Source organism: Bidens hawaiensis, unplaced genomic scaffold, assembly GCF_021521415.1.
Source record: "Bidens hawaiensis isolate Kalapana, Puna unplaced genomic scaffold, B.hawaiensis_p1.1 tig00010164_1, whole genome shotgun sequence".
NCBI classification, from domain to species: Eukaryota; Viridiplantae; Streptophyta; class Magnoliopsida; order Asterales; family Asteraceae; genus Bidens; species Bidens hawaiensis.
The window spans coordinates 334,369-406,457 of record NW_027491770.1 but is presented as its reverse complement, the minus strand read 5'-3'; the positions used below and the strand labels follow the sequence as shown (position 1 = coordinate 406,457).

The following is a 72,089-nucleotide window of genomic DNA, read 5'->3' as shown; positions in this document are numbered from 1 at the left end:
AATCACCTTCTAGATAATGGTTTCTGTAGAGGGGAAATTGACAAGACTTTATTCTACAAGAGAATGAAAAGAGACCTATTGTTGGTTCAAGTGTATGTGGATGACATTATATGTGGATCCACAAATGAACAAATGTGTAAAGACTTTGAAAAAGTGATGAAATCAAAATATAAAATGAGCTCAATAGGAGAAATGAATTTCTTTCTTGGATTGAAAGTGCAACAGAAGAATGATGGATCATTCATAAATCAATCCAAGTTTGTGCAAGAAATTATAACCAAATTCAAGTGCCAAGACTACAAGGCAGTGCCCACTCCAATGGACACACATGAGAAAATGGTGGCTGATGAAAAGGGGGAGCCGGTTGATCAGCATGAATATAAGGCCAAGATAGGATCACTGATGTATCTGACAACTTCAAGGCCAGATATCATGTTTGCAGTGTGTGTATGTGCAAGATTCCAAGCAAACCCCAAGGTCTCCCACATGTTAGCAGTAAAGAGAATATTTAGATACCTAAAGAGCAAACCAGATTTAGGCATATGGTATCCAAATAACAACACCTTTGATTTGACAGCTTTCACTGACAGTGACTATGATGGTTGCAATATGAGTAGGAAGTCAACCTCAGGAGGATGCCAATTTCTAGGAAATAGTGTGGTGTAGGCAATGCAAGAAACTAACCAGAGTGTCAATCTCAACTGCTGAAGCTGGGTACATTGCTGCATCTGCTTGCTGTGCGCCTGTGCACAGGTTCTATGGATCCAAAATCAGTTGCTGGATTATGGTCTAAATTTCTTACTCACTCCTATTTACGTTGATAATACTGCTGCCATGTTTATTATAAAAAATCTTGTTTAACATTTAAAAACTAAGCACATGGAGATTAGGCATCATTCATTAGAGATTGCAATGAAAAAGGGCTGATAGAAATGAAAAGGGAAGACACTACTGACAATTTGGCTGATTTATTCACCAAATCATTAGACAAAACCAGATTTCATTTTCTATTAAAATGCCTAGGAATGATCAATGCTTATGAAATTTAATTGATGATGTGTGCTTAAGTGAGATGTTTATTGGGTATCTGTTTATAACTCACTGCTTTTGAATGCATGATTAAGTGATATATGCTTAAATGACTATCTTGTTGCTTGAATCCTGCTTGTTGAAATGAATATGTGGTATGTGCTTACTCATTATGTCTAGTTTGTCGACTAATTGTTTAAATGATTGCATGATTGATTTGCATGAACTGATTTGAAATTGAAATCTGATTGAATCAATTGCTTTGAAATGATGTATACCAATGTTGTTTGATTTAAAATTAATATGATTAATATGTGCTTGAATGAACAATCATTCATCTTGAATGAATATGTTTGATTGAATGAATCATGACTAGTGTTATGAAATGGTTTGTATGTTAAGTTTACTTGAAGGAAAATGTTGTTTTCAAAATCAAATGCTAAATGAATTTTCAAAGGGTGATTTTTGAAACAATAAATGATTTTTGACTAAGCAAACTATTTTTGGTGATCTCATAAGAGAAATGATAAGAATATTCAGTTACAAGCTTTATAGAAGCTTAAAAGTTTTTTTAATAGAAATTGTATCCAACCTTTTGGGAAATTATAGAAAACTGTTTGATCAAACTAACACATGGATTATAGACTTAAAAGACCAAATTCAGTCATGGACATTGTATGGTAGCTTTCCATGATGAGTAGTTGTATAAGTGATATAAACATATTGATTTTGCTAAAGACTGATGTGGTGAAACATTTGAAAACAAGGTATATTTCCTTACACATCTCTCCAAATAATAGGCTGAAATGTAATTATCCGGTCATACACAAGCTGTTGATGTTATGGTCACCCAAAAACTCTTTTATTTAATATTTGAGCAGCTATATAAATATATGTATTAGCCTAAGTAGCATAAAAAAAATGGGGTTACAAATGCTTATAATAAATATTATATTCTCTAAGAAAATAATCAGACTTAAAGGGGCATCAAGGGAACTACAGGGGTAGGGCATACAAGTAAGTCCTAAACACCCTGAATGTAAGGTATGTAAGTCCGGATGGCATGTAAGTACAACGTTCAACCTTAAAGTCTGCTTTTTATAAATTCTAGTCTTATAATCAAAAAAATTTTGACCATACATCATGGGGTTGAAGTCAAATTGGGGTGACTTGGAGAAAGCTGAATAAGCTTTGAGAAGAGATAAGGAACAACCAAAGTCCAAAGTGTTGACCATTCACACCTTATGCATTTAATTGAACCTTAATAATATCACTTAAAACAATGATAATCATGCTAAGTTCAAATACCTGCTGTCAACCTGTTTTGTGTCATAATAATGTCAACCATGAAATGTTGTGAAAGTGCTTAGACAGTATGATCCCATGTTGAGATATCTCTATAAACAGTTTTGAAGTGACCAATCAACTGAATTTTAATCTCTTATTCACCTTAAACTTATGCTTGAGTCAATGTATTGTCTGAAATGATAAATTTGATTATTTGAGTAAAGGTTTATGTGTGAGCATGTCTTAAGTGTTAAACAAATGTTTATTTGCTTCAAATGTGTAATCTGAAATATTACAAGTCTTTTCGAGCGTGTTCTAGTCTTAGAACTGTTCTCTAAGTGTTTCGAGCATAGATATCTTGTTTCTGCTCTTCGAGCACAAAGATATGTTTTGAAAAACTTTTCTAAGTCTTTCGAGCATAGATATCTTGTTTCTGCTCTTCGGGCAAAAAGATATGTTTTGAAAAACTTTTCTAAGTCTTTCGAGCATAGATTCTTACTTATTCATTATTTTGGCTGTTCGAGCACAAGTTTTGACATGATACATTTTTCTAAGTGTTTTCGAGCATGAGTACACTCTACGAACATAAGTACTTAAATGAAATTTTGCATAAGTATGTTCAAGTATAGTTGATCATTTGAACATGTTTTGAGTATGATTGATTGACTGAGTATTTTTCTAAGTACTTCGAGCACATAAGCTTTTAGGGTATGTTTGACAATGTGCCTAAGTGTTCTCAAGCATATTGCCTATATTACTTGAACTAATTGTGTTAAGTGTTTTCGAGTATGGCTTTGTGAACGAGCATGTGTAATTATTATTGTATGAATTAAAATTTGAAATTGTGCTTCAGTAACAGTATCGAGCACAGGTATATTCGAGCATAGTTTTGAAATATCTCAAAAGAACTTAAGAAAATCCTAAGTTCTCTCGAGTATACTTGGTTTCGAGCAAACCTCTAAATGAAAATTCTCAAATTACTTAACCATTTCACTTAAAAGCAAGTTGATCACGCTTTGAAAAGAGTATTTGAGTACAAACGGAAACAGCTGTTCTTTTGGCTGTATGCTCGAGCAGAGGAAGTACATTTCTTTCAAATTAAATGACAACTGGAGTGCACTAGACGACAAATCTAGGTTGTACTATCCAAGCGTTAGGTATTAAAGGGGGACTTAGAAAATTTTCCAAACATTTTTTTTCCTCTTTCAACCTAAAAACACAAAACTCTTTACTCGTGACTCCCCTACTTGTCCCAAATACTTGTTTGTGCTCAATACTTACTCGAATATTGCCATTAGCTATGTTTCGACCTTGGTAAGATATCGATTATCGTTTATCGTGTCTCCGACTTTCGAAATTAGGGTTTCTATTGAATCTTTTACTAACTGTTTACTTTATTTGTGCAGGTTCACAAACTGTTACGGAACTGGTTACTGAAGATGACTTTCTTCTCTAACTACTAGCTGCTATTATTCTGCTATTATGAGTACTGACTATTTACTTTATTTTGCAGAACTGATGGCAATGAAATTCGAAGCAAAGCACAATATATGCGCCTGCTTGGTGGTAGATGATGAGAATAGGGAGTTGGAGTTCGTAATCAACTTCCTTAATAACTCCAATATACGGGTGGCACTAACAAAGAACCCAATCATCTATAGAAATCATATCACAAATTTTCTGGGGTTCTGCTGAATATATGGATGATGTAAATGGAAGAAGAATCGAAGCTTCCGTCCTTGGACAAGATATTGAAATCACAGAGGTATCCATCAGAGAAGCACTACAGCTAAATGACAATCATGAAGTGCAACTTTTGTATTCAACCCATAGGTTTGTTGAGAATATTCGAAGAGATGCTAGGCTACCAGGGAGGTGTACATGAAGGTCAATTTCAAAAGGGGAGTTTTCCTTTGATGTATAGATTCTTGATCCACCATGTCATTCAATCTATATCGCCAAGAAGAGGCACATTGACTCTACTGAGTAGAGAGTTAGCCACAATGGCTGTTGCTATATTGTATAACCAACCATTCAACTTTTCAAGATTCATATTTAATGGTTTGGTTAGCAATGCTCAGAAGGAGGAACATCAGAGGTTCCTGATGTATCCAAGGTTTTATAATATTTTTCCCACCTTTAATCATGCCAAACGCGGTTACAATTATTATGCAAGTATATAACTTAGAATTTAGAGGAGATGAAAACATAATTTATGGGGTTAAATATGCCCTTTTCTTCTCTCCTTTTTTTTACAAAAAAACTACACCGTGCTAGTCAGGTAGGCTACTAAAACTATCTCGGTTTCATTGTTTTTCTTTTAAAGACCGAAAATTAGCTTCCAATAGCATTCATAGAAACAAAAAGTTTATACAAATTCACATGTTTCAAACTTCTAACTCATAAAATGTACAGAAATTTACAAAATTATATAAATTCTACATATATAGGAAATTGGATTACATATATAGAGTTGAAGAGACAACTTGACTTAGACTATCATATAAAATATAATACTGAGTCAAGGTGGGAAAAATATTATAATCGTTCAACCGTATAAGTTGTAATATAATTATTTTTTTTTAAACAACTTACATATTCTAATCAACAGATCTTTGCAAGGTTTAAACCTAGCTGGAGAACATCTGACCTTGCAAGATCCAAATATTTATAAAAGAACATCTGACCTTGCAAGATTCAAATATTTATAAAAGATATATTTGGATCTTGCAATGTCAGATTTTCTCCAGCTAGGAGCTTGTTTTTAACAAAAATATCATCGTAGATTACACTAAGGTGGAGTTCAATTCTATTTCTTATTTTAGAAGTAGTTACGTTCATTTAGTTTAATAAAAAAATAGTTTGGTCCGTTTATTGTTAAAAAGGTAGTTCGATTCGTTTATTTTTGTTAAATAGTAGTTCGATTCGTTTATTTTTGTTAAAAAATAATTTGGTTTGTATTTTTTTGTTAAAAATGTTTGGTTCATTTATTTATGTTAAAAAAAATTGTACGTTTTGTTTATTTCTATTAAAAAAAAGTTCGGATCTCTTATTTTTGTTAAAAGAATTCGGTTCATTTATTTTTGGTTGATTATGGTTTAGTTGGTTGACTTGATTGGTTATAGTTTGGTGGCTAATTCTTTAATTTGGAGGAAATTTTTATAGAGGGACTAAAACTGAACAATCACTTAACCACAAGGGCTCATACGGATCATAAATAAGGTAAACTAGTAATTCCACAGCGACAGGGACTCAAATTGTTCGTTTCTAAAACTACAGGGACTCAACCAGTTCAAATTTTTTTTGAGGACTCATTGTGCCTCCGCTAAAACCACAGAGACGCAAACAGTAATTTTCTCAAAAAAAATTATGTTACAACTTGTACGGTTGACGGTTTATAATATTTTTCCCACATTGACTCATGTCAAACGGGTTTACAATTATTATTCAGGTAAATAACTGATAACATAGTTTATGGGGCTAAATATGCCCATTTTTTCTTTCCTTTATTTCTTTTGAAAAACTACACCGAGCTGGTCAAGTAGACTTTGTTTATGGGACTGGCCAGGCGTTCTTGCTATTTTTCAGTCAGTCTTTTTTATTTTGCCACAGAGTTACTGTGTTAGATTATTAAAAGTTAAGTAAGACAGTACGTTTGATAAAGTGACAATATACTTTTGAATAAACTTTTAAGTAATAAGTTATCGACTAAACCATTGCCAAGCGAATCGGGCACTGGTAAATCAACTATGAGCAAATAATGAGAATAAGATCGTTTCCATGCGAATCGGGCGGTGATCAATGAGAACCCTCTCCAAGGGGATATGCCAAGCGATTGCATACAAAGACAAATAAGCACATAAGAAGTAGATTTGATTAATCACACACAACTGCAAGTTTCCTATTTTTTAATATATATGTATAGATATGTATATATATAGTATGATATACGCATATGTCCCCAAAACATTTTAGAAAACTGATTAAAATAGGGGAATAATAAAACTCACCTTAGATTAAAGGCAAGTGAATATAATTAAGAATAAACGAGTCAACGGATAAGCGAGTCGTCCAATACGTGTCAAACGAGATAACTAATCAGAACCTAAAACTTTGTGATATGAAACAATAATTAAAAACAAATTTAATATGCCTCTGAATCAATCCAAACGGATTAGTAGAACTCTAGTTATGTTGAATTAAACGTTTAAGCGAGCCAGTACTGACCAGAATCCGAACAGCGAGTCGGAAGTCGGGTTTTGGGCAGTAGCCTTAAAATTATGTTACTAGAATAAAAGTCTTCTGGACCGAACATTGAATCCGAACAGAAGTGTGAGAAAACGGATAGTCAAACTTGTTGACTGTTTTGCCCTTTAACGGGTTTTAAACGAATTGACCAGTCAAAACCCTTTAATCACCAAAATTGATTGAAGTTATTGACTAGGGAATATGTATGAACGATTTTACAGTTTACAACTTACCCAGAAAGTGAAAGGATTGATGAGAAACGGAAGTCAAAGGTCCTAAAGCAAGCAAATTCAACGATCAAGTCTTGTATCTTTAACGAATATGCAAAAACTGAAGGGTTTGAGGATGACCAGAGGTAGCTGACTGGTGGAGGAGGTGTATTAGGGTTAGATTAAAGTTTACAGCAGATATCTAAGTGTTGTTTATATAGAATAACATAAACCGAACTAATTATGGCCTTTTTGGCCCGTTTAAGCAAGTAAATATGAATTTAGTAGAAGAATCACTGAAATAATCGAAAAGATTCACTCTTGATCATTAAAACTAAAAAGATAGTCACTGAAAAAACATACTAACCAGTTTAAAAGACTGATTTTCAATCCCTAAATGATTATATTAGGGACTGAAAATAAATATTAATTTTCAGTCTCTAAAAGAAGCATATTAATGACTGACATCAAACTATATTGGGGACTGATTACCAGTGAATGCAGGATATTACTGGCCGGGTATGCACATGGATGCAGTAAACGAAATCCGGAAGTGCGATTAGGGTCAAAGACATGCACCACATATACTTCGACCCCAGAACAAGTTGGTCTTAATGACTTCTGCATGGCCTTTCCAAAAATGGGCCATGGACACAATGGGTCCATTCCCAGAAGCACATGGGCAGGTGTGCAATTGATTATATAACCAAGTGGGTAGAGGCCAAGCCGTTAGCACATATCACGGCAGCGAAAATAAAGAAATTCCTTTGGGAATTTATCATATGCTGTTTTGGCCTACCGCGAACATTGGTTAGTGACAACGGCACCTAGTTTGCCGACAAGGGACTTCAAGAATGGTTGTCAGAATTGCATATCTCGCAAGTCTTCACGTTGGTAGCTCACCTACTCAGTCGGAATTTTAAAAGGAAGAATTAAATCTTCTCAACCTCTTCAAGAAATGGCTAAGTATGGACTTTGAGCAAGCTTGGACGTTCGAGCACGGTTTTACTACCTCGAGCATGATGTCTTATGCTTATAAGACTATCTTCTGGAAGTTCTTGTAAGTGTAGAAGTGAAAGAGCTTGGGTAAGGATCTAGATCTTATGATTACAACGATACATGTTGAACAGTATACGATTAAGTTCATGTGATACGTTAGAATGTGAATGTATGAGTTGAGAGGATGATCGGACATAGTAACGAGAGAGAAATGGCAAAATATCAGAACTGTAACATTAATGATAAGTTACTGGGTATTTATAGGGGATGACCACATTCGTTAAGTTAACACTTAACAAATGTGTCATTCGTTACAGATACTTTAACGAATAAACATATTTATTCGTTATACTTTAAATGATAGCGAATGGCCCTCATTCGTTATCTCATTCGTTAAACTTAGTTAACGAATGAGCTTACAATTAGACGAATGTGTTACATTCGTTAGGGGGTAACGAATGTAACTTACATTAGAGCAAATGGCCCATTTAGCCATATTTACATTAAGACCCCAATACTTTAAACTTATTACATTAATGCCCTGATAAAGATCGAGACGTACAAAACATGTATCAACAAACTCCCCCTCGTCTCGAGCTCTTTATCTACTTTAACACTGGTACATCTTCGTCTTCCAGTCAACGAAGCTATGAATCTTGTATGCATAACAGACTCTAACAACCTTCTGAACTGCATAGCAAGTTCATAATCTCTTACATTAGCAAATCTGATCTGACTTGTAAATAACGCATCGTTGTCAGACTCAGATAGGTTGACTACCACATCGGATCAATAACACGTATTGTCTTCGTGTTAGAACCGTAACCATAAACAATCACCGCTTCACCTGTAATATTGTCATAGTACCAATAATTGAACGAGGAGAAAAGACTCTGAGGAAATATCTTCATGGGAACCCTCTTCATAGTCTTCGGCGGCTTGACTTGTAAAATTAACTTCCTCCAGCCAATGCGAGTATCAATCTCGTCAATGTACTTATGAGTTAGCACCTGAGGCTTGAAAAACTTGAAACCAAAACGGGTTTCATGTAATAACTGCTTACAGAACCAACTAGCCCACTTATCGTCCCCACGATTCACAAACGATCGATTGGCTAGGGTTCTCACATCCCATCTGCGCATAGATAAGATATCGTATGGGCGTTTGAAATAATAAATACCATGCTCCCACTTCACGATATATACCTTAAGCTCTGAATCATACTACCATGCTACCATGTCACCTCTCACATCTTTAGTTGGCTTGTACTTCTTCATTTGGTATGCCGATGCTCGATCACTTTCTAATTTGACTTCCTCTTGTTCATGATAACGAAAGGTCTAGATCATCTTGTTCATCTTCTTTACGTTATGCTCGAACATACCATCCAAAGCACGTTTGCGCTTTTTCTCTGTTGTCGATACGTGACTGGTCTTTGCAGCTTTATTCCACTTCTCTTTTTCTTCTTGTAACCGATGCTCTGCTGCATCAAAGTGCTCAGTAGTGAAAAACGGAATACCTGAATCAGTGTTGTTGTCGGTGTAAAACTTAGGATATTCTTCAGCAGTAACATCTTCCACTTCCACTTCTTCAAAATCAGGTACATTCCCGTGAGGAATACCTGTATCAATACTATCTTCCATCTCCACATCCACGTTCTTACCCAATTCCTCAATCTCATCATCATTTAGATCCAGAAGCAAGGCAATTTGTTCTTTCGTTAAATAATGATCAACAAATTCTCATTCTTCGATCTCATCAGCATTCACCATACTGTATACAATCCCATCCATTCCTACAAACAGAAGCATGTTAGCCGGAATAACATCTATTGGCTTGGCTCTCGTGTAATCTTTATATGGAACAATCTGTAGATTACTAGCTTCAGACCCACCACCAACACTCGCATCAGTCTTATTACCCGCCGACGGTGTGGAACTTCCGCCCGGTTGCTGATCTACCCCACCCCCTGCACCATCCTAATCGTCTTCATTATTCTTCAACTTCTTTAATTCATCTTATTTGCATGTCAGTTGAAGAATAATCTCATCCTGCTTATCTAATCTCTCCCCCTGAGCAGCAATCAGGGCTCGAAGTTCCCTATTATCACGTTGAGCCGAAAGAAGATGCCTCAGCAAATTCTGTTGCGCTAGCTCATTTGCAGCTCTATCTACTTGCATTTGAGTGTGCTGTAAATGCAATAGATTCATCATATGAAACCATTGAGCTTGAGGAGCCATGTGATAGAAATTAGGATGCACTGGTTGCATTGGACCCTGAGGACGATTGAATGTCATAAACGAATGCTCAGGCCTCGGCAACGATGTTGGAATAACAGGAGTAGTTGGCTGTGGTGTAGGCATCTGTGCCAATACAGTATGTAATATGTCTCCAAAATGAGGATCAGGCCTCATAGTAGTAGCCAAAGTCAAAGTTGGGGGCATTGGAGAAGTAGGCATCTGCACAGGTGTTGGAGAACGAGGAAAATCTGTCATTGTAGTATGAGTAGGAAATCGTGGAATCTGTGGAACTGGAACTGGAGAAGCAGTAGAAGAAATAATAGGAGTAGAAACAGCAGTAGAAGGCACAAACGGCTGACTAGGTATCTCAATACCCGAACCCCTTCTAACTCGTTTTTTCTTGGGTTTCTCCCTCTTTTCCATCATCGGTTCTTTACCTTTACCCTTACGCTTCTGTTCATAACTTAACTCGGCTTGTGGTCCTGGACCACCATCACCACCTTCACGTTTTGAATCGGAATCTTCATGAGCCCAACGATCATTAGGTGGCGCGACATAATCAATATTCGCTAGATGACCAATCAAACGTTTAAACTTTGGTCGATCTGCCAAACTCTGACCTCTGTATGATCTCAAACGTCGTTTCGTCTCTTCATTCATATGATCGAGCTTCATCACGTCTGCTTGATCTTTTTCCAAGTCAGGTGCCAGATCATTTATCATCATTTGTAAAAATCTGGGATACATCAAGAACTTATGTCTGCTGGTGACGTTTTCTTTCAAATGATAATAAACCAATTCTGAGAAATTGAATGGTTTATTAAGAACAAGGGCAACAAACGCAGATTGAAGCATCACTCGGCACTCGTCAAATCCACCCGTGCGTCCACCGAGACAATGAATCAATACATGAAGCAGATACTTGTATTGTTCACACAAGTTCGCTTTGTTGTACATAGATCTGCCCAAATCACCATTATACTTTACACGGCCAAATAATCCTCTGATCAATGCTCTATCGAACTCACATCTGTCATCAACTGTGTCATTAAATCCCAGTGAGTCTCTGATCACGCCAATATCAATCACCACCCGTTTTTCTTGAATAACCGCTTCTATCTGATTATCTTCTTCATTGAACTTAGCAGTATTCCAAAATTCTTGTATTATATTCTGATAAAAAACTGTACGGGTAGAAATAGCCTTGTAGATTCTCGAGCGAATTAGAAAACTAATCATTCCCCCGAATATCGGAGAATCTTCAAAGTTTGGCTCAAGATAGGCACAAATATTATGGCTCTTGTTCCATGACAGCATGACAGGAGCTTGAACAGGTTCAGCTTGAACTTCAGGCTGTGGCTCAGGATTATTTTCTGGTTGAACTGTATGTTGAAAGATCTCTTCTGCCATTTTCTGTTAAAAAAAATCAGCAAACTGTTTAAATACATCATACTGATTTAACGAATGAGCATCTCATTCGTTACTTTATACGAATGAGACATTCGTTATACAATTAATGTTTTACATTCGTTACAAATAACAAATTATATTTATACGTGAACTCATTCGTTATTGTAACGAATCAATGTGTATTACTTTAACGAATCAACTCTGACTCGTTACACTTATTCGTTATCAATTTCACTGTCTATTCGCTTCCTTAGCGAAACAGATAGTCTTTCGTTAACAATTTAACGAATCTGACCTGAGCATTCGTTACAAAGGTAACGAATGTAAATTAAATTTTTATTTGACTATCAGGAGTGAAAAATTAAATTAATTTTGACTATTCAAAGTCAAAGACGATGAATATCAACGACGTATCAGTTAGTTTCCTAACAATTTTCACATTTAAATCCAATGACATTTGTCGGAAATCGGTTTTATATCTTATTCAATGATCATCGGAACTAATTGACATCAATATATGAGTTTTAACAGTGTGCAACTGTTCGGTTCATAACCAGTTAGAACATCGATCAATTAACACATAAAAACCCGACGAAAATCCATAAGACTCATATCATTGAGATCGCCAATACCCGTATAACACGAATATGTTAATCAATTGCGATAATAAGCAGGTATGAAATCTTGGAAAAATTTTGCAATAGTTCGTCTAGGGTGATAGTGAAATAGGAAAATGGCTAATGAAACGGCATTCGTCAAACCATTGGGATTTTAACCCAATAATTTCACACAAATCGAGGTCATTCGTTCAAATTTTGAACTAACGAATGGCCGCATTCATTAACTTATTCGTCCTGATTCGTTTAACCTTTTAAACGAATAAGGATCTATTCGTTAAATTTTAACGAATATAAGTTATTCGTTAATGTTTCAAACGAAAGAGAATGTTATCCGTTAAAATTCTTAACAAATGATACATTAAACATTCCATTCGTTAAATGTTTAAACGAATGACCTCCATTTGTTATGCACAATGGAAGCGAATGTCTTAATAACGAATGAGAAAACTCATTCGTTATGTTTAAATAACGAATGGCTTTACATTCGTTAAACATTTTAATGAATCACCCAATTTTCCTTAGCAAATGAGATACAAATCTCTTTTAAGGATTTAAATAATATTAAAACCAATTAGGGTTTTAACACTGAATTAAATAATCAATTAAATCCAATTTTAGGGTTTAATCGCATACATTAAAATGCCCGATCAACCAAGGATCGGTAATGTTTAATTTAAACGGATTTTTACGTTAAAAACCACAACTGATACCAGTTGTAAATACATTAAGCACGATTAACTTAAAACTTTTTGGGGATCAATCTTTTTCTTTTTCCTTTGAATTTATTCGCTAGCTTGGTAAATCAAAACTAAAGCAGAATTGAAATAAAAGAAAAAAAATTTTTGGATTTTCAAAAATTTTCAAATAACAAATAACGAAAAAAATAAATAAATAAACGACTAAACTATTAAAGCAGTACATATTTTTATGAGTTGAGCAGGGAATCATATTGACGAAAATATCACTAAGTAACACTTCAATTTCGATGATTATTATACGCGTAACCCAACGATGATTGCAGATATAATTGTCCTTTTAAACTTTTCACAGACTTGTCGGACACTTTACGATATGCTTTAATTTGGTTCAATTAGGCACCAAAACCATATGTGGACCCCATCAATCAGATATAGCATTTCAATCTCTTATACAGTGAATATCACATGTACGTTTTTCTTTTGATTTTCCAAATTTTGATTAACTTTGACTCATGCAAAAATAGTAAAGGAAAAAATAAAAGCAAGTTAAAATTTTCCATTAAGTTCGGTATGACTACACGCAAATAAGGTTCCATTTCAACAAAATAAGAAGATAAAAATAAGCTGAAATTGCATAAAATCTTAACTCTCAATTCGGATAATACCGTATTATCGCGCGGAAAAAGTCCAAGATTTTATACGAAACACCAAGAAAAATAAAGCAGAATACCCAAATATTAACCCTCAGATCGGATAATCTTATTGCGCATGAGAGAATCCAATATTTGAATAAAAATAAAGAAAAAATAAAGTTGAATTTATTTGCAAAATAAAATAAAAACAAAGCAGAATTTTCTTTAAAAAAGAACGCATGCACACACAGTAATCGTTTTGACTTTTGACTTTTCTTTAAATCAGATATAGTATCAATCTTTCAAGATGTAATCCCACCAGGTTCGGCATTCATTATCTTTATATCTTATCAGTTCCTATATAGTCTGTCAAGCCTATCTTTACATATCATATTGCTGGCCTTACGGTAATTTTTAATCTAGTTTATTCATGTTCTAGTTCAATCCCGTCAATGTATTATCATTTTCTCTTTTTGCTTCAAAACTCAATTTTGAGGAGCAAATTTCATTGTTTTTGAAATTTTTTTCAATATTTGAATGTTTTTGGAGTTTTTAAATTTTCTCTGTACAAACAGAAACCACAATATTTTTGAATTTTTATATTTTTCTCCCTCTAAAAAAAACAAAAATCGAAAAGAAAACAAGAAATAAAATGATTTAACCAATCTTTTGAATATCCTTTAAAGATTTTAAACCATTTATACCTAGCAGATATTGAAAACGTGTTTTGTCAAATGCCTTAGTATAAAGGTCAGCCTTTTGAAAATCCGTATGAATTTTATCAATTGATATTAATTTCTTTTCAAAACAATCACGTATAAAGTGATAAGGAATTTCAATATGTTTGGTTTTCGAATGGTGAACCGGATTTTTGGTGATTGAAATTGCAGCAGAATTATCAATATAAATGGGAGTAGTAAGAAACTTCAAACCGTAATCCCGCAAGTGTTGCTGGATCCAGAGAACCTGTGAGCAGCAACTCGAGGCCACCACATACTCCGCTTCGGCTGTTGAAGTTGAGACCGTTGTCTGCTTCTTACACTGCCAGGAAACAAGCCGGTTTCCTAAGAATTGACATCCCACTGTTGTAGATTTAAAGTTGATCTTGCATCCTCCATAGTCCGAATCAGTAAAGGCGGTGAGATCGAACATATCGTCCTTGGGGTACCATAACCCGACGTCAGGATTTCCCCTCAGATAATGTAAGATGCGCTTTACTGCCGCCAGGTGAGTCACTCGGGGACTCGATTGGTACCTAGCACACAAACAACAGCAAACATAATATCAGGTCGAGATGTAGTCAAATACATAAGTGATCCGATCATAGCTCGATATAGGGTTGGATCTACGGTATCCTCCAATTCATCCGGTGATAAATTATGACCCACGGGAAGAGGTGTTGAGGGAATTTTGCCATCGGATATCTTGAATCGGCTCAAGACATCGTTCACATATTTCGTCTGATGGATAAAGATCCCGGTGTCAGACTGGTGAACTTGCAAACCCAAAAAAGAAACTTATCTCTCCCATCAAACTCATCTCAAATTTTTTCTGCATTGTCTTCTCAAAGTCTTTACATAAGCTGTCATTTGTCGAACCGAAAATAATATCGTCCATGTAGATTTGGATGAGGAGTAGATCATCACCCACGTTCTTATAAAATAATGTACAATCCACAGTTCCTCTCTTGAACCCACTCTCAATCAGATGGTCAGCCAACGTGCTGTACCAGGCTCTCGGGGCCTGATGTAAACCATAAAGAGCCTTGTTTAACCGATAAACACGCTCGGGAAAGTCTGGATCCTCGAAACCAGGAGGCTACTTCACGTACACTTCCTCATGAATAGCTCCATTCAAGAACGCCGATTTCACATCACCAATTATCTGATCCTGTGTGTTGGTGCATTTTGTGACCGTCGCTATGCAATTCTGTTCAGCGGAAACGAAGTACGAAGTTAGAACAACTTCGCCATAGGCGAAGTTGTAACAACTTCGCCTACAGGCCTAAGCCCGTGAAGTTGTTTATATATATATATATGTGTCTTGGTTAGGTTTGGGGGATCCAGAAAGTTAGAGAGTTTTGTGTCCAGTTCAAGTAGCTAGAGAGAAACCGAGAGAGAGAGCCGTGTGGGACGGCCCGAGGTAGAGCTCACCTCGGGTCGACCGTCTTTGTTTTCATGTTTTGGTATGTAACGAGTTATGGTTATTATTATAAAAGATCTGCAGATTTGTTTATCCCGTTAGTGTGTTTGTTCGTGTATGTGTATGTGTGTAATCGTGTTCTTCGTCTTGTACACCATTAACGAGTCTAGGAGGATTCCGCACTCCTAGACCTCGTGCGGATCTCGTATCGATCAGCGACGCCCCGCGCGGGGGGACTTACAAGTGGTATCAGAGCCTTAGGCTCTTATGCTATGGTTCGAGATCTGCGTTTTGGTGTTTCTGGCACGTTTCTGATGCGTTTCTGGCCGAACAACCGCCGCAAGCGAAGTTATGGGGTTCAGGCGAAGTTGTCGCTTAAATTTTAGGGTTTCGGCGAAGATATAAGGTTAAGCGAAGTTATTCACAACTTCGCCTACCTCACAAGTTCGCTTATCTCAGGCGAAGTTAGCATCCAGGCGAAGTTATGGCCAGGTGAAGTTATGGACAGGCGAAGTTATGAACAGGCGAAGTTAAGGAGGGGCGAAGTTGACTTTTAGGCGAAGTTGACTTTAGGCGAAGTTAAAAAAAAAAAAAAAAAAAGTGTTTGGAGTTTTCGTCTGTATGGCCAGGTGTACACGATTATTGTGAGACCGAAGACGCTGTTCCGTCAACGAGTGAATCTTGTTATCTCTTAGTCTTAGGTGTGAACAAATACGTGTCAACTCTGGATATGGAGTTGAGTTTGTGAATGGGATATTGATTGAAACTGGATATTGACACATATTTGGGTGTTTGTGGGCAATGAAATAGTTGTTGTTCGAGGTTGACCAACTGAAGAAAGTCAAATTGAACTGAAGGTTTTCGTCATTACTGGATTGCGGTCAGAGCATATTATTTATGTTATTTTCAAGGCGTTCGAGAATTGGATCCTGAAACGTGATGCTTATTTATTAAAGTGAAAATTCTGGAACAAGTTGGATTTAATCGGGAATTAAAGTGTTTATGCTCTTGATCGTTATCCCTGGTGATTGAAGATGCTTCGGATTAATTAATGGTCATGTGTGTTAGATTCTGTCAAGGTGGTTTTGTGATGAAATTGATCAGTTGATGTTGAGTAGTTGAAGATTAAACCTTATCGTATGCCGACGTGTTGGTGAAGTTGTGGAGGGAGCCCAACTTCACGTGTTGGTGACGTTAGAAGGACTCACGTGATTGGTTGAGATGATCAATTAGGCACGGGGATGCATGCATTTCAAAGACCTCAATCTATTTAGTCGGAGAAGCTTACAGTGAAGGGGAGATCTGATATGGAAGACGCTGGGTGATTGGTAGATTTGTGAAGCTACACGACAGTTTCAGACACGGCTGGTTGAAGAACAAACAGAAGATCATCAGTTAAGAGGGAGTCTGTTGGTGCATGTTTTGTAACAGATGATCTTTTGTGTTTGTTAGAATTGAGAGCAACGGTCAAAGGGGAGTCTGTTGGTGCATTTTGTGACCGTCGCTATGCAATTCTGTTCAGCGGAAACGGAGTACGAAGTTAGAACAACTTCGCCTAGAACAACTTCGCCATAGGCGAAGTTAGAACAACTTCGCCTTAGGCGAAGTTGTAACAACTTCGCCTACAGGCCCAAGCCCGTGAAGTTGTTTATATATATATATATATATATATATATATATATATATATGTGTGTGTGTGTGTGTGTGTGTGTGTGTCTTGGTTAGGTTTGGGGGATCCAGAAAGTTAGAGAGTTTTGTGTCCAGTTCAAGTAGCTAGAGAGAAACCGAGAGAGAGAGACGTGTGGGACGGCCCGAGGTAGAGCTCACCTCGGGTCGACCGTCTTTGTTTTCATGTTTTGGTATGTAACGAGTTATGGTTATTATTATAAAAGATCTGCAGATTTGTTTATCCTGTTCGTGTGTTTGTTCGTGTATGTGTATGTGTGTAATCGTGTTCTTCGTCTTGTACACCATTAACGAGTCTAGGAGGATTCCGCACTCCTAGACCTCGTGCGGATCTCGTATCGATCGGCGACGCCCCGCGCGGGGGGACTTACACTGTGGATGCTGTGAATGAATCCTTAAAGAAGGATTTTGTAGGAACAGATATATTATCACCGAAATTGGTGATATTCTCCTCCGCTGTGTCTAAAGAGACAGTTGTTGAATCATCACTTATTAGAATAGGCTCGGTAGTCTCAGGAGCTTCATCTATCATGACAGATGATGAATCCACAAAATCAGCATCATCGGAAGATTCAGAAACAACATTCAGCATTTCTGATACGTTAGGAGAGTCATTAACATCGACCGAAGAAAATCTTGGATTCGGAAGACATTGATCTTCCAAATAAGATCTAATGAGGTCGTCAGGTACTTCATCGACTGTTGATGTAAACGAATTAAATAAGCGATCGTAATCAAACATCCAATCGGGACCAGTACCAGTTGGTGGAGTCGTATAACTTTGACAATCAACGTGATACCATTCTTCCACACAATCCGAAGAAATATTGAAAATCCGCTTCTTCGGAGAGTTGTATCCCAAGAAATAACCCTCAAAAGCTTTCTCATCGAACTTTCCAAAATCTTTCTTCAAAACATTACATGGACACCCGAATGGTTCCAAATACTTTAAGTTCGGCTTACGATTATTCAGAAGCTCGTAACTTGTCTTCTTGAGCTTCTTTACCGTTAGTACGCGATTCAGTGTATAGCATGCCGTATTCACAGCTTCGTTCTAGAATTGAACAGGTAACTTTAAATCAGCAAGCATTGTACGTGCAGCTTCAATCAGCGTATGATTTTTTCTTTCAGACACACCGTTCTGTTGAGAAACATAAGGTGCACTGAATTCCCGATGAATTCCTTTCTGAATGCAGAAGAAATCCAATACATTATTCCTAAATTCAGTTCCATTATCACTACGAATTCGTCTCACTTTCAGTTTATAAAGTGATTCGATCTTCGTGATAAGATTCTGAATTAAGACAGGAATCTGATCCTTCGATCCCATAAATAACACCCATGAGTAGCGTGAGAAATCAGCCGTTACTACTAAACAGTAAAAATCTCCAGCAATGCTAGCACGATTCACCGGACCAAAGAGATCCATATGAAGTCGTTCCAAAGGAGTAACAATAGTGTTTAGTGACTTGCTTGGATGTGATTTCTTCTTTTGTTTCCCCTTCTTGCACGCGACGCGGTGATCATTGAACTTGAAATTCTTGAGTGACACACCATCCATTAATCATTTGACATTAGAAAGTTCATCTTTCGTAAGTGGATGTGTCCCATGCGTCTATGCCAAAGAATAGAATCTTCTCAGTCGCTTTGGATACAAAGCAAGTAACTGAGGGCGAAACTTGTACATCATAACTCATGTCAAGTACATAAATATCATTTGATCGAGGTGATCGCATGACAACCATGTCTTCAGGAATTGTGTATCCCGGTTGAAGAATAACACATTCTTTGTCGGTGAATATGGTGGTAAATTTCTTATCGCAAATCTGTGACACGCTTAACAGATTATGATCCACCTTTTCACAATAATTAACCTTTTCAAACGTTACTTTTTCGTTTGAAACTTCTCCCTCTTTCGTAATCATTCCTCCTTGGTTACCAGCAAACGCAACATAACCCCCTTGAATATCTTTGATGTTATTCAGAAGATCCAGGTTGCCGGTGATATGTCGAGAACATCCACTATCCAATATCCATTTGTGATTAGACACGGACCGAGATGTACCCTGCATAAACAAGTAAAATGATTAGTTCAAAAAGGCAGCCCAAGCCTCAGTCATGGGCACTCCCTTTGATACTTTAGGAGAATAATTTAAATTAACTCAAACATTCAAACTTGAGAATATGTGACGGTTTTCTTAGTTTTCTTCTTTAAGTATCCATCACGTATTCTTCCCGAATCAACATTTGAACAAATTGGTTGAACACGGTCAACACATTTGGTTGCTTCATTATCCGAATCAATCCGAATAACCTTCTTCGGATTAATATTCGAATACATTATAACACACTCATCAACTTGGTTTTCTTTTAAGTTTGATAATGAATGAATCTTTCGAGTTGATGAGTCTTTGATATTATCAATCTTTGCTTTGCACTTTTTGGAAACATGACCCGGTTCACCACATTTGAAACATAATCGAGAGTCCCAAGTGTTTCGTGGAAAAGTACATGTAGTCTTTGATAGCAAAGATTTATGAATATCATCTTTGGGTTTCTCAAATGTAATTTTCTTCGGTGTTTCGTGTTTTAAACCCTTTATTTTATTATAGAATTCAAGATTTGTTAAATTCGAAGAATTTTCCAAACCTGACGATTTTATGAATGTGATAGGTTTAAAAACATTAGTTTTTGGTTTTTCTTGAACATTAACAATTTTTGATTGATAAATTTTTTGTTCAAGTTCAGTCATTTGTGAAGTGTCATCCTGAAATATACTTTCAATCATTTCAGGTTTAAGAAGATTCAAAGGAACTTCTTTGTCAGAAAACACTTTTGACAAACCCTTTAATTTAAAAACTTTTCCATTTGATGATTTCAGTTGAGGATTAACAAATCGCATCAACTCCTCATCAGACACCGAAGTTTGTCTGATTGAGATACATTAGATTTTTCCTTAGGAATTACTTTAGGATTTACCTTAGGAACGTTTGATGTGTTTGAAGAAACACCCGAAGTCTTTGAACCATACACAGCTTTTTCAAAATCTTCGGGTTCACACAGAATATGATTGTCAATTGGAATATCTTTGTTTTTGATAATCACATCTGGTTCAGACAACTCCTCGATTGAACCATCCAATTCGTTTTTGGTGAAAATCTTTTTACTTTCGATATGAATTGGTTCACGAGCAGGACCAGTTGTATCAACACTTTCAGAGTTATCAGTAGACATATTTGAAAATTTTTCCACATCAGGAATGCTACTGTAGTCATGTTTAAAAGGAGGTGGAATTTCGACGTAACCCAAACCTGCTTTTCCATTTTTCTTATGTGAATGATTAACCTCAATTATTTCATTCAAAAGAAATGAAGAATCTCTAAATTTTCCAAGCTTATTATTCAATTCCATTATTTCTTTTTCAAGATTGGAAATACAGGTTCGGAGTCGAAGAATCTCCTTCAAATGTTGATCAACTTCAATAATTTTACAATGAACTTTAGTATTAAAATCATGATTGCTTTCAGACAGTTTTTGAATTTTCATAGTTGATTGCTCTAGCAATTTTGTCTTCTGTTTATAGCATTCATTGATCATAAAGTGATCTTTTGTGAGTGTATTGTTCTGAGTTAATGTTGTTTCAAGTTTGGCTTTTAATACAGCACATTCAGCACAATCATTCACTTTTGATGAAGGTTCAGATACATTAGATTGAGATTTGTGACATACCTCATCAATCTTGGCCATACAAGCATAAGATTCAGCTTTCATAGAGATTGATTCAGTTTGAGACGACAGACTTTGATCAGTGTCAGTCTCAGAGTCAGATGAATCACTTCCCTTCGATACATTATCACTGCTGGCATCTTCAAATTTCTCCACTGTTTCAACAATAGCAACGTTTGCTTGATTTCCCAACAAACGTTGAGACCAATAAACTACTTCATTGACCACTAAAGCTTGAGTAGCAGAAGATTTGTCTTGATCACCAGATACAGCAGATTTACTCTTATCCCCACCAGATGAATTCTTTCCTGAAAAACGTTCAGAATTGCGTGAGCCAGAATAGTCTTTCCTTGGCTTGTCACATTCTTTGGCAAAATGGCCAAATTCACCGCAATTATAACATTTTACCTTCAGCTTATCAAACCCGACCCTTTTGTTCAACGTAGGAAGATCTTTTCCTGTTCGTTGCATAAACCTTTTGACTTTACGAACGATCATAGCCATGTTCAATTCTAAATCCATTAGCTCAAGATCGTCCGGGTCGATTTGATCATAATCTTCATCTGTGAGATCGCTCGTAGCGATCTTGCTTCCAACCAGCTGTTCATAAGAAGTCATGAACGCACACACAAAAGCAAACTGTTGTTCAGCTTCTTGTAGATTTACCTTAGGCAAGCTTGATGCATGAGCATTTGAGTTTGTAGTTGCACCACTAGCCATAAAACATACATTAGGTGGACTGTTTACATTAGAATCCTCTTGGGATTGAGCAAAGAACGCATTGATTGGCACTGAACTTGAAGCATTATTTGCTGGCAATGCACCTCCATAAAGTAAAGGGTTTTGGGTTGAAGACTGATGGTTTTGATTCTCCTTCAACGTATTTTGACATTTGATATCAAATTCCCTTTCTTCAATCTTGTTTATAAATTGCACAGCTGTAAGTTCAGAGTTCTGAAAGAAACCGTTCTCTTTTAACATGAACAAGAAAGTCGAATAAGAAGAAGGTAGAGCATTTTTCAGTGTATCGATCTTATCTTGTTCTGTTGGCTCAAGATCGACACTAGACATCTCAACAATCAGATGACTAAACCGGTTAATCATCTCTTCCACCGTTTCATTTTTCATCAAAATAAAATTTCGAAATTGAAATTTTACAAGAGTCTTTTTGCTTTCAAGAGTGTTTCCCAAACTTCTTGTTTTCAACGTTGTGAACAACGAAGCGCAGACTTTGATAGTACTGTATTGATTAAAAAATGTGTTCTGGTAAAGCCATGGTAAGAGTTGAGTATGCTTTTGTTTCACTTTCAAAATCCTTAAGTTCTTGAGTCTCATATTCTTTAAATGGTTCCGGAGTCCATCCCGCATTGTTATTACCAATCAATGGTGCTTAATATACATCGTCAAGAAACCGGACACTACTAGGATGCACGGATCCCAAGTGAGCACGGAACCTCGGTTCCCAACGAGCAAAATCCGACAGTTTTAACAACTTGGGACATTTGTTATGACTTTCGATCTCATTATCCATGGTTAGCATTTGTTGCAGTAATACGTTCTGAGACGCTAACGCATAGTAAGACGCGTTCTGTGCAGCCATAATGAACCAACTGTTTAAACTTCAAGGATTAAAGTTGTCAAAGTTTCAAAGTTATTTGTTTACTGTTCACACGAATGGACACAGTAACGAATAAGAAAGAAGATTAACGAATTACTTTAACAAATGAGTTATTCGTTAAAGGTGAGTTACTTTAACGAATGAGGTATTCGTCAAAAGTGGATTACTTTAACGAATGAGATATGGGATATTCGTTAAAGATGGTTTACTTTAACGAATGAGTCCTACCGAGCAAGACTAGCGAGCAAGACTTAGATATTCGTTAAAGATGGTTTACTCCTAGTGAGCAAGACTAGAGAGCAAGACTTAGTTATTCGTTAAAGATGGTTTACTCTTAGCGAGCAAGACTTAACGAATGGATTTTAGCGAATATGACACGAATGTGGCTTGAAGGTTCCCTGGACGGATCACGCGAGATATCCCGATATACACAGGTGCGGAATCCCTGTGTAGATCGTTACGGACGTAGAATATTAGCTCACGAACACACGTACACACGATACGAACAACCACACGTTATATTGATAACTCGAACCGTGTTACTTACAGACTCACGTCAATAGACTTACTGAATTACAACCAACTCGATCAACCAAAAACTCTAACTACTGATTTACCTTAAACAGTAAGCCGTAAACTATTTAAATACACGACAACTTCGCCTCAGGCGAAGTTGTCTATAACTTCGCTCGTTCAACAAGTTCGCCTAGGCGAACTTGTCAACAACTTCGCTTGGTTAACAAGTTCGCCTAAGCGAACTTGTCAACAACTTCGCTTCTAAACAAACAATTACATAAACAATATTACAGACTCGATTACAGACATTAGACATATGAACTACTGACATCTATGTACCAACAGACTCCCCCTTGGCAGTAGCTTCATATCTTGATCTTTCAGCTCTTGTCTCGTAATCCTGTATCTTCACGCGTGCACTCCTTCTCTAACACATACCGTCACAACTCGTTGATACTTTCTTGCTTCATCCTTCCAAGCTGGAATATAAAAGATTTTTTTCTCGTTGAGCATCTTCAGATCAGCTTGCGATAAGTTTACAAGATGCATCGGATCGTAAACTCTAAGGATCTCTTGTTCATCCTCATCTTCCATCACAGCTTCAGCAGTCTGGCAATCAACGTACCACCATTTTAGATTCTTCAACACATCTTGAGGCATATTCTTCATCGGAACCTCCTTGATGCATCGGATCGGCTTGTACTTCATCACCATCCATGGCTTGCCATCTGCTCTCAATCCCCTCTCTGTATCCTCCACGAGCTTTCCCTTCTGCGGCTTTAATAGTTCAAACTTCTTTTCCTTTATGCCTTCTTTCCACACAATCTTCTCAATCATTCTTGCCATATTGTTGTCACTTCTATTTATCAGTCCCAACCTGGCCAAATCCTTCACCTCGCATTCCGGCAACGTATTGAGAGATCTCAACATTCTCTTGAAGTATTGAATACCATCATAACGCTTCACCACAAACAGCTTTATCTGTTCATCATAAATCCAACAGATAATTCCCTTCTTCGACTCAGCATAGCCTTTGATGTTATAACTCTTCTTGAACATGGCTGGAACAGCAGGCTTCTTGGTCTTGATAAACCAATGAGCACAGCCTTCCTTCCACCTAGGCTGCTCCTCCCACTCAGTCTCATCCATCTCAGCACCCATGTCGGCTTTCTCTACATCAGGGATCTCGTGTTCAACTCCTTCTTCTACTATCTCCCCCTCTTCTATTCCATCTTCAATCACAATCTGCTCACCGATCTTTTCAATCACATCACTCGGCAGCACATCTTCATCAAACAGCACATCGTCATTGAACATATCATCATCAAGCTCCTTCAGCGCATCAATCACATCATCCTCAACTAACACCACATCATCACCAGAACCACCAACCACGTCGGTAGACTCCCCCTCAGCTGTGGAAGTACCAAGAGCTTGAGAAGTTCTTGGCAGCTCACCACCTGCATCTTTCGATGCATTGGGATCATCGTCTCGGTCATTTCTCTTCTTCGTTCTGAGCTCGTCGCCCTTACAGCTCATCTCCCCCTGAGATGCCAAGAACTCCTTCAAGGCATCTATGATTTTCCCATGCTCAACCAGGAGGGATGCCTGTAGTTGATTTGCTTCCACTAGGCTTTGAATAGTCTTCGATTGTTCTGCCACGATCCGCTCTAGTGAAGCTATCCTCTCTGAGTCTGTCATAGGCGAAGGCGAGACTCCAGAAGCAGGCGTAACCGCAGGTGGTACCATACCTGATAACCCTGCAGTAGTAATGACCGTTGACTCCACAAAACGTGCAGCTACCACCGACTGAGTAAGCGTTGGAGGTGGTAGAGACACGATCTCCGGAATCGACGTCTGGATAGCAATGATGGATGGAGTGCCAGCCGATGATGTAGCCACCACGGGAACATCCGCAGCGCTTGTACTTGTCACCTGTACAGAAGAAGGAACAATGGACATACCAGACAGTGCGGCCGGAGCAAATCGTACAGTCCTTGAAGTCTCTCCAGCTCCCATGCCAGCACCTGTCCTCTCCCGTCTTGATCTTCTAATCAGCTTATGTATGTCTTCTTCTTCCTCCGACTCATCATCATCCTCCGTTCTCTTCCTCTTCCCAATCGCTCTCTCTCTAGACACCATCAACCGTCTCCCCTCATTCATAATCTCATCCAAATCGGAGTCAGCCATCGACGTAGCTGCTCTAGTCATACTCACACCCAAACTTTGTGCAGCCGAGACCTGCACCTCTTTCACATGATCCATATCAAAATAGCCTTGACCACCAAAAACAGCGTCAAGGTCTATATCCTCTGCAGTAGACACAACAGGCACAGCAGGAGCAGGAACAGCTTGAGTTGCTCTTGCCTGTCGCGGTTGAGGATCTCTGAACTCGTCCCCACCAGCAGGAACATACTCTGGGTTGATTAAAAACCCAAACAGTGGAGTATGCCTGGGACGACGTTCAGGGTTGCTCCTCGCACTCGACGTGCGGCATTGAGCAAAGATACGTTTGCTCACTGATTCGACGTATCTGATCGGGCGTCTCTGAGGTAGACTCGGAGCCACATGGTTCAATATCATTTGAATAAAACGTGGGTACATAATGAACCGCTCCTGAGACATCGCCCTTCTTTGCCTGTCAATCTCGTAGAAGACCATTTGACTGAAACTATAACGTTTGTTATAGGTCAGTGCAGTCATTGCAGACTGCATGGTCGCACCCATACCATCAGTGCCCGCCATCCTCCCAGACATGCAAACGATCATAACGTGCATGAGGAAGCGCCACTGATCTAGAAGGAAACCCTTCCTCCTCTGGGTATCTCCTAATGGACCAGAGTAGCCCATTCGGAGAAACGCTCCATCACGAAAAGGAGCGACAAACTCAGTTGGATCGTCTCGAGTCACCTCTCCAAACCGTAGCGCCACCCGGATCTGTTCAGAATTGAACTGAACTTCTTGATTGTTCACCGTGGCTCTCATGACCGGGGGCTCAACACGACAGTCGTATTCGACCGTCTGCCAGAAATCTTCGATATTCGGCAGAGATATCGGCAGAGTGTTGGTAATCGCGTGAAAGATCCTCTAGCGCAGGAGAAAGGTTATGATTTCGCGGTAATCTTCCACATCGCTTGCCTCCGGGTCAAGTGTAATGTACATATTGTGACCCGGGAAGAATTGACGTTGGTTATCACCATCGTCTCCTCCTGCACCTCCAGCACCAGCTAACGCAGCCATATCTGCAACAAACTAACCAAGTTAGAACGACATAAAGACATAGCACAAGTTCGCTTTGTTACCATTAGCGAAGTTGTGATAAACTCTGTATAGGCGAAGTTAAAGTTGAGGCGAAGTTGGGAACAACTTCGCTTCAGCTTTAAGTTCGTCTAATTAATATTAAGTAAAAATGATCTAGGCAAAGTTAAAGTTAACTTCGCCTCATCACAACATCGCCTCAGGCGAATTTAAGTTTCAGGCGAAGTTACGGATAACTTCGCCTCAGGCGAACTTAAGATTCGGGCGAAGTTACGGATAACTTCGTTTCAGGCGAACTTAAGCTCCAGGCGAAGTTACGGATAACTTCGCCTAAACCCTAACTTCGCCTGAATCTGAATCGGCGACAATGAGATTTATGGAACAACGTGCAGTTGATGATTCGGCTAGTTTAGACGATTAAGAACTCTTAAACACGAGTTTTAAGGACATGTTGACGATCAGTATAGTGTTTAACACGTAAAAACACCAGTTATGAAAATCGGTTTCAAAACCGATGGTTCGAGGTTAATAACCGGGTCGAAACGACCCTTGATTAGCATGAAAGAACTTGTAACAACATCTCGAACCTTTGATCGGTGGGAAAATCGGAATAAATAACACGTAATCGAGGTTAATAACAAGTTCGCCGGAAGAACAGTGTGAATGTGGATGTAAGTTCGCTGATATTAATGAACAGTTTGACTGTTGATAATCCTTATATATGGGCGGAGTTATACAGGCGAAGTTACTGATAACTTCGCCTACTGATAACTTCGCCTAGGCGAAGTTATCCACAACTTCGCCTGTTCAACAACATCGCCTAAAATTTCAAAAATTAACCCTTAAAATTTTAACAGTTGTCAATTAAGTTATAAAGTTTTCCTTTAAGAAATAAATAACATGATCAATTCTAAGTAACCAGTTAATAAATCATAAAACTATCTAAGTACAAAAACTTAAAAATTTAAAGTATAAGGGATCAAATTTCAGTCTCGATAGGGACTGCTACGTTTTAGAAAAGATCCGAACAGAAATCATACTAAGTATGTGACTGTCACATAGATCCGTGTTTAGCTGTATTATGACATATAGAGACAGGTTGTAAGCAGGTATAACTTAAAGTGGTTTTCATCGTTTCTGTGATACGAGTTATATTCAATTAAGCCTCAAAATTTAAGTGGGCAACAACTCAAAAATATTGATGCCTCCTATCTATCCTCAAAGCGTATTTGGCTTTCCCCAAGTCACCCCGAATTGACTTCGACCCATAGTGTCTGATTAAGTTGTAAATATTCTTTTTCTGGTTCCCGTTCTTCTTCTTACTCTAAGATTGAGAAGTCTTGATTTTATCATCACTAATATGTTTCAATAACTCCAAATATATATTATTATTATTTTTTTTTTTTTTTTGAAATAATTATAGACTTCAAAGTAGAAATTAACTGCAAGTCCCGAATCTGGATCACTGCAGTATCTTGAGACGCTATCTCCATGGGAATCAGAACACACATGGGCTCGTGTATGACTTGGTAATCGCTTTTCTGCCTATCATTCGGAAAGATATATATGAAGACACGCAAAACTCTTAAGGAGTTTCCACGTAAAATCAAGTAAAATTAGTTTGTATCACATCTACTTTTACGCACCATTAAAAGTTACCATGACATACAATGACTGTCCTAAAGCCTTTTAAGCCTAATAACTTCACTAGTTAAGCACACAGAGTTAGTATATCTATCATTTTCCAAGGTTGGATCAATTTTCCGTTTAACATAGCTAACGAACTTCTTACGAAGTAACAGACTTGAAAAATAATTTCATTTCCCAAAAAAAAAAATTTTAACATTTATCGCCCCAACCAAAACAAAGTCTTCAGGTAAACGGCTATCCCGAAGATCCAATGGATCAGCTGGACCGACCACATACTAGTATGTGTCCTTCTAACTAAGTATGATCGACTAATTTTAAGCGAAAGAATGAAAAACTCATCATAAACCGCCCCGGTCACTATCAGTAATCTGGTTAATGGCTATCCTCAAAATCTACAAGTAGAAAATGAGGACCAAAACATATCCGAAGACAAGTCCTTCAAACTAATGTAACCGACATAATTTTAAGCGATTAGTGACGTTTTTTTTTTTTTTTTTTTTTAATAATAACACAAGAAAAGCATGGTTACTCGGGATTGATCATCCCATTCAGTTCAATAAGGTTTTGAAATCTGGATTTGTCAAACGCTTTAGTGTATAAATCAGCGAAATTATCAAGCGTATCCACCTTTTCAAGAATAATCAGTTTCTTCTCAGCACAATCCCGTATGAAATGATGACGTATGTCAATGTGTTTAGTTTTACTATGTTTCACGGGATTGTTAGTTACTGAGATAGCAGCTGTGTTATCAATGCAAATAGGAGTAAGTAAGAAATTCAGACCATAGTCGCGCAGCTGTTGTTGTATCCAAAGAACCTGAGAGCAGCAGTTGGATGCAGCCATGTATTCTGCCTCACAGGTTGAGATTGCGACTGAAGTCTGCTTCTTGCATTGCCACGACACCAATCTGCCACCAAGAAACTGACAACCTCCAGTTGTTGACTTCCGACTCTGATTGCACCCTCCATAATCAGAGTCTGTGTAAGCGACCAGCTCCAAGTCTCCTCCTCTCGGGTACCACAACCCCAGCTTCGGCTTGCCCTTGAGATACCGCAATATCCTCTTTGCACCTTTCAAATGAGATTCTTTTGGATTTGCCTGAAAACATGCACAAAGACAAACAGCAAACATTATATCAGGCCTAGATGCAGTTAAGTACATTAAAGAACCTATTATTGCCCGATATTGAGTTGGGTCCACATCTGCATCACCGTCTACTTCAGCACCCAATTTGTGATTGACGCAGATTGGAGTATCATATGGAGAACAGTCCTCCATCTTGAAGCATTTGAGCACATCATGAACATACTTCGTCTGATGAATGAACATCCCGTCCTTCCTCTGATCAACCTGCAATCCTAGAAAGAAAGTTAGTTCACCCATAGCACTCATTTCAAACCTTTTCTTCATGACGGCTTCAAACTCCTGACACATGGAGACTTTTGATGCAGCAAATATAATGTCGTCCACGTAGACTTGTACCAGCAGGATGTCGCTTCCATCTCTTTTGAAGAACAACGTGCTATCAATTTTCCCTCTTTCAAAACCATTCTCGAGCAAGTAATCCGATAAAGTTGCATACCAGGCACGAGGTGCCTGATGTAATCCATACAACGCCTTGCTCAACCTGTACACGTGATCTGGATAGTCTGGGTCAGGAAAACCCGGAGGTTGCTCAACATACACAACCTCATCAACTTTCCCATTCAAAAATGCACTCTTCACATCTAGCTGAAACACCTTCATCTTTTCATAAGCAGCAAACGCCAAAAACAATCTTATGGCTTCCAATCTGGCGACAGGAGCGAACACTTCGTTATAATCAATCCCCTCTTGTTGATTAAAACCCTTCACGACAAGCCTCGCCTTGTTTCTTATAATGATCCCCTTATCATCTCTCTTGCACTTGAACACCCATTTTGTGCCTATCGCATGCACATTCTTTGGTTTTTCAACCAAAGTCCAAACTTCCATCTTCTCGAATTGAGCCAACTCTTCTTGCATGGCTTCGACCCACGAGCTGTCCTTTAAAGCCATTTGATAATTCTTTGGTTCAATCTGGCTTATAAAGCAGGTATACAGGCATTCATCGATTATTCCTGTCTCCTTAATGCTTGTATAAACACAGGTGTGTTCATTCAAGCTGCTTCTCGTTTGTACACCTGAGGACACATCACCAATCACATTATCCAAAGGGTGATCTTTGTGAATTCTCGTGGTCGGAACAGAACCGACATGCAAATTATCTTCCAAATTAGAAGAGATCTCATCAATGGTTGTTTCATGCTGACAGTGAAAATGATTGATAAATTCTTCTTCAGTTGAGGCAGCAGGGGTACCGATAGTGTTTGATGAGGAAGGTTGACATTTTTCAATCAGCTGTCTTTGCAATAGATTTTCTTCCTCATCGAGTATCATCTTCGTCGCAGCTCTTTCTTCTTCTTCAGAAATCTCCAAATCCGGTACGTTAAACGACTTAAAAAGCTTAACATAGTCGAAAAGCTCAGCAGGTCCATTGCTTGGTTTTGGCGGTTGGTAACTTGTGATGTCGGTGTTACACACCACCTCCACCTTGCAAGTCGAAGTATTGAAGACACGTCGGTTGGGAGTACCAACAACATAACCGACTAATATTCCTTCATCGGCTACTTCTCCAAATTTCGAATTTGTCTTCAAGATCGAACAAGGAGACCCGAATGGTTCAAGACCACTCAAGTTGGGCTTCCTTCCATGCATAAGCTCGTAACATGTTTTACCAAGTCTCTTAACGGTTAACACTCTATTCAGAACATAGCAGGCTGTAGCAACTGCTTCAGCCCAGAACATCACAGGAAGCTTCGAATCTGCCAGCATGGTCCTGGCTCCTTCAATTAAAGTTCGGTTCTTCCTTTCGGCCACTCCATTCTGTTGCGGAGTATACGGAGCGCTGTATTGATGTTCAATTCCTTTCTGAAGACAAAAGATCTCCATTTCAAAATTCTTGAACTCCGTCCCATTGTCACTTCTGATGAACTTAACTGTTTTACTCATGACGTTCTCAACTTTAGTAATCAAATTCTTCACCATTTGAGCCGTCTCATCTTTCGATTTCAGAAAATATACCCACGAATATCGCGAGTAGTCGTCAGTGATCACCAAGCAGTAAGAAGTACCTCCTAGACTTTTTATATTCACTGGACCGAAGAGATCCATGTGAAGCAATTCTAGAGTACTGGCAATAGAGTTGACCTTCTTGGTGAGATGGGATTTCTTGTGTTGCTTTCCCTTCTTGCATGCTATACATTTGTCTTCAAAGTTAAAACTTTTCAAGGGAACGCCCATCACAAGCCCATTTTTGACAATGTGGTTCATCTTTCGAAGATGAATGTGCCCCATCCTCCTGTGCCATAGTTCGGATTCTGATTCGCTTGCTTTCGTCATTAAACATGATTCTCACAAGGCCATTTCAGTAGACCTCATATCCATCACATAAGTATTTGTATCACGTGGAGCTGTCATCACTATCCACTCGTCTGGTATCTGAAAACCAGGCTTCAACACGATCGCCTCATTCTTCGTGAAGTGAACAGTATACTCCTTATCACAAATCTGCGACACACTCAGCAGATTTTGCTTCAGCTCTTCTACAAAATTCACATTCTCAAGTGTCATCTTCCCATTGGACACCGTTCCTTTTCCCGTAATTCTTCCTCCACTTTCACCAGCAAAACTAACTCTCGCACCCTGAACAGGTTTTAAGTCGTGTAACAAATATTTGTTACCCGTCATGTGCCGGGAACAGCCGCTATCTACAATCCAAAGACTGTGGGCAGCCCTGTTCAACTGTTCCTGCATAATAAAGCAAATGATTAGAATCTAGGGACCCAAGACCAATTGGTCTTGGATCTATACATCCCGTACTTCTGCTTTCCAAAGTTAGCATTTGGATAATTCCTGTCAGTCCTATTAGGAAATCTCCTTGGAAATTGAGTGTGAGGCCTTCCAAACCTATGCGTATTGAAAGTATTATATCTTACAGTTTGGTGATAAGCATTGTAAAACTGAGGTTTGTTTCTTTGAAAACCTGAATTAGTTACATTTTGAAACTTTGAAGGGTTTTCATTTTTAAAATTACCATTAAGCTTATGCTCAGTTTTAATAGGCCTCACGCCTCTGAATTTCGGCGTCAGAGGACAATCTGCAACAAGATGTCCTAACTTATTACATCTAAAACAACACCTATACTCCATTTTCTTTTCAAAGGTTGTTTTGGATGTAGAGGCTGTGTTACCGGCCGTTCGTCTCACATAAGGTGGGACGTACGGGTTGAGTGGAGTATTCTTTTTAGAAGTTTTATCTTTTTCTCCACCAGTGGGTAACACTACCTTCTCTTTTGTCTTACCTGATTTGGACAACTTATCCGAATCCGATGAGACTGGACTCGCAACAGAAATTTTCACACTTGAAACCGGCGAACTCGTTTCGCCACTACTAACACTTGGTTCTGAACTCGTAACCTTGATTGGAGCTGTCTGAGGAACTTCAAAATTAACAGATTTCTGAACACTAGGGTTAAAAGTGTAATTGTGGTTATACGGTGGTGGAACCTCGTGATAACCAATTCCTCCTCTCTTTGTAGAGGTACCTTGATCACTAACAAGGTGATCAAGAATAGCTGAGGAATTTCTGAACTGTTCTAGTTTTCGGTTCAGTTCCACCACTTTCACCTGGTGGTCAGCAATCTGCTTTTCTCGTTCAGCAATCAGTTTAGTCTTTTCTTCTAAAACCTCATAACTTAGATCAATTACTTCAATTTTTTCAGCAAGTTTAGTTTTTAAGCTTTTAACATCTTTTTCACACGCTTTTATTTTAACTTTGTAACTGTTTTCTCTTGCTTTCGTAAAGTGATGATCTTCTTTAAGAGTTTTAAATTCAGCATCTAAACGAACATACTGATCAGTTATGGTAGCAAGTTGCTCAGACAAATTCTCACATTTAGTACAAAAAGATTTAGAACTTACCTCGGAGATTTGATCATTGTTATCTGCCATGAAAGCTTTTTCCTTACCAGTAGCTTTCTCTTCTCCGGTAGTCTTCTCACGTTCTTCATTCTCAACCTTAGCCATATTTGCCTGTTCACCAGTTTCATTCGAATGCAGGTTCCAGTTGTATTCACCTGCTTCTCTGGACAGCATGGCATTGACTTCTTTAGTACTTCCAGTGTGCTGTGCAGACCGGCCCTGACCACGTTCAACTCTCTCGTTTCTGCAATCTTTGGCAAAGTACCCGTTTTGTTGACAGTTATAGCACCTCACCTTAGACTTGTCGAACCCTGGCCTGCCACCAACAAACTTTCTCCCCGTCTTTCTCATAAACTTCTTCACTCTCCTCACTATCATGGCCATCTGCCATTGTAAATCCATCTCTTCCAGATCATCAGCATCGATCTGGTCATAGTCTTCATCTAGCATCACTGGATCAACCACCTTTCCTTGAATGTAGTTTTCATATGAAGCAATAAATGAAGCATAGAGGCCAAACTACTCTTCAGCAGATTTGACGCTCATTGGCATCTTAGAGTAATTATTGCTTGAGGAACTTGAAGATCCACTACTCTTGCTTGCTGTCTGTTGAGTACCACTTGATCCACCCGCAACAAAGCAAACATCCCCATTTGAGTTTACTGACACATGCCCCTCCTGTGAAGAATTGGCACCCGACTCACCCTTCGAGTAGTAGGCGGCAGAATCAGTCTTTGAACTTGTATTGGAGTTTACTTTAGCACCGTACATGCCTGGATCTTGAACCTGATCCATAGATGTTTCTTTTCTTACCATATTAAGCTCAAAAGTTCTGAGCTTGTTGACAGCAGTTTCAAGATCATAAGTAGGGAAGTCCTTGTCTTCCCTCATTAGCACAGTATACATCTCCCATTTTGGTGGGAGAGCATCGAGAAGTTTTTCCACAATCTCTTCTTCTCGGTAGGAAATGGAGTAGTTACTCAATTCAGTCATTAGATGATAATATCGAGTGATAATATCATCAAGAGATTCGTTCTTTAAGTACTTAAAGACTGAAAATTGAGTCTTGAGCAACTTTATCTTTGAAGCCCGAATGCCTACATTTCCTTCGAATCTGCTCTCAAGAGCTTCCCAAAGCTCTCTAGCTGATGTATACTTTCTGAATGTATGGAGGATCTCCTGTGAAAGAGCCATTGTGATTGCAGCATGAGCCTTGCTTTCGGCTTCATACATCTTCTTCTCCTCCTCTTCCATTTTACTGTATTTCTTAATTTGATCTCGACCCTCATACTCCATGATTGGTGGAATATATCCATCTTGGATGCATACCCACATTTTTGCATCCTGGTACTTAACATACTGTATGAACCGATCCTTCCACGCAACAAAGTCGGTTCCCTTCAGCAACCTTGGGGCCTTTGTAGCTGACCCCGCTTCAACTTCCATCTTAACAAGCTCTGAAATGTTGATCGACGACATCCTTCTTGAAGACTAAGAAACCCGGAAAAATTCTGAAAAGGGCGAAGTAAAAAAAAATTTCTTCGAAACAGTACTGTAGGCGAAGTTAAGGATAACTTCGCTTAAGTAATAACTTCACTGGATTCTTCTTAAATTCGCGTGACTGGGCGAAGTTGAGAATAACTTCGCTTGGCTAAGCGAACTTAGAAAGTAAGCGAACTTGAAGAGAACTTCGCTGAACTAGGCGAACTTGAGAAGAACTTCGCTGAGTGAGGCGAAGTTGAGGAGGTAGGCGAAGTTGTGAATAACTTCGCTTCTCCTTATATCTTCGCTGAAACCCTACGTTTCTTGACGGCAACTTCGCCTGATGAACAGCAACTTCGCCTGACGAACTGAAACTTTCTGCAGATCTGAAAAACGGATTTTAACGAAGATTCTGACGGTTTAAAGGCTTGAACACACTGGTAGGAGGCTAGAATGAGCAAAAACACCAATAACTCGTCCCGGTAATACCCGAAATGGAACGAATTCTACACCCGCGTGAATATCCCGAACCACACAATCGAGCAAAAGCTCTGATACCAATTGAAGGTTCCCTGGACGGATCACACGAGATATCCCGATATACACAGGTGCGGAATCCCTGTGTAGATCATTACGGACATAGAATATTAGCTCACGAACACACGTACACACGATACGAACAACCACACGTTATATTGATAACTCGAACCGTGTTACTTACAGACTCACGTCAATAGACTTACTGAATTACAACCAACTCGATCAACCAAAAACTCTAACTACTGATTTACCTTAAACAGTAAGCCGTAAACTATTTAAATACACGACAACTTCGCCTCAGGCGAAGTTGTCTATAACTTCGCTCGTTCAACAAGTTCACCTAGGCGAACTTGTCAACAACTTCGCTTGGTTAACAAGTTCGCCTAAGCGAACTTGTCAACAACTTCGCTTTTAAACAAACAATTACATAAACAATATTACAGACTCGATTACAGACATTAGACATATGAACTACTGACATCTATGTACCAACATGGCTTAACGAAAGAGGTTTAGCGAATAGGATTATAGCGAATAAACAGTTTAACGAATGAGATTGAAATTGTAACAAATGAACGGCTAGGGTTTAGCGAATAGGCGGTTTATCCTTTAACGAATCAATCTTCAACCTAACGAAAGAGTCTTCATCTTAACGAATGAATCTTCAACAGTTCAAACTTTCAGTTTCAAACTTCAAACTCGTCTGAATCACACTGAAAACACCTAAAACTTAGATCAAACTAAGCCTAAACCAAATCCGAACCTCACTAACCTAGTCCAAACTCACAAATTCATAACAAACAGGTTCAATTCTTGTTTAAACAGTCTCTGCTTCTCAAATTTCCAATTACCTTAAGACTTAATCAATTCATCATGAAATACATCAATTGAATACGCTTATATCACCTATATCAACGAATTGTATGGTAGATCAGATCCCTAGGCTCTGATACCACTTGAAAGAGCTTGGGTAAGGATCTAGATCTTATGATTACAACGATACATGTTGAACAGTATACGATTAAGTTCTTGTGATACGTTAGAATGTGAATGTATGAGTTGAGAGGAAGATCGGACAGAGTAACGAGAGAGAAATGGCAAAATATCAGAACTGTTAAATTAATGATAAGTTACAGGGTATTTATAGGGGATGACCACATTCGTTAAGTTAACACTTAACGAATGTGTCATTCGTTACAAATACTTTAACGAATAAACATACTTATTCGTTATACTTTAAATGATAGCGAATGGCCCTCATTCATTATCTCATTTGTTAAACTTGGTTAACGAATGAGCTTACAATTAGACGAATGTGTTACATTCGTTACGGGGTAACGAATGTAACTTACATTAGAGAGAATGGCCCATTTAGCCATATTTACATTAAGACCCCTATACTTTAGACTTATTACATTAATGCCCTGATAAAGATCGAGACATACAAAACATGTATCAACAAGAAGGCTTCGAGCAAACTACACTTCGTCAAGCAAGGATGTTCTTCATCAAGTACGGATTGCCAATCGAACAAACAACTTGATCTATCCAGCTTAAACCAAGTGTTCCGAGCACATTGGTGGGTCGAGCATGGATACAATAAAGGAAGATCTCAAATGTTCTAAGTATAACCTTCGAGCATGGTTCAATCCCGAGCAAGCTTCACACCCGAGTATGCTGAAGATTGTTCACAATAAGTCACAAGGCAGGATTGAAGAGATTGAGAAGAACATGCTTTCTCGTGGGACATATTCGAGCAAAGCAAGGATAAGTCATGAAGATTGAAGTTTGCTAGAGTAGAATATTTTCTATTGAAAATATTCTAAGTAAAGTCTGCTCGAAGACTTGTTTCGAGCATGCTGTGCATTACAAGTCTGCTCAACAAGGATATATCACACTTGAAGATTTGTTTACACTTGTATTTATCTTTGTCATTGATTATGTAATCATTAGGGTTTCTAGAAGGAATGTCTGGGCCTATAAATAGAGTCCTAGGTTTCCCATGTAAAGGGACGAATTTTTACAGATTATGAAAGCATAACCACCAGAGCGAATATTCCTCTTTATGCTACCTCGTACTGCCGCCATCACAAAACCCTAGACATTCCATGCAACATTAAATCACTGTTGATTAAACCGATACATCAATGTATTGAATCTTTGTCTACTGCTTTGATTGTTATTACTGAATATTTTTTGTCATTTAAACCTTTGTTCCTAATCCTTGAATATACTGATTCCGCCGGGATATTCAATAGGTCTTTGAGTTATTAGATCTAGTGTGCTCTTGTCAACCTATATAGGTTTTGCACTAGGTCTGGTCCTGACAAGTGGTATCAGAGCTATGTAAGCTCTCTAAAGGCCACGGGATTGAAGGTAAAGTGTCAAAGTTTGAAGCTTGTAAGGGTTTGCACATGACTGAGTTTAGATCTGAAGAGAAATCAAGATATGGATGAACAAGAGCTGTCAACTAACAAGATACCAAGATTGATTGGTAAGAAAATTATATCAAGTGGAAGGTCCTGTTTGAGGCTACATTATTTTAACTATAACCTTTATGAATGAATGTTATATTATTCTTAATTGTGATCAAGGTTCAGGCTATACCTCCGACTATGGTCTAAGCCATTATAATAATGATAAAATAATACTTAAGCAGAACCCCTACCTCACACGGGTATTCGGAGTTAGATGCCTAGGACTGATTGAGTAGCACTTCTACTCTCTATCGCGTTCTAGAGCTTAGACTGTCAGAACTTCGGATCTTGGCACGTACTAGGAGACCTGGCACGCTTCCGAGACAAAACGTGTGAAAGTGGAGTGTGTATGGTGTGAAATGGACATGCCGTGAACTCACCTAGTTATAGCTGATTTTCTGTTCCTTCACATTGCGCGAACCGGCATTATTTTCCTAAGTCATCTGGCGGGTTGCCACGTGGCGCCACGTGCTGCACATGTCCACACGTGTCATACATGCAGGATGAGTACTTTGCGTAGAGCGAAGGAATAATAAACTGGTACTTCGCATAGCGCGAAGTAACTCAATGTTGGTTAATGTATTTTGTCTTTTGCGTAGCGCGAAGACATTATTCCTAATACGTTCGCGTAGCACGAAAGATCTAATTTCATTTTTTTCATTTTTAGTCCTTAGACTTTCCAAAAATACTAAAGGCGACTCTTAAGCGGCTTGCGGCGATGTGATCGTGCAAAGTGCGCAATCAAAACGCCACATTACCCATGCCCGTGCACGTCGGGTGCTTCGCACCCTCCGCTAGGACTACGGAGAGTGGTTTGCCATATAAGAATATTAATATGGAACTTCTCTTCCTTATAAAGAGCTTCCACTTTTTTCCTTATTTCCATGTGGGATGGAATTTTCTTATTTCCTTAAAAATGATATGTCTTATTTTTTCTTATCTCATTTTTTCCCATCATTTGTCTTGAGAATATTTTTAATTCCTCATCTTTTAAAGTTGACATTTTTAACCCAAAATAAAAGTGGGCTTTTCCGGGATGGTACATCTTTATTTGCATTTATGTCCACTATTGTATGTATTTCACATGTACAAGTAACAACAATGTGTTAGAAAATACTTATCAAACTGGAACAAATGATCATATATACACTTATCAAAATCCTCAACATCCCATAAACTCATAGTTAAAAGACTTGAAGCTCTATACAAATTTATTATTAAAGACTTGAAGCTTTAAACAAGCAATAAAGTCATAGATATCACTAATCGTCTAAATCAAAGCAGGTCAGTTAGTTTAAGATCAAAACAGTGCGGTTCATGGTTAGGTTTGAAACTTAATAGTTTAATATATATGATTTGTATTATTTTCTTTTCATTTTAAGAATATGTAGTTGTGTATATGTGATATTTATCATTTACCATATTTTAATACAAACTAATTATTTCAAAAAAAATAAATGAATTAGTCTTGAAACAGGTCGGTCCGACCAACCCATGCAACCTAGTCAGTTTGAGTCAGGTCGATCCGTGAATGTGACTGAGTGAAATACCTTCTGTTTGGTGTCCTTACTTTATCTAGGGCTGCTAAACAGGTTTTGTTCATGTTGTGGCGGGTCAAACCCCACACTAAAACCATAGAAAGTTTAAAACTACATTCTAAAAATTACATTTTTACCCTTAGGGTGGCCTTAGTGTATCTAAGGCTGCAAAACGGTTACTTGTTTAAACAATTGTTTTTCATTTTTTTTTTTAAGTTGTTTATGTCATAGCAATGGTTAGGTATTATACGCCAAGAATTTAAAAAAAAAAACAAAACAAAACCTAAAGAACTTTCATAAATTAAAAGTAATGGTTTTATATACATTTGTATTGTTGTAAATTTCTAATAAAAAAGTACTAATATAGAAAATTATAAAATAAAATCTAAATCGGAAACGATGTAAATAGGCTGTGTTCGTGTCAACACGTATACATTTGTGTCATTCGGGTTCACATGGCTGACACAATCTCTGGGTTCATGTTGAATTTTTGAGTTCATAACAAGTTCAACTCACCAACTACAAATACCCGCATGCTTATTCAAATTAATATAGTTTCAAAGATACGGGCTTCTTATTTTGTAACATCCGACATTTCAAAAATTATAAATAAAGAAATGATTAAATAAATTTTGTTATTCAATTACATATATTCAGTTTTCGTCAAATAAATAATAAAATAATATAAATGATGGTAGGTTTTAATAGAGATGGACTTAGAATAAAGTATGGACTAAGGAGTGTTTTGGACCTAGGGTCAATAGGCTTGGGGTATTTAAACCTCTTGAACCTTTCCTAAACCTTAGATATCGCACTTTCCATTTTTATCAACACATGCCACTCAAAACACACACAAATACTCTCTTCCTTTTCGGATCCAAATCCGAGGAAGAACCGAAGTTTGTGGTGTTCGAGCATCGCAACAAGCAAGAAAAATACCAAGATTCGGTCATGTTCGAGAAACCGATTCAAACCAGTTCGTCTAAGGTGCGTTTCATAACAAAAAGCTTGTCCGTTTGAGTTCGGTTGATATAGAGGATTTAATATCTAGCTAAACCTGGCTTTAAAAATCGATAAAGATTCAAATTTTATTCAAAATGAGCTATATCTTGGTTGAGTGTAATGAAAAAATAATAATAATAAATAAAAATAATAATAATAATAATACGTTGAGGTAACGCATGTTTGTAATAATAATAATCTACCTAGCTAATAAAGTAAAATAATTGTGGACACTTGTCATCATATGGTTAATTCTCACAATATTTTTCCCTCTAAAACCAATATCTTAATTAACCCTAATATATGTAATAAATCAATAAACATTCGCTTTCCTTTTATACTTAATTTATATTATATCTATACATTTTTATAAAAATAAATAGTAACATATTATTTACTATGTATTCAAAAATACAAGGTGAAATCCAAATATCAACAATAAACCATGTTTGTCAAAGATTGAAAATAATATAATTTCAAATGTTATCATTAACATATTGTACTGTGTATATTATAGAAGATTGTAAAAAAAAACAAAACTCGAATATGCTTTCATTTTACAAAGTAATTTTTTAATCATTAAATTAAAAATATAAGCTTAAGAACATTGTATGGAAAGCATGTCATGCAAATCTATGCTCAAATGAAGCAAAATATTCACAAAATAGAATGAGTTAACATGTTATTTTTTATGTTGTCGTTATGATAAATTCAAGAAGCTCCTTGAAATTTATCAAAACTTTTTGATAGTGTAGCTAAGAAAAACATAGTTTTTGAATAACATCCGTCGTTACAATTTAATGTTTTACTTTCCTTCGATTGGTGGTAAATGGATAAATATATCAACAAAGGTAACACTTATTCTATATTTAGGCTGAGTGGTTAGAATTACTATTATTTGAGAAGTCTTATTCCCGAAATTGGTTAATGACCAAAATTCTTTCAATTATACACATATGACACTGAGAATGAAATTTTCAATAGAAAGAGCGTTATCGGGTACGTTTCTTACACGTGCATTTTTTTTATTAAATTCATTTTAAAAAAATTATTTTGTGATATATATAAAATTAATTTATGTACACATAGCATAAATAAAAGCATAGATGTAATACATTTTTCATATACGTTATGTAATTATTTGTTTTATTTGTAATTTTATAATTTAAATCATCCCGTGTGTGACACCGGCTCTAAAACTAGTAATAATAATAATAATAATAATAATAATAATAATAATAATAATAATAAGCATGGCTGGGGCATGAAAATAAAATAAAGGAAGGAAAGGTAGGATGAAGTGATAAATTAATATATAGGATCTTATAACATCCAAGCATAGTTGGTGGAGTGGTTGTTATGATGTTGTGTGAGGGAAGGGACCTGATTGAGCCATGCGATGAGATTGGGCCATGCAATGCGATTGGGCTTGATCCATCCGATGCGATTGGACTTAGATACTAATATAATCTGTTGGACCTGATCTAGCCAAGCCCAATAGCTGACTAGGCCTATTCCCTAGTTAATCTAAAGCTAATCCAACAAATTAAATCAAGCTAACCGACCTCGTTAACTCCATATGTTCCAATATATATATATATATGTATGTATGTAAGTTATCCGGCAAAGAGAAGAAACATATATATATAATGCGTATGTATAGACGCATATTACTATATGTACATATGACTAAAGGTATGTATGAATTTATGGATGTATGGTTATTCATAAAGAATGGAACAGATCCTAATAATATATGAGATGGAAGGGACCAGACCCTAATAATATCTGAGATGGTAGAGATAGTTACGTATGTAGTATGAAGGTATAAAAGTATGAAAGAATGAATGTATGTACATATGAATGTATAAAGGAAAGATAAGCAGGTTAAGTGTGTAATATGTGTCTTCGGATGTGTATATGTAAGTATGTGAATGTAATGTACGTTGCCTAATTAACTAGAACTCACTCAACATAGCTGACTTTTAGTACACGCAGGCAAATAGACTGAGGCAGCTGGCTTGAGAAGCACACATGACAAAAGAATAAAGAAGCGGCAGCTGAAGACTTGAACTTAAAATGTTTTGTGATATTTGAACTTATAAGACTTGTCTAAATGTTTTGTTTAAATTTGAGATTTTGTAATGATGTTTGAAGTTTTAACTATTCCGCGAAAGTTTTAATTCACTCTGATATATAGAATGTGTTTATGAGTAAATCCAATATCAAATGTAAAGCACCGGGATCAGGGCCTTACATATGTTTTTGCAAAAGACAAATTTATTGCAAAGGTCAAACTTGAATTTTCATTATTTTTAATAGTTTTACCACCCTTGTAATTTTTAAGTTTTCCTTAAATTATATAAATTCATACAACTTCTATAACTACCCAACTTAAGAAGTAATGGTCCACGCGCCTTAGCTTGTCACATCGCCGCATACTTGGACATTGAATTTTCTGCATCAATTCAGCCTCATATATTTTAATATTTTATGAATATCACCATACGATCTATAATGTTAAGCAGAAAAATACCAATTCAACCTACCTTTGTAACACAGTAGTAAGTTTTCCCATCTTCTCGTATCCTACGAGTAGGGATGGTAATGGGTCGGGTTTAGTCATTTCCAAACCCATACCCGATTATGAAAGCTTGTTCCAAATCCGTCGGGTTTTAATCGGGTAATTACCCGTCGGGTTTTGGGTTTTCCCATCGGGTTTCCAGTTTCCAATCGGGTTTTGTTAAAATACCCATTGTGTATACCCGGCCCAAAACTCATCGGGTTTCTATCGAATTTTGACAAAATATAACTACTCAATTGCAAATAATGATTACCATAAAATAAAATGTCCAAATAATTACTATAACAAGTTTCAACAAATAATGTATTGAAAATATTTCAAGTATACTATATATAAATATAAAAAAAGTTATGTCGGGTACATTGGGTATATAATAGGGTAAATGTGTTAATGTTATCGGGTAATCGGGTCGGGTAATCGGGTATATTGCAAATCCCAAACCCGTCCCAAACCCTAATGGGTCGGGTAATACCCGTCTCATTTATGTCGGGTTTCGGGTTTTCCATAGGATACGGGTTTCATTTCCATCCCTACCTACGAGTGACATATCCTACGAGTGATGACATATTCTCTGTTGATGCAGAAAAATGGGAATTGCGTGAATACTCATAATATTCAGTTTTTAGAATATGAAATAATTATCATAAATACCGCGTAACTATTTATATGTAAACGGAAATAAAGTTAAAACAAATCTCAAATGAAAGAAAATTCACATTTATTGTATAGATAAATACCTCGATGCTATGTTAGCCCTTCCAAAAGTAGGGGTAATGATCTTTTCTCTTTGTAACAATGTACTCTTTTACTATTGGAATTGGGATTAAGAGATTAATAATGGCAACGTACAACATTATGTAGCAAAATATACCAAACTGTCAATTAAACAAACTCATAATCAATATAAGAACCAATAACTGAAACCAATCAATCAAACAAACTCATAATAATCAATCAATTTACTGAAAAGTCCTAGTACCTTCCGATGCATCGGGTTTGAGAATAACAATCCGTTGAAGTGATTGCATAGATAAGTTGGATGTGTAGCAGCCCCATATTCACTTTCCCATATATATATATATATATATATATATATATATATAGGATAAGGATCCTAAGAGAACCATTGACAAATTAAGAACTTTGAGAACCATTTTGGACCACTAAAAAAACCCTCTAAAAAAATTATAAAACAAACAAAACCGAAAATTTTAAAAAAGTAAAAAAATCAAAATTCTTATATTTCATTCAGGTTTCATTAAAAAACACCGTATTTTTTTTCTTTTTAATTCGTATTATACCTATACACATATGCATACTTTCATTTAATCTCTAGTTACGTAATATACACATATATACATTATCATTTACCTTAAATTATACATATGTGTATAGGAAAAAACATGTGTGTACATATTATACATATACGTATAATAAAAAAACTGATTTTTTTTCTTTTTAATTCGTATTATACCTATACACATATGTATACTTTTATTTAATCTCTAGTTATGTATTGTACACATATATACATTATCATTTACCTTAAATTATACATATGTGTATAGAAAAAAAACATGTGTGTATATATATGTACATATTATACATATATGTATATGTATAATTTAGCTAAACCGAGAATTCTTTTTTACATTTTTTTTTAGAAACCGGGATGATAAATAAGAATTTTGGTTTTTTTACTTTTTTTATTTTTGTGTTTTTTTTGTTTTATGATTTTTTTTTATTTTTGGGTTTTTTTATGGTTCAAAATAGTTCTCAATTCTCAAAAAGTTCTCACATGATCCTGATCCTATATATATATATATATAGGGTTAGTTTTATTTGAGAACTCAAAAAAAGTTAAGAACTTTTAGAAACTCTTAAAAACTAAATATTTTTTTAACTTTTTTTATATATTAACATTATTTGAGACATATTTTATTATATTTATAAAAAAAATTGATTACATATATAAATCACAAGTTATACATGTGTAAAATTTATGTGATAAAAATTACATATGTGTAAAAAAAACATAGATATGCGTAAAAAAACTAATTTTCATAATTGTAATCGTAAATATAGATGTCAAAAGTGATAAAACTACATTTAAATAACATTAACATACAAAATTTTTTATAAAAGACGCTAGTTATTAAGAGTTTATTCTAGTTTTTAAATAATTTAAGAGTTCTCAAATGATACTAATCATATGCGTGTGTATATATATATATATATGAATATGTGTGCTCTTCTTCTTGTAATTCTTAAGCCCAAATGTCTTGTCTTCAAATGCTTTCCACTACTTTACTACCTACACTTCCAATTGGTTCGGAGACATTCTTCAAAGTAAGAGCATGTTTCTTCGATGTGGCTGTTGTGATGTGAACCACTCAGCATATTGACATTTTGTCAGGCGGTAAAACCTTGAAATTCGTGTTTGAGGCTTTGCAGGACAAATCTTTGTCTTGATTTGAATGCAATAATTGCTACATTAAGGCTACGAATGCTGTTTTTTCTGCCCTGTTGCTGCGATATACATACGCATCATACCTGCAAAAATGTATATATCCATACAAACCAACCGTTTTGCCACAAACCTATTTTGATAAAAAAAAAAAAAAAAAAAAAAACCCTTTTTGACTACCTGACTCGGTCAGACTTACTCAATAGTCTGATATTTATGTTTGAGAAATTCACAAGAAGTGAATCATGTATTGTTGTTCATTATATTTATAAGATTACAACAAATGATGATAATACAACAAAACCGAATCAAATTCAATCTCCTATTTGCAGAAGTAATAATCCTATAAATAATAACAAAAAATAAAATAAAAAAGTTAACAGGTTTTAAAAAGGAACTAACGTGTTCTTGCATGGAAATATCTGAAGTTCGACATAATAAATCAAGTGAAGCATCACGAGCAATTCCTCCTTCCATCTCTGTCAACCTGAAACAACAATCCCTAATTTACATCTCAATCCACATCAAGCATGCATACCAAACCAAACCAAAACTAAATTATGGCTATTGGCTGCAACCACCACCGATGCAACCGCAGCAGCAGCCGTATCTGCTCCCAATCACCTAAACCCCCAAACAAACAAACAAACAAACATACCAATTCATCAAAATTCTGTAAGACCCCGAATCCCAGGAATCCTACAGTTGGTAATCACATCCAAAATTCACAAAAATTTTAAAACCAAAGCGATTCGTTTTATTAAAACAATTCAGAGTAATAAACAGCGGAATTTACTAAGTATCAAAATTCCCAAAACCGGGAAAAAGGTTCCAAACAATAAGCAGCGAAAAAAGGTTAAGTACTAAAAATCCCAAACCCGGGTACAAGTGCCCAAGAATCAAATGTAAATAAAATGTCTGTTTTATTTTGAAATTTCTGACAAGGAATGTCTTCAACTGTCCGAGTAGTCTCCAGCACATCCAAGCGGTAATCTCGAGTCCTTAACCTGCAACTCAAACTAACATAAACACAAAGTCAGCTAAAGCTGAGTGAGTTCAAGTTTTAATAAACAACATTCATAATTCATTTCAAAAGTTATAGATATAAAAAATATAGGGAATAAAAGTAATTAAATAAGCAAATACCAAATAATTTATCATGGGTCGAACACCCGTACACGGGCCTCTCCACCACGAGTCAAGACTCGAGTAATATATTTGACCCGGACACGGTAAGACTTAAGCACGTGACACGAGCCTCTCCACCACGAGTCGTAACCTGAGTAATATATTTGACTCGGTCATGGCTTACAAACCTAAACACGTGACACGGGCCTCTTCACCACGAGTAAAACTCGAGTAATATATTTGACCCGATCACGGTTTAGCAAACGACGGGCCTCTCCACCACGAATCACGAGACACAAAGTCAAGGATCCGAGTAATATATTTGACCCGCCTAAATGATAATTACGCCACATGGGACTCTCCACCATGGGATTTAAAAACCCGAGTAATATTATATTTGAGCCGGCCATAATCACCATGCACACACACATCAATAGGCCTACTCACATAAATCTTAGTCACAAGGAACTAAATAATATCGACAATCGTTGGCTATAAGGTAATATATATATAAGTCAGCCCGAAATAAGGACTAAAGTAAGTAGGTCTACTCGTATTCAATTAACACCAAGCCTAATAACATCCTTGAGTCTAGACCATAAACAATATATATAACCTTAAGGAATTTATGGCCAAAACGAGTCTAAAATATCCTAAGGCATAGAATATAATTCAAACATGGTTTCATAAATGTACAAATATGAATAAGACTATACAATACCATCCAAATAGTTTAAACGAGTAAAATCGGGTAATTGTAATAGGGTGTGTATGCTAGACCAAAACGTAAAAATATTAAAAAGGGGCATCATGAACTCACCTGAAATGAGTCACGCAAATACCAATGATTCAGAGGACCTCTAAGCAAATCCACAAATCACAATCCTGACGGATTACACACAAAGATTACTAACTAAACCGTACCGACTCGTTTACCCTACGAGGCATTCTAACATGATTTGATTGACCTAAAGCATCATCCATACCAATTCCAATTACATCATCCCCCGAGGCCTTGTATTTACTATAGGCACCCTTAGTTAATTCTGGGGACAAAGGATTTCTAAACTATACCCGAAAGTTGTTAATTGTATCGAATACGCACGTTAACGAGTTGTTTATGCACTTAGCAACCAAATCAGCCCCGTGTGGACCAAATTTAGTATAATTACAGCCAACAAATCCACACAACACTACAGGAGTTGAATGGGTCGGCAATTTGCTTGTACAAGGCATAAACTATCAATTAAACGCGAATTTGCGTTGTACCGACCCGTTTGAGCAACCAACAACCAATTCAGCCCCATTAACATAAAAATATAGTTTTTCACAACCCGTAAATCATACCAAGGCTACACAATCTGAATTGGTTGTTAATCCCCTCAAACAACGCGCTACACGCAACAATCAACAAACTAGACAACCGAAATCCTAGTTTTGAATTCAATGCTCACGATACTAAAGTATGACCTATATGACATACCTAGGAAGATGACGGCGCAAAAACCTCACTTTAAACAGCCCCGAAAAGAACACAATTGGACAGCCACCGGTTTAGCCTAAAACAAATAAATTGATCAATAACGAGTATAAGGAGCAGATTTTAGCATGCAAAGATGTATTTTATTACATAAGAAAAATAGGAATAAATTATGAAATTTTTACCAGAGTTGTATAAATGTCTTAGGTTTCTAAAGGTATTTTTATTATATTTTTCCAATTCACACAAAAATCATAAAACTTTCTCCAACACAGAAAGGTATGTGCAGCTATTTCAGTGCGCAACAAAATTGCTTTATTTATTTAAAACTCTTTACCAAACCAAATTAATCGATTCCAGTTGGGTTGTAATCCTAACTCAAAATATGAAGTTCCAGGAGTGGAACCAACCAATTTGAACTTTTCAAAAAAGAGTTATGATGTCGGGAAGACAGACCAGAATCCGTCACCCCGCATCAGCTTTGACACACGATCTTATAAAATCATAAAAACCATTCAAATCTCGTACAAAAATTATATATTATACCTTTCTGGAAACTAGACTCAAAGTAAAACATCATGGAAATAAGAGTCGATCAAAAACAATAAAATTTCATCGAGTTACAGACCGAACAATAAATGAGTACGAATTTGTCAGAAGCTGTTATAATCAAAACTCAATCCTAATGTGTTCAACAAAGGGTTTAATGGTGAAAAAGACTTGTATTAGGGTAAGACCAACCTTGAATTAGACTTGGGATGGCCGAAGAGTGGCTGGAACTGCACAAGAATCAAGGAGGAGGGCTGGATTGCTGCTGCCAATCGGAAGTGAGGAAGAGTGTTAGGGTTTAGGTTATAAAATTTTACATCTAGGTCCTCCAACTTATAAATTATGATGTCTTGGATCGTAGGTTAAACAAATAGGCTTACAAGAAAGACAAAGAGGTCCCTGAGGAAGGCCAGATCGAGTCTCGGTAAAAATACAAACTTTATAAGCCCTAAATCCTTTTAACAAAAATTTACAAGTATTACAAATTCAATATTTGTAAACTTTAATCAAGAAAGACAACCACAAACAATTAAAAAAACTTCAAAAATTGAATCGTAAAAGACCTAAAATACCTTAATCAATACAGTCTCGGCTTTGGATTCATATACCAGAAGTACAACGTTGATTATATACACCATTGTAGTAGCCTCAAATTGATCAAAACGAATAAAGATGGTCAGTTAAGGACTTTTGGCTGCTAAAGCTGGGTTAGGGTTAGAAATCATCAATTAGTGGCAAAAAACGAATCAATAGGATTGTACTAGCCTTGAATCCAAGTATGGAGCCTTTGTTTACATTTAATTGAACGAAATCGAAAGGAGGCAGGGATATAGAGTTGCGGTAGATGATTTATATCAATGTGTGTTAGGGTTTCCCGATTGAAAGAAGGCGAGATGAGGCAGAACAACGACTATGGTATAACCCGTTAGGGAATGAAATTTTAGTGTTTGTGGGGTGTTGAGCTTGGATTGAAGGACGGTTGATATAGTTCTAACCCATTTTTCTAATATGGTACCGAGACCCGTGGATAGTACCCATAACCTGTGAAAATTGAAGGTCTAAATCAATGAGAAGTCATCATTTTTAAATCGAGCAATCTAGTGGCACGAAAGGGGGCGACGTGAGGGCTTTAAATATAGACAATTTTATAGACACACATATATACATAGGCTATGTATAATTTGAAAACCCACATAACTTAAGAAAACTCTAAAATCCCTTCTGGTGGTTCACAAGGATACACGTTTTCTTACCCCATCAACTTTTTCAATTACCTTTAGGGTTATTTAGGTAATTTCTAATCATATATTTCTCTTTCTTTCTTGCAAATATATGTGGCAAAGGCAAATGTCATAAACAAACAAACGCACTCTCTCTTTCATAACTCAATTCCTAATTTCTTTTTATCTCTTTAAAAATATATATTCTATTTTATCCCTCTCGTATATGTATTTTTATATTTTAAAAGTGGAGTTACTGTAACTTCTATTTATTTGTTAATCTATTTTTACCTATATTAAAATATGTAAATTTATTGAAAAATTTATAGTTTTAAGTTTAAAAACGTTGTACATATATAAAAATATTTTTACATATTTTAAGATAATATTTATGTTTTCTTCTAAAATACTGTACTCTTTATTTAAAAATGTGTAAAGATGAACCTTAAATATGTACCCACATACTTTAAAAAATGTTGAATTCTTTCTAAACATAGTTAAACTATTAATAAGTATGTAAAATTAGTTTAAAAAATTGTAAAAATAACAAATTAAAGAGCACCGATTATACTCTTTATTAAAAACTATTAATATTAAAATATGTAAAACATGTTTACGTGAACTTTGTTAAAAACACTGTACTCTTTAATTTTTTTTTTTAAATTTTGTGAAGACGAACCTTAAATATGTACTCACATACATTTAAAAAATGAAATTCTTTCTAAATATAGTTACATTATTAATAAACATGTGAATTTAATTAAAATTAGAAAAATTTAAGAGTAAATATTGTACTGCTTATTAAAAAATTATACTCTTAATATTGAAATATGTAAAACATGTAACTTTGTTAAAAATATTGTACTCTTTATTTTAAAATATTGTAACTTTGTTAAAAATATTGTACTCTTTATTTAAAAAATTGTAAAATCGAACCTTAATATGTTTTTACATACTTTAAAAAAATGTTTAATTCTTTCTAAACATAGTTAAATTATTGATAAATATGTAAATTTAATTAAAAAATTATAAAAATTAACAAACTATAGAGTACATATTGTACTTTTTATTAAACAATTTGTGCTCTTAATATTAAAATACGTAAAACATGTAAAAAGTGCGTAAACTTTTTTAAAAGTATTGTACTTTTTATTTAAAATTTGTATAGACTAACCTTAAATATGTACTTATATACTTCAAAAAATGTTAAATTCTTTCTAAGCATAGTTAAATTATTGATAAATATGTAAATTTAATTATAGAACTTATAATATATACCTAGAAAGCTACCACAAATAAATAAAAATTAAATCATCAATGGGTTGGTGGTCCATGGCAAAGACAAAGTTTTTAAACAATCTGGGTTAGGAGGCTTGGGAGTTCTTGGGTTTAAATCCCACAAACGACAAAAAAAATTGCCTTTAAGAAAACGTTTTAAAGCCTACCATCAAAATGTTACTAAATAAGATGTGAGTTATTAAAATGGTAAATTCTAAACTAAATTAAAGAATAAACAAATTAAATAAAAAACAAATAATTATTGTATTTGTTTAAAAAAGAAAATATATGAATTATCTTTCGGGGGCAAAAGAAAAGAAAGAAAAGAACATGTATGCATTAGTTGTTTCTATTTATCAGGTTGCATGTAGTTGAAATTTAAAATGGGGTTTTTCACTTTTTCTTTTCTTTGGAAAAGAAAAGGAAAACATAAAACGTTGTAATTATTTTATTGTTTTTAACATGATAATAATACTGAAGAGAAAAATATTAAATGAAATAAAATACTTGAACAAATGAAAAATGAGTCAAAACTAAAAGCTCTGTGAAATAACAGAGGAGGGAGAAAGTAAATTCAATACTTGACCAATTTATTCTTTATGTACCTCAACTCAATATAATAGTATATTTACCCCACCAGAGTACATAATATCATGTCATCCAATGATCAAACCAAAACCATGGTCCAGATAAGGTTTCTAAGGTTTTTAGAACTCAAAGGAGTTTTTAATTTATCTACACCCTATATATATATATTAAGCTACAAAATCATTACACGTCTAAAACAAAAATACTCCTTTTGTAGACTAGACGTCACATGCCACTTATTTCCCGCAATTTATAGCCCCCCATCAGACATGTCTAAAATGCATAGTCTGTGAAAGTAAGAGGAAGTTCTCACTCTATGATTGCACCTCTCGCAGTTTGTGGTAAGTAGCCCTTTCAATAAATGTTTTAATTTTTATTTTTATTTTTATTTATTTGTTTTGTCTTTATTGTCTCTAGTTATGTAAAATGTTAAGAAAAAATAAGTTTGCAAGGCCGAGTACTATCTGAATACTCATTATAAGGTATATAGCCGAGGTGAGTTTCTTTAACTCAGTCTAGTTACTAAGAATCGATGAACGGTGGTCAACTTCAGCCAGAAATAGAATCACATCTAGTTTGTAAACTTTGGCCAATTTGGACTTAAAAAAAATAAAACACAATTCGTATTTCTATAGTATTAAAAAACAAATATCATTTTTTTAATTAATTATTAGCAATTTTTGAAACAATTTATTATTTAAAAATGCATCTATCTTACTTATATTGATATTTACCTATTTTGTTATAAATATTAGTAAACTTATGATATTTGACATATATATAATTTTCAAAATTTAATTTTCTTTATATTTACCATGTCCGAGTACTCCAAGTACGCCCAACTCCACAGTCGGCCGCCTAGAGTCCGCCAAGTGACTTTTACAACCTTAGTTATGTTATATGATATGTTTTGCTTTTGTTAATAATCAAATGTTCAGCATCTAGAGGTGTTGCGTGTGTTTTGCAACAACGCGCGCTCCGATTTACATCTTGGATGAGGATGAAGATGAAATCTCGGATGCGCGTTCGCTTCATTATGTTATTTGTTTTAGTTGTTTCTTTTTTTTTCCCTTGACAAGCAATTAATTTATCTGCCTTTAATGTGTGTGTATATATATATATATATATTGAGGGTAGGGTAGAATTGCGTGTCATCGGTCTTTTTTTTGGAGTAAACATATTATATACCATTTGCTTTTAAGAACCTTTAAAACCCTATTTCAATTAAGTCTTGGTTAACTTGTTTTTTAATCATTATAATTTATTTAAATCAATGAACAAAATGTGTTTGTTTAACTTAAATTGAATAAACAAGTGAGTGCTTAAACCAACAAATTTTTTTGTATATCTTCTTTGTTAAGAAAATGAATGTGCGTATGCTTACTTATGTTTGTTTGTTAATACTCTAGACGATCGATCGGTTCACTAGCATAAACCATTGAGAGTTAAAAGTAAGCATAAAAATCTGTTAAACCTCTCAAAATTAAACAAATACATCAACCTCATGGTTTTATATATGGAAATTAAACTGGTTTCAAAGTAATATTCAAATGAACATACAAAATGGATGAAAAAAAATATAGACAAACATAAATGAAACAACATAAATGAACGTAAATTAACAAACTTAAACGAACATTCACGAACACAAATGAACAAACGAAACATTTATACATGTTCATTCGTTTAATCATATGAATAAGAATGTCCTCATGTTCAGTAGTTTATCATATGAACAAACATAAACGTACTTTGCGCGAATGACCCAAAAACGATTCACTTAACATTCAGTTCATTTAGAGCCTAAAATGTTAAATATACATTTAAAAGATAAAAGTTTGTTTCACTATTAAAACTGTATCACAGCATAAACACAGGAGGTTGTTATGTTACATCTTAGGCACCACAACACAAGAACAACTAATACAACACACCAAATCAATCACTATATCACTCAAATCAGATTTTTTTCTTAGGCTTCCACGCTTATCCGAGCCATAAAAACTTAGACCGTGATTATGACACAACAAACACCATCCCTAACATTCCAGTCCAACACTGAAATGTTACATTTGAAACCGCCTGGAACAGAAGTTATCACCATACACAACAGCAGGCTTTTATTTGTCAACCTGACACCACATGTATCTTTCATGTTCAACCGCCAAAACAAAACACGGTTACCTTAAAAAACGGATACTAGAATCACGGGTCATCTTCCAACTCAACTATTTGGGCCCTTCTTTCGGCCGCTTGTTTCCTTATAAAGATTCCCCACCTCAAAGCCGCCTTAAGTTTAAGCCACCCCACCACAGCTTTCCCAGAAGAACGCGTTTTATCCACATCCAATCCATACCCGAAACTTGGTGTGTTTGGCATATAACCCGTTGAATACGGATAATAACTTTCGTTGACTTGACTGCCCGAGGTTTGACTTTGACCATTGTTGAATAACCAAAGCAAATGCCGCATGTCATCATTTTCAAGCATTTCATGACTTCTCATACGAATTTCTTCTTCGGGGAAGTAATCGTCTAATCCTCTAAATGAAGAACTTAAATTCAATGTGTTGGTGTTGCCTGAAAGGAAATTAGGGGTAGATGGTTGTGTCAATCCAAGGGCTAGTAAGTTGTTATCATTCCCGAGAGGTTGTTGTGAACCATTGATCAAGGGATTGTGAAAAGTAAATGAAGTTGCATCGAACTGATACCTCAGATAATCAAAAGTAAGAAAAAAATAATAATCTTACACTGCGCAACTTCTTTTGATCTCTCACTACGAGGCGAAGAAAATCTTCTACAATAAAAATGCCTGCTTTGTTTAGCTTCTTGTGAAACGATCCATCTTTCCCAATCTTCTCCAATCTCCAAACCTCATCCGCAAGAGCGGGTGGATAGTGTTTCTTGTACACTGTAGATCCAAATGTAGATTTCTTTACATACGTTATCGTTCATTTATAAAATAATTAAAACTATACATGGTCATTTCAATAGCTCAATATACTTGTATAAACACACATTTTGCCACCTTTAATGTTAAAAAAAAAAAGAAAAGAAACTCACATTCTCCACGATGGTCCTTGACAGTGAACGCATCCGTTTTGGCTTCACGTATGCGAGCCCCTTCATTGTATCCTGAGGCAACTTTAAGCCCAAGTCTAAACTTCCTACTTCTAATCCAACTCGAGTTATCAGTAAAAGTCAACTCCCCTAGAGTCCCTACACCTTCCTTTAACGCCACTTGTACATCTCCCGACAAAAGTGGTCGTTTTCCGTCTCTCTCTTTCACCATATGTGTTTCAAACTCTTCTTGAGTCCATCCTTTCTCATCCTCGTTATTGAAATCACCTTCGAGTACGACAATTTCTAGTTTGACCGAAGATTCAGGACCAGATGTCACAACATGACCCGTGTTGGCATCGATCAACACCACATGGATTGCAGCACCACGGTCTCCTTCTACTTTTCCTCCCATGAAAAGAGAGACAGATATTTTGGACTTAAATTGTAGTTGTAAGTCTCTTCCATCCGACCCTTCTAATCGCTTGGGAGAAACCCTGTTTAAATTATCAAAAAATAAAAGTTAAAAACTAAAATCCGAAAGAAAAAGAACTCTTAATGGCTTATACCGCCTTTATCATGTGAAAGTCGCAAATTTTGACTCTACACATTGTTTAACAAGAGATTAAATGTCAAAATTAGCCTTCAACCATGACAAAGCAAAAACAGAAATTATGTACCTTCCGCTAAGTTTTGGCGGGCCCAACTTTGCCAAGGCGCGCTCCACTTCTTCGCTAACCTATTTAATCAATGAACCAAATAGAGTTAATTGTAATACAATCAAACACTAGCTTCATAATTTATGTCTCAAATAAATTCTTCTATGAATATTATGAAACTATATGTAGTTGAAGTAATTTTACAATTAGGTATGCGACTGAGATTACCAAAGCCCGACCCGTTGCCATATACCTTCGACATATATAAATGACAGTCGTACACTTAACACTTCAATTCATATAAGAATTTTAGAATGAAAGGTCCAGTTATTAGTTTGTTTGATGTGTTAACAAGATATCACATAAGAAACATCAAATAATTACAATTATTACTTGGGAGAAAAAAAACTTACAACTCTTCGAAGAATTGGCTCCAATGATGAACAAAGTTTCTGCAAACTATCCATCTTCAAAGCTTCAACAATGACACTGCATAAGCATGCTCCCTTTAACAATTTATATAAATAAACTATATATTCATTAAACCTAATTATGTTTTAACAAATATACTGCGGCTAGGGGTGTCGATGGTGTATGGGTTAAATCGCTGAACCGACCCATATGTTCATTCGTGTAAAAGAAATCAACCCTAATATGAAGTATGAACACACTTAAAGTTGTGTAACCCAAACACCACTCGTTTAACCAGTTTATCTAGATGAGTGAAATGGGGTGGCGGTTGTCATAAACATGTTAAATAGACTGTAATAAATGGGTTAAGCAAATTGTAAATGGTTGGTGTAACTGATTGGTCAACTTGTTTAATCAAATGGGTTAAACAGGTCAACCCATTTACTAAATAACTTAAACACACATGACAAACATTACTGATTAAACCAAAAATTCAGCACAACAATTAACTGTAAATATTTTGCCAAAACACAAATCCCACTTCAAATAATCTGAAGTTTTTTTTTTTAAATATATATATAAATAAAAGTTTCAAAAAATACCTAGCAAGAGCTGGTCTTTTCTTTTCAGGTTGACCTTCTTCACTATCACCACCACTACCACTTTGATCTAATCTTCTTTTCTCCATTATCTTTTCATTAATAAATATTTTATTAATGAAAGAACATGAAAATACAAATTTATACATTTAGGTTTTCGTATTTGCTCGGTTAAATGCACGAGCATGAATGAACAACTTTGCTCTGCGTATGGTTTATTATAGCACTAACCATATGCTATCTTGGTTTTATTTCACAAATGTTAACTAAAATATCAATTAAATAACTAATAATTGAATGTCATGCCCAAAACTAGGTTAAATCATCATTGACGAAAATATTTTTTTATAACCACAAACCGTCGACACTCATCATATTGTTGGTGCATGTCATTGGACGGCTCTAAAATACAAACTGTGACACCCCGCTAATTCGGTCGTTATCCGTACACACCTTGAACTTGATTTATTTATGTTAATCCTCTCTAAATTAATTTTTGTTAATTTAATAGTCACGAGACTTGAAAGAGTCACGAAATCTATCACCAACATCGTATTTTAGTTGACACACTATTGAAAGCACGTTTAACTAGTTGGGTGAAACGCGGTCATGAAACTTACGTGTCGGAAATGAAACATTGGTCCTAAAAAAATTGTTCTTGCATGTTATATGGTACTTGTAGGACGATACTTGGATTTTCAATATTCTAGCGCACGTTTGAGAATCAGGTGAGTTTCACGGCCCCTTTTAATTTAATTGTTTTGAAACCTTGGGGGAGAATGTGTGGAGAAACACATGTTTGGAAACGAGTAGAAACGCGGTCTCATTTTGTTACATGGGTTGAATCAATAATGCGATCAAAGTCCCCTAGAATCTGTTATCATTAACTATTGTAGACGTGGTCAATATGAATAGTACTATTTGGGAGTAACATGCCCCACCCGTGGTTAGTCGCACTAACTTAGATTAGAGGTCTAGCGGGTGATATTTGTCCATAGTTGTCTTCAATGTTTTTCGCATTAGAACATCAAGAGGGGCGATCATAGAAACACTGTTAAGTCTTGATCATAGAGCTCATGGTAACTGTCTGAAAAATTGGTTGACTCGTTGTCCAAGAAACACATACTTTTAGATATAATATAAACCTGTGAAACTCACTAACAATTTTTGTTGATGTTTTTATGCATGCATTCTCAGGTAATTGAAGCATTGGAAACACATATGGAGTCACACACATGTAGAAGCATTTTGATGAAGTATTTATTGTATATTCTATAAACAGTGACTATGATCCATGACGTCATCACGTCCCCCGCGTTTCTGCCCTCAGAGAGGGTGTGACACCAACCACGTAGTGATGGTCTTGCAACGTAAATGACTAACATGAAGTTTTTTATATGAACAACGTTTTCAATACATGTAATATTTTGGGTTTCAGAAAACAACGTTAAACAACATCAAATTAAATTCGTAAAGTTACAAATATACATTTACAATACGATAAAAAAGTTAATTTTTTTTAATGTGTTGTATGTGTAAGTTATTCATGTATTTTTAAAATACATGTAACAAAGTCATAATATCGTTAACAGTATACTCCACCTCTATACTAGCTTTAGTCTAGACCCCGTCCATATCATTAAAAGAAACAAGATACAATTATCTATAACATTAAACATATAACCGTAAGTGTAGACTAATATGACTATAGTCCCATATAGTTAGTTATTAATAACTTCACCATTAGGTCGAAAAAAGTGAGTACCATAATTGAATAAATGTATAAGAGGAGGGGCTAAACCAAACAAGAACACATTCAATGTATCTATCTGGCGGCATCAGATTGGATCATCAGCTTATGAGCTCGGAGGATTGACCTTTTCTGACTTTTTGCTGAAAACATAAATCATAATATGATCCATCCAAAGGTACAATCATTAATGCACGAGATACACACTGCTTAACACATCAACTTGACTCAAGCCAGTGGCAAAAAAAATAAAAATCAAAATATCAAACCTCAACAACCCGCTTCACATATTTACAACATGCTTGAAGCCACTTCACGTACTGTACAGCATATGCTTGAAGAATGTAGTTTGATGACCCAACCACATACACTCTTTTGCAATTTGTTGTCACGTATTTGACATAAGTTGCATAAAAAACCACTATCAAACTAGTGTCAGCAATCTTCACATGACACCAAAAATACGGGATTTGGGTTGGTCGACGTTATCCATTTCTTTAAGCAGGTCAATATGAACACAACTTGTCTAAAAATTAAGTCAATAAGTCATCCTGAACACAACCAGTTAAAAAGTAGATTGACATGTTAACCTACTTAAGAGTTTTTCTTAAAAAGGTTATTATTTTGATTTTGAAATTGAAAAGTGATAAAACCTCATAGTTGAATATTCTGAAAGTGAAATTTATTTTCCTTTTTGGCTATTCTCCAATTATTTCATTGCTTAATCCATCTCTAGTTAAATATAAAAGTGAAACTAATTGTGAATGAAAAATAAATACTAAAATAACAAAATTTATAAAAAGGGTTCATAAATGGAATAATTAATTGTCAAAAGTGTAACCAAATCCCTATGTAGCACCCGTATTAGTACTTGAACATAAAACGAGTCAATCTGAAACACGACATGATTTTAAGTGGGTTCGACATGACACCACACAAATAGCTATATTAGAGGTGCACAAAAAAACAGGTTCCAGACCCTACCCAACGGCTCCTACCTGACCCTATTCGCAGGTACAGACCGGACTTTGGGTTTCTCCCGTACCCGAAACTGGAACCGACCCGGACCCGGTGGAACTGGTACCACCAATACTCAGTCAAACCCCAACCCTACCCTACTCAAAACCCGAAAAAAAACCTAGAAAACCCGGCCAAATACCTAACTATACCCGGAATCGGTCCCTACCCGGACCCGGTTTGGACTTTTGTTGACTATACCTGGAACCGGTTCCTACCCGGTTCCGGTTCCTGAAAATACTCGGTTTATGCACCTCTAGCTATATAGGTCGAGGTAGGGTTGATAAATTTAACCCGCCAACTCGAAACTTGGAAACCTACCAACTCTATTCTATGGACAACTGTTAATGCATAATGTACAAGTGCACTATTGCACAACTGCCCGAAACAAGAAATCTCTTTTGTCATCAACTTAACATAAGCAATAACAAAAAAAATGCACAAATCTTGTAACCTATGCAAAATAGTAGTACTCTGAATACAACTCGAGTCATTTTTAACCAATTCAAAGTTACAAACGATAAATTTTGAAAAAAGTATAAAACTTTAGCGCCTCTTTTCAACCTTATTCTTGCCCTTTCTTTTATCCCGTTTAGTTAAGGTCTTTGGGCGAGATCGTCTTCTCTCAACTTTCTTGAAAGGTTTCTTCTTTATCACTTGCAAATTCGACTTCTTTTCCGAACCTAGGGGCAATTTGGGTATTTCAACAGTGTCGTCCTCACGAGAGATCTCACTTGTTGTCACCATGACCTTGACATTACCAGTGTCATACACTTTTGTTCCTACAGTCAACAAAAAGATAATTCAGATGAGGCTAAAAAACCATTGCAAAATGGTAAAATGCCCATTTTACCCTGACAGGAAAAGAATGATAGGCTTCTGCCCCAATACAAAGGGCTTTTTGCATAGAATTTCTTGGAGGGCATTTATGGTATTTGATTACAAGTCAAAACAATTTTATATAATATGATGGTATTATAAGAACATACCAATCAAATTTAGGCGTGACAATTTTTAACCCGTTTAATGATCAACGGGTCAATTTGGATAATGTTGATCTTTAACGGGTGAAAAAAGTCAAGTTTAAACATGCCAAATTTGACCCATTTTATGATTTAACGGGTCAATTTGGATTACGTTTATCTTTAACAGGTCAAACGAGTCAATAAAGAGTGACAATTTTGACTCTGTTTACATATAGCAGGTCAATTCGTAAAAATTTCAACCCATATTATTGTCAAAATGCATTTTTCTAATATCTAAAAAACATCTACCCGACTCATAGGACCCCTTTAGACCCGTTATGCAACCAGCCCACTTTCCACCTCTAATGTTTGATGTCATTTGCTTTGTATGTCATCAAGCAACACATCTTAGTCACTTAAAACCTTCTTGAAAGCTTCAAACTTAACTGTAAAAACACAACCTGTGCACGTACCAGAAACTGATGTTGGATCATCATCATTATCATCACTATTATCATCATCAATGTTGTCTTGCTCTTCTTCTTCATTGAATTCATCATTCTCATTAGGTTGACCATCTTGACCAGGTGGAGCTCCACCATACAAAACATACTCTCTGTCTAGTTTTCTCTGCAAATAAAGTAGAAAATCAAGAACGCATTAATTTTAATGACAGACTACAAAACATGAGACTGGATTAATTTCATGGTAATAAGTTTTCTAATTATATGCATATGCATATGCATATGCGTATACATATAGAAGGACATGAAAGCGGTACCTTCTTGCGCAACTCAATGCGTTTGCGGCGTAAGGCTTCCTGTTGCTGATTTTGTGCTTCCTTTCGTCTCTTCTTCTTTCGTTTGTGAAATCCGGTCACGAAATCACTATACAATGCATCATTTAACAATTAGACTGTAGGAAAGAAAACATGGAAACAATAAAATAGCTAAAAGGGGAACGGTTCCAATGCATACTTTTAAATCAAATAAATAAACAATATTCGAGTAGTAGTAATCAGTGTATTTTTTATTAATGGATGGATGGATACCTGAGGTCCTTTTCATTGAAGGAAACAGAGAGGGCTTTGTTCTTAAGAGCCCTCTTCTTAATATGATGGTGATGATGTGATTGTACGCCCTCATCGCCGACTTCCACCTCCATCGCCGCCGCCGGTGAATGAATAATAATAATAACCTAACGCCGCTGCTTATGTTTTTCAGGGTTTTATACTTTCTTCTTTTTCTATTTTCTATTTTTATTTTTTATAAGATTTCCCGGGTTTAATGGGAGCTCGCCATTCATTTGGAGAATGCTCGCTTGCTTGTTTTTTTTCCTCAATTGTAAACAAGCCGCTCTGGTTGATTCGGTTTGTAAACGAGCCATGCATCTGCTTGATTTGGTCCGATTCGGCTCGAATATTTTTAATTTATTATATATATATATATATATATATATATATATATATATATATATATATATATATATATAATTATATATGAACAAATATATTAATATACGGACAACACGCATAAAATATAAGTTGCAATTTTTAAACCCTTTAAAATTTTTCCTATTTCGTCAATTTTATAGCTTATTTGTGCTATTCAAGTTTTCAGAATATTAAATGTTTGTTTACATATTCATTATATATCTCACTTCAAACTTATTTCTTATAAGAATTTACAATATATTACACACTTGTCTAAAAACTACTAATTTGAAATGCATTATTTAGCATTCAAACTTGTTTCTTATTGAAATTTTTAGAGTGAAAAAGAAATAAATAATGCTCGAAAATCGCTCGATGTTCGATCAAAAAATGCTTGATTCGATTTTGGCTCGTTTCGATTTTCGCTCGACTCGAATTTCAGTCATTCAGTTCGGTTGTAAACGAGCCAAGCAACGAGCAAGCCTTCGCTCAGTTCAGCTCGGCTCATGAACAACCCTATCCATATAGGAGGCACATGTTCGATTTTGGCCCAGACCGATTCGACGGGCATTTGAGTGAATCAGGGGTAAAATCATGGGGTCGAACCATACATGGGCGAGGGTTTACCGATTCTACACTGATCAGGGGGTATGGTGTCACTGCAGTCGATGAGTTGCCTATAGACATAGCCCCGAACACGGTATGTTTACACGTGAGATTCTCTTCCGTTAAAAAAATCTTTATTTAAGCTAATATTAAATTTATTTTAACCTTTTCATGTTGAAGTTAAAGAATAAAAATAATCATTTAGCTATAACTTGATTACCTTTTTTTTTTAAGTTCAAACTAGCAGGTACTTAAAATTTAACATTTTAAAGGCGTGAATCGTTGCAAATTACAAGTTGAGTTGTCCATGAGTTACTATAGATCAATTTGTTGAAAACTAGACTTGAGTCAAACTTAAACAAGTTTATTTAATAAATGAGTGAATCCGAGTTTCACTTATTTAGTTATTGAACTCAAGTAGTGCTCACGGGCATATTATTTATATATTTGTTATTTAATATGTTAAAATATACCAACATAATATTATTATATAGAAAATTATGATATATGAGTCAAACTTGAGCTCATAAAGGAGGAGTATATCAGATAAAGGAGGAGTCCACACAAACAACACATTTACACATTTTCTATAAACAACAATCAATCTCGGTCATTTATTGGAGTAACACACGAATTCTTGTAGTTTCTTTAAACCACTTCAACTACGTTTCAAACACTAATGTTTTGATCTTTATCTTCTAATTGCAACTTATTGCTCTATGGAAACGAGTTAAACACGTTATATATCCGTTGGTAGACTTACAATTACACACAAATACATTATTTGAAAAGTGCTACAAGGCGACAATTACCCTCATGGGATATTAAGGTGAAAAGTGAAAACCAAAGACCCTTAGCCTAATCTTCTTCCTTTATAGTGGCAGGGCCGGTCCTATAGTATTAGCAAGTAAAGCTAGGGCTTGACGCCCCGAAAAACCAGGGCCTCCGTTAAATAGTTTTCGGTGTATATATATACTGAATCGCATATTTATTATACGTAGTTGGTAAATAAAACAATCTAGTATGCTGGTCCAATGGTTATTATCTTAACTTTTCATCTTGTAATCTAAACCACACAGGTTCGATTCTCGTTCTCCTTTGTCTTACCTTTTGAGTAAGTTAAATCATGAAACTTTTTAATCTCTCAGTTCTTGAGACATTTTATTCTATTTTTTTTATATCTAAACTTGTATTATATATTTAAAATAAAATGAAGTGTGTGTATATCAAACTTCATTTCTAAAACAAAACTGAAAATATTGTATTTTTGTATATGAAACACGACAATCCCTTGGTTATAAGTTCTAAAATTCATCTCTCTAACTCTTGGTAAGGGTCTTAAACTCTCTTTATGCTTCAGGCCTCCAAAATGGTTGGGCCGGCCCTGTATAATGGTACTATATTTTTGACATGATGCTTCTTGAAAATCAGATTCTAATCTTTATTGTCTTTTGTACAAATCGGATATTGGAGGATTTATCCTAATAAAATTTGAAAATTTTTGCTTTAGACCCTGACATAAACTTATCACTCTGTTTGAAGACCAAATTTACGATCTTGATTGGTATTTAATTACATGACTAGAAACTTGGTCTAAACGCTAAAATTCACAATAAAATAGTGAAGAAACACTAATCGACCCCGGGCAGATTACGGATAATCTGGGGGTTAAATAGATGTTTCCCACGAGGGTTAGGTCCGACAAGATGGTTATTCTTCTGATGACCTGCAAAACAGACACCGTGAGCTCGTCACTGAGAAGGGGGGGTACCTCATTGTGACCACCCTCCGGCGTGAGAATCAGACTAGATTGCTCTTGAATATAAGTGTATATTAAGAGAAATAGCTAGAGAGAAGATGATGATACCGTTCCAAGGTGTTGGAGTATTTATAGCCGAAGGTAGGTGTCCAAGAAGGTACAGCCGGCTGTATTATATTCCTTTTCTACCAACTGTGGGCTACGCACGTGCCGTGCTGGTGGTTGGTGGGTAGGCAGCGGCTGATAGTGACATGGCCGGCTGTGTACTATTCCTTTTCCACCAACTGCAGGCTATGCACGTGCCACGACAAGGGTTGGTGAGTAGGCAGCGGCTGATAGTGACATTAAGTACTAGAGCGTGCTGCTCGTCGTACTGTTGTCAGTGAGCTGTCGCAGCTTTGGTCAGATCTTTTGTCCATACCTTGGCAGGTATAGTACAAAAGGTCCTCCAGTAGCGTACGGACTGGCTCATTTGGGCGGGAGAATTCCCGGCTTTGGGCGGGAGTATTCCCGGCTTGCTCATTCCCTCTTCAGGTGACATTACTGAATTATTTGAGAGTTAGTGTCTTGTGCGTGTAGCCTTGCTGTGCGGGTAGCCTTCCCTGATGGCTAGTATCCGTAGCTGCGGGAACAGGCGGAGTACGTCACCATTGGGAGGCTTTTCCTGCGGGAACAGCTTGCGTACTGCGCGTAAGGACGTCGCGTCTCTGAGCATGGTTGGTCCTGCGGATCCAGTTGGTCTTTACGCAGACGTCCCTCTTTAAGGTGAGTCTTGCGAGTTCAACTGCGCAGACGTCTCTCTTCGAGGTGAGTCTTGCGGGTCCAACTGCGCAGACCTCCCTGTTTAAGGTGAGTCTTGCGGGTCCAACCGCGCAGACGTCCCTGTTCAAGGTGAGTCTTGCGGGTCCAACTGGGCTCTGCTGGGACCTACCTCTTCAAGTCCCCTCAGTCCAATGTTCTTCTCATGAATTGTTAATAAGTGAGGTGAACTTTTGGACTTAAGCAAGGGGTTTTTGAAAAGGGTTTAGTTTTAAGGTTTTCCATGGGGATTCTTCCCGCGGAAGTCCTAATGTCACGTGCAGAAATTCCCGACTTTTCTGCTTGATCTTTGGGTATGATGCGGGTAGGTCTGTAACCTCCTCGCAAGTCAGGAGCGTTGAGTTCCACTTGTGTAGATTCTCCATGAGGTTTTGGTAGTTTTAAACATAGTGATCAATTATGTTAAGCAACCAATTCCATCTTGGATCTTCAAACAATCTAGTTCTCAACGTTCCCGCTATGCGGGGATGTTATTTCCGTTTCCGCAAGCATGGCCCAGAAGATCCTTCTTGGTTTCAATTCCCTGCGAGTGCTAAGTATGTGAAGGGTTTTGCCTTGACACTGTACCCGCACTCGTCTTATAGTTACTTTACTTCCAAGGTATTGTTGGCTTCAATTCCCTGCAGGTGCTAAGTATGTGAAGGGTTTTGCCTTGACACTGTACCCGCACCTGTCTTATAGTTACTTGGTTGCCAAGGTAAGGGGGTGTATTCCCGCTTACTTTTGAATCTTTTTGACTTGCGTTGTAAACGTTATATGACTTGCTCATGCATATTTTAGTTTAACTTAGCAATTTTCCAAGTGTTTTGAGTAAGTTAACCTTTCGACGCGCGGTTGTCAATAGGTTAATGTTCAGTTTCCTCTATCATGGTTGTGCGGGTAGGACAGTCACTTTCATTTAGTGGGATGACCAAACTTTACCTATAACTAACCTGCGTGAAGGTTTTCCTCATCTTTTCCTTAGAAACTTTTGCCGTTTTTTGTGTTTATAAGGGTTTTGCCGCCGTCCACACGCAACGACTTCCCCACTTATTTATGCGGTGAATACCGGCATATCAGTGTTTTGAATAAGTTAAACATTTCGATGCGCGGTTGTCAATAGGTTAATGTTCAGTTTCCTCTATCATGATTGTGCGGGTAGGACCGTCACTTTCATTTAGTGGGATGACCAAACTTTACCTATAACTGACCTGCGTGAAGGTTGTCATCTCTTACAAATTTTTGTCGTTTTTTGTGTTTATGCGGGTTTTGCCGCCGTCCACACGCAACGACTTCTTTCCATATTTATGCGGTGAATACCGGCATATCCGTCCGGAAAGTTCATAAGTATAAATGTAAAGCGATCAACACAATGTGATAAAGGAGAATCATTTCCATTAGAAGTGGCTCTAGGCCGTTTCTTTGTAAGTTTGGAATTGATCTACATGTAACATTTGCGTAATTGAGCTCCATTCCATGTTCTTGGGATGGGGGTGCCATCGAGCCTTTCGAGCCGGTATGCGCCCTTTCCCACAACTTCTTTGATATTGTATGGCCCTTCCCAGACCGGGGCCAGCTTTCCTGGGCGTTCTTGGTTCGAAGCCTCGTTGTTACGCAGTATGTAGTCTCCGACATTGAAGTTGCAGAGTTCTACCCGCGTGTTGTAGTACTTTTGCATTTGTCGCTTGTAGTTCTCTTCACGCGCTGCGGCTAAGTCTCTGCGTTCCTCGGTTAGCATAAGGTCTAACCTTCTTTCCGCATCATTGTCCTCTGGTTGAATCAAGACCCTTGGTGAGGGTAGACCAATTTCGACCGGGACCATGGCTTCAGTGCCATAAGTGAGGCTGAACGGGGTTTCTCCCGTACTTGCCTTTTTCATCGTTCTGTGTGCCCAAAGGACGTGTGGAACTTCGTCCACCCAGCCGGATCTGTGTTCCAGGAGTCTTTTCTTGATGCCGTCGACGATGCTCTTATTTGCTCTTTCCACCTCACCATTACCCTGCGGGTGCGCCACTGAGGTAAAGGTGTGGGTGATTTGAAGTTCTTTCAGCCACTGTTGTAGCTTCTTGTCAGCAAAGTTGGTGCCGTTATCGCTCACCAGATTCTGTGGAAGTCCAAAACGACAAATAATAAATTCCCAAATAAATTTTTTGATATGTTTTGCGGTTGTTTGGGCTAAGGGTTTTGCTTCTATCCACTTGGTGAAGTAGTCGATGGCTACCACTAGATACTGAACGTTCCCTGCTGCTGTGGGAAATGGGCCTGTCACATCGATGGCCCACTTCTGAAATGGCCATGAAGAGGTGACTGGAACAAGTTCATTTTTCGGGCGATGCGTGTTGGGTGCGTAGAGTTGGCAAGACCTACACTTTCTGATGTATGCCAGTGCATCTGTATGCATCCCCGGCCAAAAGTATCCTGCGTTGTTTAGCTTAGCTACAACTGCGCGTGGACCTGCGTGTATCCCACAGATGCCTTCGTGTACTTCCCTTAGGAGGTAGTCGGCATCTTGGTCATCAACGCATCTGAGGAGTGGGCCAAGAAAGTTACGTCTGTAAAGGATGTCATCGATGAGTTGATAGTTCAGTGATTTACAGCGTAGTTTTCTTGCCTGTGTTTTTGACTCTGGAAGTATACCCGTCGCAAGGTAATTTATTATTGGTGTCATCCATGTTTCTGTGCCGGTTTGGATGACACAGATTTCCTTGTGCGGGACTGATGGTGCGCCAATGAGTTCAATGCGGATATCCTTTCCCAAGTGGGTGAAAGCCAATGACGCAAGCTTGCTTAACGCATCCGCAGATTTGTTTTCGCTACGCTTGACGTGTATGACCTTATGTAACGATTCCGACGAAACCAGGTATACCCTAACCGGTAGACGTTAGTTACGTCATATGTAATGTCGGGTACATGAGTTACCATGGTAATTATACGAGAATACATAGTTCATTGTATTGATTGTACGTGAATATATAATTCACCGTATTGAATATGCGATCAAACGATCGATAGTTATTGAAACCCGAATGAATCGAGGGTTCAATTATAGACGAGATATATGATATTTAGTGATGTTACGAAGTATTAAAACTCTGGGATAAGTGGATTAAAGCACAGAAAAAGGATTTCGATTTAATAGTTCGTCGGTACGTTAAACGAAACCTTTAATACCAAACCGAGCAAGAGATGATCGATCAAGCCGAAAAAGATGCTCGATAATTAATAATATGATGTTTTAAGTCAATAAATGTCATGGTTTAAGTTTTTAAAGTTTTTAAATCGGTTTTATATAATTTCATTTTTAAGCCGAAAAACGACCGTTTTAGCCTCGTTTTAAGCCGAATTAAACATTTTACCGAAAAACGAACTGAACCAGATTATCCAAAACATTATCCGGATTACGGGAATCCAATTGTGTGGCCTAGAATGAAGAAGTGGGTCCCACCCCACCCCCTACCTATTCCGATCGGAATACCAAACATCCCCAAACCTTTCATTTCTTTTTTTTACACCAACATCTTCATGATCTTCAACTCTTTCCACTAGATGAACTAAAAACCGAGTTTTGGAGCAAGAAAAACCGAGGTAAAAGTCGAGTTATTTACGTTTTCACCTTCGTTTCTTGAGTTTGTTTGCAAGAAAATGAGGTTTCAATGATGAAAACCGATTCTTGCATGATCAAGTGATGTATACGGGTTATACAAGGGATCTTGGTCCAAGAAATGAGTTAAACGAATCAAAAACGAGTTTTTACAGTTAAATCTTTGTTTTTGGAATCATAACCGAAACCATGAAAGAAATGGCTTGATCGTGAGTGTAACTTGCTTGGTATTGAGGTATGTTGGTTGTAGGTTCTGTATTTAGTGGTAGATAAGGCGGAAAGACGAGTTTGTAGCTTGTAGTGGCGGAAAACGAAAGGTATATTCGGTTTATGTCGGTTATGGAATTTTGGGACAGATTGTGATGTGTTTAGAGTTAGGTCATGAAATTTTACAGGGATGTTCTGCACATGAAAATAAGAGTTCTGTGATTTTTTGGTAATTTTTGGATAAAGGATGAATATTTGGTGAATTTAATGCTCGGTTTTGGCCAAAAATGGTGAAAAATAGTTAAATATCATGAAAACTTCTGGAAAATTATAGATAAGCTTTCTATATCATGTATAAGTCACACACAAAATTTGAGGTCCGTTGGAGAAGTTTAAGTAGGCTTTTCGGTTAAACGAGTTCTAGGGATTTCTAGCTCGGTTTTAGTAAAAAGGGCATGTAAAAGAAGATTTTGGTTCTGGAAAAATTACAGGGGACTATGTGTATGGCAGGGGACATCCAGGAAAAATTTGGGATTTTTCTAAGATCGTTTGGTATTTACGACATATTTAGTGTTTAAATGGTGTTAAAAATAGATAAATAAATTTTAAATATAAGAATTAATTCTGGAAATATTTTTATAAAATTCCCCACTATTAAAAAGTGATTTGTGAAAAATTTCAAGATCCGAGAGTAAACGGATAATTATTTGTGCTAATTATCAAACTTTTAAAGTTAAAACGCGTAAACCGGTGAAGTTCGCTTAAGCGAGCTGACTGGTGTATAAAAACCTTAAAAATGAGCTATTTTCATATAAATGAGTTAGACAAGTAAAAATAAATCATCCAAAAATAATTCGGATGATTTGAGTAATTTTAACCTATTTTAACAGTTTCCGGTACGCCAAAGACGGAAACGGGTCCCGCGGCCAATCGGGACGTCTAAACCGAGCTATAATTTCACATCTTTAATTAAATTATCAGTCAACCACTATTTTCGGGTCGTGTGTGACCAAACTCATTTTTGAAACATAAAAACGGATAACCGTGCTAGGCACGCAAAACGAGAAAAACGACTAATAGTAGTTGTGACCATGGAACTCTAAACGACATCACAATCTGAGTCCGGAGAAGTGTTTCTGGGTTAACCTTGCCCCCAGAACGGGTACAGTGCTGGGTTAACAGTGTCCCCAGATGTACCAGTTGATACGGTTAAAAGATTATATAAACAATAAGTGTATAATAACGATCTTAGGGATCATATTACAGATTGGACGCGTTAATTGATAATGATTGTTGTTACCTGCTTGCATGTGCTAAGGTGAGTTTCACGAGCCCCTTTTTCTGAATTGTTTTCAAATATTTTCCCGGGGCGGAAAGCATGTTACTATTGAAATGTTTAAATACATACTGAACGCATGGATTTGCGTGTATTTATAAATATTTGATTGTACGGGAATCGTACGGAATAAGTACAGGACTGGGTTAACAGTGTCCCCAGATGTCTGTGGAAGTGTTTCCGGGTTAACATTGCCCCCGGAGTGAGTACAGTAATGGGTTAACAGTGTCCCCAGGGGTCCCTAGAAGTGTTTCCGGGTTAACATTGTCCCCGGAGTGAGTACAGTACTGGGTTAACAGTGTCCCCAGATAATATTATATTACGATATGGTTTTATCATGGTTTACTAAAATTGTGAAACTCACCAACTATTCGTAGTTGACCCGTTTTCTCACATGCTTTTCAGGTACAATTAAGATGAAGTGATTGCTTACGTGCTAAGTGCTTGATGTGTGTAAGATTTGCGTGCAGGATGTTAGAATACATTATAACAAATAGAATTGTGTATCGTATTGTATGATGCGTGTATCACCTAGACGGTAATGGAATACAAGATAATGTAATTTGAAGTATATTAATGCATTCAGTTTTCTTTATAAACAATGTGGTTGATATCAGAGGTGTCTGTCGCATCCCGTTTACGTTTCCGCTGCAGTTACGGGGTGTTAAAGAACTTGGTATCAGAGCCATTGGTTATAAAAGAATTAGGATGTCTTTAAAAGATACCTAAAATATAACCAGTAGCTCAAGTATTATAGGATCTGAATATCAACTAATAATTTATAGTGACGAGATCTGGATGAACTTGGATGGACAAGTGAGTTGTTATGGTCCGGAACATAATAACAGACTTGTCCGCACGAGGGAATTCAGGGGAAGTCACGGGGTACGTTAATAGGTAAAAATGGCAACATATGTGTAAAGTATATAATATTATTTATACGTGCTAATGTGTATATATATATATATGTACATATCTTGTGGGTACATGTATTGAGAAATGGGACCCGGATAAGGAACCGGGGAAGGAAATAATAAAAAGTACCGAGGATGCTGAAATTTCTAGAGCATCGGTTGATGATAAGTCTGACTTATTGAGCCATAGTTATGATAGTACCAAGTTAGATCTCCCGTTTGACATTAACCAGAAATATCTAGTAACCGTCACTCCCAACCAAAATTGATAAATCCCTGACCCTACCAATACCGGCACCGTATATCCTAATAACCCCTGTGTTCACCCGCACCGCCGACCCTCACGTACGGATGGACCTGTACCTGAACCCATTCTTATTCCATTAAGGTAAAGGAGTAAATAAATAAATAAATAAAATAATATATAGAAATATATATATATGTATTGCTCACTCACAAACATATGAGACAGACCAACTTCAGATCGAGAATTACCGATTTTAGCAAACCTAGAACGCCGGAGGACATTGACTGAGCAAGTGTAGAGTTTCCCATAATAGTAATTAATAATATTTGAAGGCAACCCATGTTGCGCAATTACCTTGAACCTTGCAACTCCCTATGTTATCCTTACATCCGTTAGATGTCTACACCCATGTATGCTCGAATAGAATGATTACCTATACACAAAGAAGTGTTAGAATCATTATAGCATAGTTGGTTGTTCGTTCGTAGGTGGTATACTGTGTATGCCGGATATACGAATAAACACGGATATTATAACTCCGTGGTATGTAATCGTTTGGTGCTCACGGTGAGCATGTATCGGTTATGCTGACATGCAGAAGGGTATTGAAATCAAGTATATTAAACATTAATCTTTGTTGAGAAAGATCTATATGCCAGTTGGTGACAAGGGTTATGAAATATATTTAAAACGTTAACCGATGTCAGGTTAAGTCCGTATGTTATTATATTGTGGGACATATATATATACTAGATACTGGTATGTGTAATTTGTATGATAATATTTGGGGTGTATGTGTACATGTTGTTATGATTGAGCTGGTAACGAGTTATATGGTGAGATTAGTATTGATTACTGCGTACGGGATGAGTACGGCAGAATGACATAAAAAGAGTAACTCCAATGATGGAGATTGATATGATTCAGTTGATTGCTCAAAGATAGCAGATGATGATACCGAATGTCGTATCACAGATCACTTCTAGTGTTGATGCAAATGTGATCGCAGAATTATAGATCGAGCAATCACATGATTATGAATATTTCAATCCTTAGTGGTATTACTAAGAGTGATAATGTTCCACCGAATACTATTATGACTACAAGTATTAGTTATAAACTAAACATGAATAGTAGTCGTAATGAATTAGATCCGGTATGAAGGATATGTTTGTTGTTTGTGTTAAGGGGATTATTAATAGTTTACTGATGGTAAAGGGAGGAATAGGTTAGCGAGTGGATAGAAAAGATTGAAATGGTTAAGGATATTGGTAAGAGTCTAGAACATTGTGTAGTGAAATATGCTACAGATATATTGGTAGATTATGATGTATCGTGATGGAACACGATGGTACAAAATTATAATTAGAAAGTTATTACTCAGATGATATGGTCAGAATTTAATATTCTTGTGCTAGAGTACTTTAT

At 36.5% G+C, this 72,089-nt stretch overlaps 2 protein-coding genes across 2 annotated transcripts; both read right to left on the bottom strand.

Moving 5' to 3' along the window:
* Positions 1–53,136: 53,136 nt before the first annotated feature.
* LOC143534430 (calmodulin-binding protein 60 C-like) lies at positions 53,137–56,178 on the bottom strand. Its single transcript, XM_077028926.1, has 6 exons — positions 56,033–56,178; positions 55,433–55,508; positions 55,041–55,099; positions 54,364–54,857; positions 54,051–54,211; positions 53,137–54,004 (listed from the first exon to the last, which is right to left on the bottom strand). The coding sequence occupies exons 1-6, from the start codon at positions 56,176–56,178 to the stop codon at positions 53,507–53,509; spliced, it is 1,434 nt and encodes a 477-aa protein (XP_076885041.1). The 3' UTR covers positions 53,137–53,506.
* A 3,102-nt stretch (positions 56,179–59,280) lies between these two features.
* On the bottom strand, positions 59,281–60,932 carry LOC143534419 (uncharacterized). The gene is made up of 4 exons (XM_077028918.1): positions 60,813–60,932; positions 60,543–60,648; positions 60,235–60,391; positions 59,281–59,578 (listed from the first exon to the last, which is right to left on the bottom strand). Exons 1-4 carry the CDS (start codon positions 60,923–60,925, stop codon positions 59,343–59,345), a joined length of 612 nt encoding a protein of 203 aa, XP_076885033.1. The 5' UTR covers positions 60,926–60,932; the 3' UTR covers positions 59,281–59,342.
* Between the last annotated feature and the right edge of the window lie 11,157 nt (positions 60,933–72,089).

What these genes read in the sequence shown, in the direction of transcription:
- LOC143534419 (XM_077028918.1), bottom strand. Translation starts at nt 60,925, where the DNA reads ATGGAGGTGGAAGTCGGCGATGAGGGCGTACAATCACATCATCACCAT. An exon ending in TTCAATGAAAAGGACCTCAG is followed by an intron (nt 60,649 to 60,812) that starts GTATCCATCCAT and finishes TGCATTGTATAG; the next exon opens with TGATTTCGTGACCGGATTTC. An exon ending in GCATTGAGTTGCGCAAGAAG is followed by an intron (nt 60,392 to 60,542) that starts GTACCGCTTTCA and finishes CTTTATTTGCAG; the next exon opens with AGAAAACTAGACAGAGAGTA.
- LOC143534430 (XM_077028926.1), bottom strand. Translation starts at nt 56,178, where the DNA reads ATGTATAAATTTGTATTTTCATGTTCTTTCATTAATAAAATATTTATT. An exon ending in AGCCAATTCTTCGAAGAGTT is followed by an intron (nt 55,100 to 55,432) that starts GTAAGTTTTTTT and finishes TTGATTAAATAG; the next exon opens with GTTAGCGAAGAAGTGGAGCG. An exon ending in ATCAAAAGAAGTTGCGCAGT is followed by an intron (nt 54,005 to 54,050) that starts GTAAGATTATTA and finishes CTGAGGTATCAG; the next exon opens with TTCGATGCAACTTCATTTAC.